At 42.7% G+C, this 72,089-nt stretch overlaps 2 protein-coding genes and 2 long non-coding RNA genes across 4 annotated transcripts; 1 reads left to right on the top strand and 3 right to left on the bottom strand.

Moving 5' to 3' along the window:
* Positions 1-2,430: 2,430 nt before the first annotated feature.
* Positions 2,431-3,311, bottom strand: LOC143413555 (uncharacterized). The gene is made up of 3 exons (XR_013094154.1): positions 3,162-3,311; positions 2,775-2,948; positions 2,431-2,598 (listed from the first exon to the last, which is right to left on the bottom strand). It is a non-coding gene; the product is annotated as an uncharacterized LOC143413555 (long non-coding RNA).
* A 3,377-nt stretch (positions 3,312-6,688) lies between these two features.
* Positions 6,689-12,939, bottom strand: LOC143413411 (uncharacterized). Its single transcript, XM_076876412.1, has 4 exons — positions 12,789-12,939; positions 12,603-12,704; positions 8,897-8,975; positions 6,689-6,916 (listed from the first exon to the last, which is right to left on the bottom strand). Exons 1-4 carry the CDS (start codon positions 12,875-12,877, stop codon positions 6,689-6,691), a joined length of 498 nt encoding a protein of 165 aa, XP_076732527.1. The 5' UTR covers positions 12,878-12,939.
* Positions 12,940-46,015: 33,076 nt separating this feature from the next.
* On the top strand, positions 46,016-51,883 carry LOC143420755 (uncharacterized). The gene is made up of 3 exons (XM_076888901.1): positions 46,016-46,474; positions 51,310-51,495; positions 51,629-51,883. The coding sequence occupies exons 1-3, from the start codon at positions 46,388-46,390 to the stop codon at positions 51,656-51,658; spliced, it is 303 nt and encodes a 100-aa protein (XP_076745016.1). The 5' UTR covers positions 46,016-46,387; the 3' UTR covers positions 51,659-51,883.
* Positions 51,884-60,765: 8,882 nt separating this feature from the next.
* On the bottom strand, positions 60,766-61,631 carry LOC143413554 (uncharacterized). The gene is made up of 3 exons (XR_013094153.1): positions 61,519-61,631; positions 61,322-61,433; positions 60,766-61,241 (listed from the first exon to the last, which is right to left on the bottom strand). It is a non-coding gene; the product is annotated as an uncharacterized LOC143413554 (long non-coding RNA).
* Positions 61,632-72,089: the final 10,458 nt, after the last annotated feature.

Genomic DNA, 72,089 nt, shown 5'->3' with positions numbered 1-72,089 from the left:
TGTTGATGGCAGCAAACAAACCACCCAAACAAACAGAGGTGGGAGGCTTGGGCAGACTACGTAGGATCAGCTTGTGGGAGGAGTCAGGATAAAACCAAAGAAAGACAAGCTAACAAACACCACAGTGAAGTGAGTAGCTACAAACTGCAGGCCGATTAGTGTTGTTGAAGAAGTCGGTCTGAGGAACGTTCTTAGGATCAACAAATGACGGCATGTATGAGCCTCCCTCAAGACGCACCATCACAAGAAGAACACATGAGCTGTAGAAAAAGGAGAGACTACGAAAGCCACAGCGTTACAACGTGCACCAGCTGTTGGTCTCTCTGGAGACTACTGGCCGTGGCTGGGTAACCATGGTTACTTGGAAGTTACAGTACATGATATTAATGAAGAGTGGGAGCTGCGTTCTATAGCAAACAATTTGTTTTGAGGTAATCAGCTGATCTTACTTTAACCGGAAGCCCTTCACAATAATTGCAATGCCTTTATTTTGTACAACTACCATCAGTTCGTCTGTACTGATGGTAACTTAAAGTCACACTAATGTCGTTTAGTTTCTATAGTTTATGTAGTGGAAGTATACTACAGTACCCTGATCACTGATAGGACAGATTTATGTAGATATACACCTTTGTGTTTAACATTACTGCATTATAGTACTGTGATCTTTGTCCTTATATATGGCTATATTAGCTATACTGATGTATGTACATATATGTACGTACATATAACTGGATATGTAACTTATCTATTCATCTTATTTGTCATGTATTTGTATTGTGTACTTCCTTTTTGTAAGAAACCACACACATGATCACAGCCACAAGAATCAATCAGTGAAAGAATAAAGTGTCTCAAACCAAACCTTAAGCTCTTTATTCCACATGCTGGGATCATTTGGCCTTCAGTGGTGTTCTGGCTGACACACCGGAGTGAACAGAGTGCTAAAGAGTGAATCGGACACACCAGTGTCATCCCTGATATCTCCACTACATTTAATCGTCCTTCAGCTTGTGGCTGCCGTTAGCTGATCTGCTAGTTAGCCGGTGTGCTAGTTAGCCAGTGTGCTAGTTAGCCGGTTCGCTAGTCAGCTGGTGTGCTGACCAGCGAACCAGTAGGTTACAAGATGAGCTTGTCTGTCTGATGAGCCAGCTCTCTCTGTCTTGGTCATTTTATCCTTGGGCAAGACACTTCACCTACCGCTTACTGGTGATGGCCAGAGGGGCCGATGGCGCGATATGGAAGCTACAACTGTAGCTTACCTACACCAGTGTGTGAATGTGAGAGTGAATGAATAGTGGAATTGTAAAGGGTCCTTGAGGGTCTCGAAAAGCACTATATAAATGCAATCCATTATTATTATTAAGAGCATCTTTAGGCCTGACTGTGCTCATTCTTCCTCCAACCTCTCCTTACCAAAGATAACAACTACATCAGTATTAGCTCAATATCAATTTCTGCAATTCAATTGTGGACATTCATTTTTAAACCTTGTGTAAAACGATAAAACCTAAAAGTCTGAGCATTATTCTTTGTGCAAACAGCTCTTGCAGGTTCCCCCGGACTTAATAATTAAATAATAATAATAATAAAAATAACCTTTCCTTTGAGCAGCTGTTCAGGCTACTAAACTCATCCCAGAAATAACAAGTGACACCATTAATAGTGGAGCTACATTTAACAGGTGAAACTGATTTGACCTATAAGTCTACTGCAGTTACTTCTTATCAGGTTTAGTAGGGAAGACATCTGGATGAGGTAGTTAGTAGTATGTAGTTAGTACCGGGCGACTCCCCTCCCCCACATCGGCACCAGAACCCTGTATTATCTACAGGGTAAGACTGCCTGTTTTATCAAACTATGGCCATTACTACTGTGATCATTTGCAGCCCAGTGTGCCGCTCTCTCTGCTGGGATGAACCACTGGAGCTCACCCAGTCATCCCTTTCTTTCTCTCAAGAAGAAGTGAAATAAATATATTTATTATGTTACGAGTCTAATATTCTTTAAATCAAACTGTAATGAATAAATCAAGCAAGAAGATTTGGTGGCTCCACGTGTTGTAGAAGAAAAGATAAACATCTCATTTTGAGAAATCAGCCTTTAAAATTAAGTAAGTACTGTGAATAACAAACAAACAGCGAGCCAATCAGTAGTCGCCAATATCCTCCTAATTTCATTCAAAAAGAAATCAAATATATATATTATGGGCACAAAGGAGCCTAAATCTTTAAATTAGGCAGTTCATGAAGTATTTTTTTAAATAAACAAAGACATGACTATAACAACTTTTAGTAATTCAGAGTCCAATTATCCACTCAAATGTGAATAAAAGTTCACTTGACAGCTGTAAAAGTTACCTGTTTATACAATAATATAAATCACATTTCAAATGATCATCTGTGGAAAAGTTTGAATCCTGACCTGAGAGTTTCCACTGCACACTGTGAACTCTTTAGTCCAGCAGACAGAAGCTTCACTCCTGAATCCTGCAGGTCAGAGTTACTCAGGTCCAGCTCTCTCAGACTGGAGGACTGGGAGCTGAGGACTGAGGACAGAGCTTCACAGCTTCTCTCTGACAGGTTACAGCCACTCAGTCTGAAAAATAAAAGACAGTCTATACAACAAATACTCATGTAGAGTTTGTTAATACATTTCACAACATTAAATGTTGACTTTCTATTTTTAAAGGAAACATAAACATACTAAGATACAACATCATATGTATGAACTTTAATTAATAATTCTAAAAACTAAATGTTTTCTGATCTGACCTCAGAGTATTCAGTTTACAGTTTAAACGTTGTAGTCCAGCAGACAGAAGCTTCACTCCTGAATCCTGTAGCATTCTGATACTCAGGTCCAGCTCTGTCAGACTAGAGGACTGCGAGCTGAGAACTGAGGACAGAGCTTCACAGTTTTCCTCTGAGAGTTCACAGATGTTAAGTCTGAAGATAAAAACATGAATAAAGATTGTTGTTAAAGTGTAATCAGAGTGCAATAGCTTATTGTCTTGTGCTGAGCAGGTTAGTAAAACTTCACTTTAACTTGGAAATGAATAAAAATGCTATGAAACAAGGATAACTGGATAAAGACATAAACAAAAACAAACATCAAACACATAAACAAACAGAACTAAGCAGAATACAAATTGATCTGACCTCAGAACATTCAGTTTGGCGTGTGGACTCTCCACTGCAGCAGACAGAAGCTTTACTGCTGAAGCCTTCAGGCTGTTGGTACTCAGGTCCAGCTCTCTCAGACTACAGGACTGGGAGCTGACCACTGACAGCAAATTTTCACAGCCTTCCTCTGAGACGTTACAGCTGCTCAGTCTGTGAGAGAAAGGGAAAAAAACCAAAACAAAAAAAAACAAAGAATATATGTGATCAAATTAAATTTGTTTATATGTTGAACCTTTTTTAATTTTTTTTTATTTTAAACCTTTGAGACTATGAGTGCTACCAATCCAGTGCACACGATTGGTACCTTGATGGTACCTTGCTCAGGGGTACCACAAGGTAGCTATTCGGTGGATTCGACCCCTGACCTTATGATCATGGGGCGACCACTCTGCCTACTGAGCTAATAATTCTGTGTACACTATCATACAATATTAACTAAAACAATTATTTTAGAAAATTTTACTAATTCAATAATCATGCTCATTACCTGTGTATTGTGAAGAACACTGTATTTTAAACACTAGCTGTATAAAACTCTTCCTGTTAAAGGTGTGTATAAAGGAAATGAGCTGAAATGCTGTCTTCTTTCTCTCAACCCAACCGGTCGCATCAGATGGCCCCGCCCCTCCCTGAGCCTGGTTCTGCTGGAGGTTTCTTCCTGTTAAAGGGAGTTTTTCCTTCCCTCTGTCGCCAAAATGCTTGCTCATAGGGGGTCATATGACTGTTGGGTTTTTCTCTGTATCTACGAGGTGCCTTGAGGCGACTTTTGTTGTGATTTGGAGCTATATAAATAAAATTGAATTGAATTGAAAATGCAGACTTCATGGAGAATGTTTGCTGTCAGCATATATCAAAGACAAAGCAGAGATCCATCCAGTCTCTTCCACTAAGCCCACAGAGGGACAGACAACCACTCTCACTCACACCTGCATGAAGTTTAGATCACCAGGTAACCTAACTGCATGTCTGTGGACAGTGGGAAGAAACTGTAGAGGACCCAGAGTGAACCCACTGTAATTCTGTGATAACACTGGTTATGGAAGCCTTACAGTTACATATGGTTACTGACAAGAAACACGACCTTAGAGGCAATTTCAGTAATGAAGACCGAAGTTCTCCCTCCATACAGGATGAAAACATGACAGCACAGCAGAGATTTATATTTAAAAAGGGAGAGTGTGCACTGAAAGTGAGATACAAACTTGAACTTAAATTATGAACATCAGAAAAAGATGTAGGTGAAGTCTGGCAGGTGAAGTTTGTGCTTTAGAATAAAACAACCAAACTCCTGGAGTTGGAGACAAGTGAACAAGCTGAGGATAATAAACCTGTCAGAGGGGCTGAAGCATCAGAGCTCATGTTCTTATAGGCTGGGTCTGGATTGTCCTTTGATAAGAGTTACAGAACAAAGTGTGTTTTAGAAATGCTGGAGTGAAACATTAAAACTACCATATATTTACCGAGTGACTGATGATCATTTAATTTACTATTTTAAAAAAATGTTACAGTGCTCTTTGAACTCAGCATTTCTGATTTATTTCCCATGATTTTAACAATGAAGCGATGAAAACATGTTTACTCACAGAGCTTTGTTGGAGGCTTTGACCACTGGCAGCATTCTCAGAAGAGCCTTCTCTGAAGCAGAGTATTTCTTGAAGTCAAACACATCCAGATCTTCTGATGACAGTAAGATGAAGGTCAGAGCTGAGCACTGAGCAGGAGACAGTTTACCTGTGGAGAGACTTCCTGAAGTCCTGTATTGTTGGATCTCCTCCACTAGAGAACGATCATTCAGTTCATTCAGACAGTGGATCAGATTGATGCTTTTCTCTGCAGACAGATTCTCACTGAGCTTCTCCTTGATGTACTGGACTGTTTCCTGATTGGTCAGTGAGCTACTTCCTGTCTGTGTCATCAGGGCTCGTAGGAGAGTCTGATTGGTCTGCAGTGAAAGACCCAGGAGGAAGCGGAGGAACAAGTCCAGGTGTCCATTTGGACTCTGCAAGGCCTTGTCCACAGCACTCCGGTAGAAGTGTTTCTTTGCAGATTCTCCTGTTTCAGACTTCTGGGAGGTTGTTTGTTTTTGTTCCAGCAGATTGAGTCCAGAGTTGCTGAAGGTCAGATGGACATGAAGAGCAGCCAGAAACTCCTGAACACTCAGATGGATGAAGCAGAACACCTTGTCCTGGTACAGTCCTCTCTCCTCTTTAAAGATCTGTGTGAACACTCCTGAGTACACTGAGGCTGCTTTGATATCGATGCCACACTCTGTCAGGTCTGATTCATAGAAGATCAGGTTTCCTTTCTGCAGCTGATCAAAAGCCAGTTTTCCCAGAGACTCCATCATCTTTCTGCTCTCTGGACTCCAGTGTGGATCTGTCTCAGCTCCTCCATCATACTTGACCTTCTTCACTTTGGCCTGAACCACCAGGAAGTGGATGTACATCTCAGTCAGGGTCTTGGGCAGCTGTCCTCCCTCTCTGGTTTCCAGCACATCCTCCAGAACTGTAGCAGTGATCCAGCAGAAGACTGGGATGTGGCACATGATGTGGAGGCTTCGTGATGTCTTGATGTGGGAGATGATCCTGCTGGCCTGATCCTCATCTCTGAACCTCTTCCTGAAGTACTCCTCCTTCTGTGGGTCAGTGAACCCTCTGACCTCTGTCACCATGCCAACACAGTCAGGAGGGATCTGATTGGCTGCTGCAGGTCGTGTGGTTATCCAGAGGCGAGCAGAGGGAAGCAGTTTCCCCCTGATGAGGTTTATCAGCAGCACATCCACTGAGGTGGACTTTCTAGGGTCAGTTAGGATTGTAGTTTTGTGGAAGTCCAGAGGAAGTCGACACTCATCCAGACCATCAAAGATGAACACAACCTGGAAGTCTTCAAAGCTGCAGATTCCTGCTTCTTTGGTTTCAGTAAAGAAGTGATGAACAAGTCCCACCAAGCTGAACTTTTCCTCTTTCAGCACATTCAGCTCTCTGAAAGTGAATGGAAATATGAACTGGATGTCCTGGTTGGCTTTGTCTTCAGCCCAGTCCAGGCTGTATTTCTGTGTTAAGACTGTTTTCCCAATGCCAGCCACTCCCTTTGTCAGCACTGTTCTGATTGGTTCATCTCTTCCAGGTGAGGCTTTAAAGATGTCTTCTTGTCTGATGGTTGTTTCTGGTCTGTGTGGTTTCCTGGATGCTGTTTCAATCTGTCTGACCTCATGTTCATCATTGACCTCTGCAGTCCCTCCCTCTGTGATGTAGAGCTCTGTGTAGATCTGATTCAGGAGGGTTGGGTTTCCTGCTTTAGCGATGCCCTCAAACACACACTGGAACTTCTTCTTCAGGGTGGATTTAGGGTTACGATGACAAACTGGAGCTTGAAGTTCTGAATAATAATAATAAAAATACAACTTTAACAATCATATTTTACAAAATGCTGATGACAATTTCTGACCCACTGAGAAATGACCGAACACACTGGTGTCACAAGTCTCTCATTTATCCAGCAGCTTAAATCTTTAGATAAATCCTCTTACGTCTCTGCAGACGGTCAGCCAGCTCCTCCTGCTTCATTCTCCTCAGGAAGTCCACTGTGATCTTCACAAATGCCTCTCTGCTGCTCCTCTGCTCATCATCCTCCCTCTGAAACTCCAAGCACTGGGGCTTATTTGGATTCAGAGCCTTCTGGATCTTCTTCAGCTCGTTCTTCACAAAAGTGATGATGTTGTCCTCCAGCAGCTGGAACAGAATATTTATGAATGACCCACCACTCTGAACTTTAGTCCACACAACATCCACTTCTTTACGATCATAGGGGCATATCATCCACGAACTCTTTACCAATTATAGGTTTGACTTCATCTGATTAACTGAGACTTTGTCCACAACTCCATGATCCCAAAGCGTTGATTCTGTTCATATGAATGCAGCGATTTCAGTGGGAGAAACATTTCACTGGTGTTCAGAGCTGAACTACCAACAGGTTGATGATCAAAGCCAGAAACTTGGAGATGTTTCAGGTGACTGAGTTGATCGTACAGACAACTGGTCTTAAAGGTTCACTCTGTTTACGCATACAGATCAGTATTTAAGGTTTGACTCTCATCATCCACTGGAGCACAAACTGGGCGTCATCAGGACGCTACAACACAGAACAAACACCATCCCCACAGACACAGCAGCCAGGGAAGCAGAAGAACTTCACATCAAGAAGGTCCTGAGTAAATGTGAACACTGGTTTGAGGGCGGAGTCAAGGAGGTCATTTATGTGAAAAGGAAAGACCATCTCTGAATGGAGGAGGGGCCTAAGGGTACAACTGTCACCATCTTACATGCTGTGATTGCAGCCATTCCCCAGCTCTCTGTGAACTGGACTCATGACCATTGATCAACAACCATTGATCAATGGTCCTGACAATATGCGTACCAATGATCAATGAACTGACCTCCCAGCCCATTGTTCCTTCAGTGGGCTGGTTTCAGTCATACAAATGTCCTGTTTATAAGATTGAAACCTGCAGTCAGCTGAGACTGAAGAAGTCACCTGATGATGATGAAACGTTTCTCCCACTGAAAACATCCAGATGAACAGAATCAAGCTTTTTGGGATTTACGTACCTGGATGATTGAGCATCAAGACACAACTCTGTGACTTTTCTCAGATGAATAAATCCTCTCCTCCAGCTTTGTTTACATCTACCAGCCCTGTGGCGCTGCCCAGGGAAATAATCTATGTGAGAGGTGGAAAGTCATACAGGTGTCTGCTCCTGCCTTCAGTTATTTTATCTACTGTGTGTCAACTGGCTGAACCTCCTCCAACTGTCTACTGTCTCCCTAAACTCAACAATGACTTAGTGATCTATCCATTCTCTGACCAAAGACATCCTGCTGCAGGAGGTTAACATAGCAGCCAATGATGATCCCACTCACTGTGAACAACACATTTGGACCTGATTTGCTGCTCTGGTTTACACGTGAACTTCCACTGCTGCTGTCACCAACTTGAGAGGCTCTACAGAAAAACTGGACTTGTCCATAAAAATCATAAACTACATTATAAGGACAGCATTGCTCAATCAACTCTAATTACTACTGACATGTTATCTCTTCTAACTACGGTACAGACACTCAAACTTGCTGCTTTCAGTGAGAAGTCAAATGTCTGAATATGAGCTGGAAGCTGCTGAGAGTCCTCCCTCCTTCCCGTGGGGTTTACTTTCTCTACTACTTTCACTATAAACACGCCCCTTTCATGCACCTGCAGAGGGCCACCAGCAGATGGAGCTGTCTTAAACAAATCCACTTGGATAGTTAGCTGTAGATGACTTTATCAGTATGATTGTAGGATTTTGAGTTATTCTTCAGATTTATTTAAACTCTTATATTGTGCACAAGTGTTGAGCGACCCATAATTTCTCTGTACTTTTCATAAGAGCAGCCAGACTTTCAGCTAGTTTTTCTTTTTTAAGAGCTCAAAGTTATTGAAGAAACAGTTATTCAGCTTCATTCCCACTGATCTCGACTACAAACTGTTTCACTTTGGTTTCTGTTTAAAGCCTCGATGTTTAAAACGTTTCCCTGTGATCACATTTGCACCGTCTGATTTCAAAGTTTGTTTCTTTTGGTCATTTAGTCCACAGAGTCCTTGGTGTTCTGAAAGGGACCTATAAATAAATGCATTATTATTAATAATAAAGTAGTTGTTGTACATGTACAGACCATAAATATGGAGTCCAGCTGTGTTTGATGCTGCTGGGCAGACTGACCACTGGGAACCTCTGAGCTCTGCTGGTCCACTCTGTGGAGGAACCATGAAGGATTAGATCAACACAGGATAAAGATCCAGGAGTTTCTGCTCAAATAACTTCATCTGAATCAAGTCTGTCAAGTTTTAGACTCTCAGATTCTGAAGATATATTTTCTGTTTTCTATGAACTTTCTTTCATCAATGATGGAAGTGATGATGCTGCAGAAGCTCAGAGGAAACTTTGAGACTTCATCAAACTGATAAATTCACTCACTGGAAGGTAAAACTGTGATGAACCATCAACTAATGCTCTCAGGAGGCCAAAGGTCCCTGAATGTAACTGTGCAGTAGATTCAACGAGTGTTTGAAACCTGACCACTTCCAATGGATGCCCTCTTTAACTGTATCTTGGATATAAGATCTTGGATGGCAGAAAACTTTTTACAACTTAACCAGGACAAAACTGAAGTTTTAATTGTCGGTCCTGAGGCTCAGAGAGAGAAACTCTTGTCTAAATTAGAGGCATTTTCACTATGTCCTTCGCTACAAGTGAAAAACCTGGGTGTTATTTTTGACTCTGAGCTTGGTTTTATCCCACATGTTAAACATGTAACTAAAATTGGATTTTATCATCTAAAAAATATAGCCAGAGTCCGCCCTATTCTCTCTCGGGCCAACACGGAGATGCTGATGCATGCTTTTATTACCAGTCGCATTGATTACTGTAATGCCCTGCTCTCTGGTCTTCCTAAGAAGAATATTTCAACTTTACAACTCTTGCAAAACTCAGCAGCTCGTGTGCTGACGAAGACCAGAGGGCGGGCCCACATTACACCGGTTTTAGAATCGCTGCACTGGCTCCCCGTGTGTTTCAGGATCGATTTTAAAGTTCTTTTATTGGTTTTTAAATGTCTCAATGGTCTTGGGCCTTCTTATCTCTCAGATCTGCTTTTACCATACGAACCCTCGCGGACCCTGAGGTCCTCTGGTACTGGCCTTTTGATTGTCCCTAAAGTCAGGACACATACTCACGGAGAGGCAGCGTTTCAGTGGTATGGTCCTCGTCTGTGGAACAGCCTGCCGGAGGAGCTCAGGGCCGCAGAGAACGTACATGTTTTCAAGAACAGGCTCAAGACCCACCTTTTTAATTTAGCTTTTACTTAGCGTTTATTTATTTTATGCTTATTTATTCTATCCTGTTATTCTATTATTAATTTAGGATTTACCTAATATTTGTTTGATTTTATTCTTATTCATTTTTTAATCTTCTTATTCTATTTATATTTATATTATATCCTGTTCTTATTTATTTTATCATTTTACCCTATATATATTGTATTGCGTCATATCTCCAGTGTTTCCTCGGAGGGCGCTCTCTGCACCGGGGCTGTGATTGACCGTGGCTGCTGGGTCTCTGGGGTCCTCTCAGCCTGGCTGGGGGGCTCCTTTGCCTCCCTCCTGCTGTGTGCCCAGCCTGGAGGCTGCGGTCTGTGACCGGCTCCCGGTGCAGACGGCTCCCTGTTATAGTGTTTCCTCACTTGGCTCATGCGAGCCCAGCCCAATTTTTACTCTTTAAGTGTGCGCGTGTGTGTATGTGTGTGTGGGTGGGGGGATATATGTGTATTGAGAGTGTGGGGAGTGAGTTGGAGGGTGGGGTGGGCTGCTTTTAACTATGTAAAGCATTTTGTGCTACATTTTCTCTGTATGAAAAGTGCTTTATAAATAAAGATTGATTGATTGATTGATATGTTTTCATTCTAACACAAGAAGTCCTTTTCTCATTGCTTTGATTTGAGTTTTCATTTGAGTTTTCCGAGTCTCGTATTTGGAGTCGAGTCTAATCAATGATCTGACAGAAGAACATTAAAAAGGATTTACCAGTGCTGTCAAAATTAACATGTAGGGTTAGGGGTTCATCTGTTATCATGATTAACATGATAAAAACCTTTAACACGACACATCTGGAGAGCAGAACGACTCAAAATCCCTGAAATGTTTCTATCAACGCACTTCGAGCAGTTTGTCCGAGTAGAGTTACCTTTGCACACGTGCAGATGTGCAGCACATCTGTTAGTGACGGAAGCTGAACCAATCAGCTCAATATGGAAGATGACAAACACACACTGACCTCTCGATGAAAAGTTTGAGCATTAAAAAAATAACAAGGCGGACCAGCCGACCAACATGAAGGATTCTGCACATCGTGACAGAAGGAATTTTCTTTTCACCGAAGCACTTCCAGCTTAAAATATCACAACAATGCAAAGCACTGATGACACAACTGCCAAGTGGACAAACTGCAGACCTGTTAGTGTTGTTAATAACATAGTTTTGGTTCCTCGTGTCAAAGACTTGAAGAAGAGTGACAGAGAGTGTTAGACTGCTGCAGGATCAGTGCCACCTCCACAGACCTGTGAAGAAAATGATTGTTTGACAGATGGGCTCAGATTCAGGATCAGCTGAGGAGTTTGTGGCTGACAGAATCCTGCAGGTACAGAGCAGAGCCCATCATTAGCATGCAGGACTGTCCCTGGGGGGTCGGCTCATTCAGGAGGTTAATCAATGTTTACATGTTCAATAAACATGTTAAGTGTGTAAATTTGCCCTTTTCTCTCGAGTCTGTTTGCTCATGAAATGAAATTTGATTCGTTTACATTAAAAATGATGTTTAATGGTGATTCATCCAAATGAATCCACAGTAACCCTGTGATGAGTCTGATTAAACATTTTCATTAACAGCAGTAATATAGATTATATATTATTATATATTAGTGCACACTTAGCTTTTAGTATATATGTTTGTTACAAAGTTGTATTTACAGCAGAGAAGCTGAGTTAAAGACTGAAAACTATTCAAAGTCTCTTTGAATTGAAGCGTTTAACATTCTTTGTGTTTATTCTGCATTGACTTCATTATATGGTGTAAACGTCTGTTACAGGCTTAAATATAAAGTTGGAAAATGTAACTGCAGCTATTGATCAAGTAATTGTGATTAATCAGGATTAATGACAGAAGATTGTGTCATTAATTAGTCATGTTTTAATCTACTGACAGCACTAGTGTTCACTCTGGTGCCTCCAACTGTTTTACGCCCTTTCAACACCTTCGTGGTCAAAAGTGTACACGCACAAAATCTACAATAAAATCCTCACGCAGCAATAGGACAGACACACAATCCATTTATCTCTGTGTCTCAAACACACACACGTGTATTCAAAGCCTCGATTTGTTCATATTTCATCTGTTGTGTTTTTATCTTCAGCGTTTTCAGTGTTGCTGCATTTACACCAAAAATGTTTCCATTGATGAATCAGATTGATTTGAATGTGTTTCATCCATACAAATCCCTCCCTGGTGGTCACATGACTCTATAACATAACAGGAGTCATGTGACAAGAGTTTCATGCTGTAAAATGTCAAAATGGTTGAATGTGGTGGAGTAAAAATGTGAGATATCAACGACTTTTCTTCAATATGAAATGTTTGCAGGGCCTGACAGGAAGTGGACGGACGCTCTGATCACTTCCTGTTTGCTGAAGTGGGTTTTCAGTTGTTTAGAAACCAAAGGCTTGTTTTAAAAGACAGTTTAAATGGGACTGAGGGAACGACGTGTTTGTAGTTTATATCCAACAACATCAAGCAGTTTAATCAAAGAGTTCATGTTGCTAACAGCTCACCTCTCTGCAGCAGACACAGGCTGGACTTTAAAATGAATGAGACAATCTTTAGACCCGTCACTCTGTAAGGACACAGAGCTGGGTGGAGGTCCAGGCTGGTTCCTGTGAATAATGATGCAGCAGTGATGTGAGTGCTGAGCTGTGACATGGAGAAGAGTCATGGACAGTTAGAGATGGTCATCTCACCTCTGAGCTTTGGTCTGGCTCTCATGTTCCCCACACAGAGTGCTTTTAGAGGGAGGGGCTCCCTCCTCTCTGTCCTCACACTGATCCATGCTGCTCAATTCACATCAGCTCACACACACTTTCTACCTGCAGAGGAAACACAAATCATTCATGTGCACATCAGCTGAAATCCTCCTTTCATCATGTGTGCTGTCCAAATATCAGCTGCTTCTTTCCTGCTTCATCTCAGTGTCAGCTGGATGCAGTCAGACAGCAGTGTGAGGCAGAGGAAGCTGCCATCAGCTGCTCTGCTATCAGTCCACTAGATGGAGCCTGAAGCACACACGATGCATTCACTGACACACACTGATTCACTGTGACTGGAAGCTTCAGTCAGTCCAACACGTGTGAACAACATTTTAAACATTTCAGCTGATCCAGGATTCAAAGAGGATCAGCAGAGTTAAAGCTTCACACTAATTCTTCCTGCTGAGTTTGCAGAGAACTGCACACACACTGATTCACTGCTAATGAGAAGCTTCTTCCATCCAGTAATTCATCATCCATCAGCTCTGCTGCTGCTCTCAGTCCTGGACTCTGATCACAAACTAAAAGCAGCTTTTTAACTCGTGTCTGTAAGAACTCTTAGTGTTAGCTTAGTGTTAGCTTAGTGTTAGCTTAGTGTTAGCATGCTGTGTGCTAGCTTAGCGTCAGAGCTCTGCAGGTGTCTCGTGTGTAAATATTAATCACAGTGACAGTAAAGGAGGTAAAGGGCTGTGACGTCATCACGTACGCTGCGTCCTCTGTGGGCTCTGAGTGAACTCAAAGTACAAACTACAAGTACACAAACACGAACGTAGCTCAGAGTGGCGGACACACTCGGCCTCGTTGGTCCAGCTGTGAGTCCGTTACCGTGAACTATGGAGCGGCAGATTTGTGCTGAACTAAGCTGCACACAGCTGATGTTAGCCAGGAAACATTACACACTGACTTTAATGGAGAGACCGGAAATACAAACACACACAGTTTGTTGTGTGAAGAAATCAAACACGAGCTGAACAAACAGTAAAGTTCCTAAAGACAAACTGTTAAAGGAGGAAACAAAGCAAACTTACAGTTTCTTCACACACCAACAACAAGCTCCACTCCACACCTGGACACTAAACACGGACACACAGGTGAGCTGCTTCCTGGAAGGAGGCGGGGCTCCACCTGAAACTCAGCACAGGTGGGAGGGGCTCAGCTCTGTGTGTGCTGATGTGTTAACTTTAAAAATATGCCGTCTGACTGCTCAGACTGAGTCAGAGTAAAGTTCACATGCTGACGTGTGGAGACATGAAACCTTGTTGTAGCTGCAGGTGTGAACACACTGATCCCAGATCAGCTCTGCTGTATTTGTAACATGAACATTTCTGCTGCAAAGCTTCAAATGTTCAGCATGTTTCTCTGTTTCCAGTCTATAGATCCAGTCACACTTTCTACCTTCACCTGTGCAGTAAAGACTGAGAGCAGAGCTGAAAGCAAGCGTCCAATCAGTGAGCAGCATCAACACCTGAGCTTCATTCAGACTCTGTTATTGAAGATGTTGTTGGTACAAAGTTCATCTGCTGCTCACATGAATCCATGAAAGATTTATTTCACTGAATGTTTCTTCAAAGCTCATTTCAACCTGTTGAAGTCATGAATGAAAGTGCAGACTGAGAGTGGATCACATGATGTTTGAGGTGTGTCATGTGACATGTTCAGTATTGTCACACATGTCTAGATTGTCCCTGATATCATAACTGCTCAAACACTGATGATTATATTTGAAGAATTATTCCTGATGGCAGCAAAGTTTGAATGGAGCTCTCTGTCTGTGCTGATTTGTCGCCCTCTGGAGGTCAAAGCACAAACTGCATGATGTCACTGTAACCACCACAGTGACAGGAAGTGTTTTTATGACTGAAACACTGAAATGATGCTAACGGCTGTCGTTAGGCTCACTGACAGCAGTGCTGATGTGTTCATGTCAAACACTGGCTCAGGTCAGGCTCCTTCATCCTTCTCCAGCGTGAGGCCGCCCTCAGACCCACAGGAGCTCTGACCTTTGACCTCCTGACCCTAACCATTTTAGTCTTGTTGCATCTTTAAATGCAAATCCTGTGAAATGGTCAGGGGCGGCTCTAGAGAAATTTTCTTAGGGTGGCAAAATCAAAGCCTTTTCCCCCCAAACACATATGCAGGTGGTTACATGTGGTTAAAATGATTCAAATGCAGTAAGTATGCACGTTTTTCATATAAATATAGTCTATAACTTAATTATTGTCTGTACCCACATGATTACACACTTTAGTTACATGAAACATGTGAGTTTTGATGCTATGTACTGTACAGCCTGTATATTAAATACATATGTAGCCCAATAAGTATAAACTCCAGAAAGCTACACAACATGGGGCGCTTCATTTACAAACACAAGTCTAACTTAAGTTTCACTGTTTTTGTTAGAAAACTGTCACATTGTTGCAGCTTAAATGACACAAAATGTCAGAAATCTGCACTGTCATGAACAAACATGTAAACCTCATTTTTCATGATTTGTTGGATTCACCCTCTGAGGTCTGAAACACAACCGGACATTTGTGACTCCTTTGAGTTTACGTTTGTATTTCACCCTCAGATTGTTTCATTTTATTTTTTCCTCCTCTTGCTTTGTTTGGTATCTTTTCAGCTCAACTGAATTTAGTTGTTTTTTCACTGACATACTGCATTAGTATTACTATTACTATTAATGTAACTATTACTGATCTGAAATCACACAAAGAACCTAAAATCCTAGCAGTATTTTTTACTGTAAAAAAACCACAGACGTGTTGGGTAAATGTTTATAACTTGAAATGCAAATATAAATTGTACATTTTGTAAACAGATACAACTATTTATCTAAAAATGCAGCCAATACACCTGCTGTTTTTTTCATTTTCTACAACCATTTAAAATAGCACTCACCTTCCTTCATTTCCACAGTGTAACATCCACCCACCTGTGTAAAATCAGAAATTCCCATGGTGTTGTTCAAAATGTGCTCTGGCACAATCATAAGCATCGCTTGCTGCTGAAAACAAGAAAAAAGCCGTCCTGCTATGGGCTGAACCATTTGTTAATGTGGAGGGGGGGACACTATGGAATATATCCAGTTCTAGCATTTATATTCACTGCTGACTGTAACTACGCTCAAACTGTTAAACTTATTTTAATAAACAACACTGTCATATGCAAAACTGGGGTGGCACTTGGGGTGGCAAGGGATCATTTTAGGGTGGCACTTGCCACCCCATGCCACCCTTCTAGATCCGCCCCTGCTGATGAAGCCAACAGGTTCGCTTCATTTGCAAAAAGCAGATATGAGTTTCTGAGGCCACAGTCTTCTGTGGCAGAAGGGGAATCAGGGGAAGCCCTGGAGGAGTCCACCACCCACCAGAAACAGGTCTGAGCTCTCACTGCAGTTGTAAAGGGGCTACACAGCCCACATGAGGCTGAGGGATGCAGCCTTCTGTCAGACTGTCACTAACACAGAGAAACACCCGTGTACACTCATACTCATAGGCACATACACCAATCAACCTAACCCCACTAACTGCTCGTCTTTGGACTGTGGGAGCCAGAGAACCCAGAGAGGACCCAGACATGGGGAGAGCATGCAAACAGCTTAGATGTTGGATTTGAACCCAGAACCTTCTTGCTGTCAGGAAACAGTGCCAACCACTTTTCCACTGTGCTGCCTGTTTGACTCTGATACACCCATTTTTGAGCTCTTAAAAACAGCCCTCCACACAACAGGGACAAACCATAAAGGACTTTGTGGCTTGTAGCAACCAAAGAAAGTTTAAGGTGCAAAATAAAGAGGTTGAAAGGAAAGTAATAAAGGAAACATGTAATTATAACAGTAATGTTGGCTGTGTATCACGTGTGGCATGTCATTGTGGGGCTGGCCTCTGCTGGGATTGAGAATATGTGATGGCGGGGGCAGGGTTGGTTACTGGGGTTTATCCTGATCTCCTGTTTAGTGGAACTGTGCTCCTTTGAATCCACAGCACTAACCTGGCACACACACATAAAATGCATCATTGCTACAGAGCACAGCAGGACTCATTATGAGTGGTGGGGCAGGCTGGATGGTGTTGAGGAGTCGTATCGCAGTGACATTGGCTCCCCTGCTTCACTCTCTCCTGCCCCACTAATGCAACTCACTAATCCCTCTGTCCCCTTTAGGTGGGGCTCACGCTGACAAGATAAAATAAGCTGCACGACTGGTGGGTGGGGGCTGTGCTGTCAGCCCCCCTGGGTCTGCTCCTCTGTGATCCTCAGTGGGCCAGTATGCCTCTCCTGGTAGCTCCATGGGGGATGGTGTGGTGGGTTGGTGGGTGCCATGGCGACTATGTGCGGACTTCACATTTTTGTCTGCTGTGACAGCTCCTTGATCTGGGCGGGGCCAGTGGGGTGTGGGTAGGTCCTTTGTGGGGCTTTGGACGTTGCCTGAATATTGTCAGGCAGCTGGGTGCTGTGCCTCGACCCTTTCTTCCTTTGCATTTGTGGTTTGGTGCCATAAATGCACAACATAGAAGAGCCACCTCGACGGGACAACACTCAGCGGTTCATCTGTCTCTCTTCCACAGCATGTCTTTATCCTGTCTTCCTTCTCTCACCCCAACCAATCACAGCAGATGGCCCCGCCCCTCCCTGAGCCTGGTTCTGCTGGAGGTTTCTTCCTGTTAAAAGGGAGTTTTTCCTTCCCACTGTCGCCAAAGTGCTGCTCATAGGGGGTCATATTGTTGGGTTTTTCTCTGTATGTATTATTGTACGAGCTACCTTACAGTATAAAGCACCTTGAGACGACTGCTGTTGTGATTTGGTGCTGTGTAAATAAAACTGAATTGAATTAAGAAACAACTCTTAGATTCCTCACATGATTCTCCTGTATTCCTACGGGACGCCAAGGTAATATAACATGGAAGTGTGTCGCAGTGCCTGGTGGCCACATGTTACCCATAAACTGTCAACCTGACCGTACTGTAGCTACGTCCAAAGACTAGTTAAAGATTAAAGCTTTTTGGGGGGTTAAATCTGACATAAATAAAGAAAGAATAACATTAAAGTCGATTCTTTTGATCACTGTAGTTCTACTTTGAGGATATGACGTGTAAAAACCCTCAGTTGTGGCTGGTGGATCTCACATTCCTGGTCTTTGTAATTCCAGTTCAATGAAGCCTCATTTTCACCTTTTTCCAGGTAAATTTTCCCAACTGTTCTAATGTCCATGCTGTGGCATTGTCCCATCATTTGTATTTCCTGTTAATGGATTTTTAATATGGTCTGGGAAATTACTATATATGAGTAACTTTCTGTTGTATTGCAGCTTAAGGCCATTGTCACTGAAATAAAGCCCAAGTTGTAATAGTTTGCATCCAGAACGAGGAAAACGAAGAAACCCAAACACTGCTCAGTGGATGAGTCCGTCCTGGAATAAATACCAGGACAAAACTAAAAAGAAGAGCTTGTTTCCTCGAAGCAACAACAGAAAGCTCTTTGTCTCTACAGATGTTTCTGGGAAACACGTTAACAATATTTAAACATTTGTTCTTAATAAACGTTTTTACTTAATGATGCTTTATGATATTTCTATCTGACCTAATGCAGCAGCGTATCCACATGAACTCTGCAGTGTTTCTACCCAGAGGCCACCGTGGTCCTTCTTTACTAATGCTGAGGGTTTTCTCCCAGCCGTGATAGCCTTTGACAGGTAAACTGAGTCATTCCAGCCCAGTGCAAAAATAACCTCCCTGTCTGCTCTTAACTTCACGCATCGATGCTAAAACGTTGCATAACTGAACCTGCAGACTGTGATCCTGTAGCTGTCGAGGAGAGGGCTTGATGCCGTCCATCTTCTGCTCAATTAACAACGCCTGCAACCTTTTGAGCCTTGGTCCTGCTACAGTCACAAATATAACATCATCACTCTTTATTTGATCCACTACACTGCTGTCATTTCTCTGTTATGGCCCCACAAGGTCACTGAATCAACCCCACAGCATCACGTACAAGTTTTCAAAGCGGTGTTCTAATCTGCTTCGAGCTTACATCATTTTAGCCAGCCCCTCCGATCTTCTCCAGGTAAACACTACAAAGAAAGAGTTCAGTCTGCATAAAACATCTTGTGCATGTCACACGATACAGCATCCACAGCAGTATACACTGCAAACAGCAGAAGCTCTTCCTTCTTAGCCTTCGGTCCAGCAGTGATGACCTCCTCCTGCTTTTGGTTCACATCACCTTTCTCCTGAAAATCTGAGCTGGGCTTGACAAACCCTCAGCTCAGCGTGATATAAAGGTAGCTCTTCTAGTGTATTTGCCATCTCCAGAGCTCTCATTGTTACCATCTCACATTCTTCTCCAATCCATGGTTAGGGTGCTGCTCATAGGGGGTCATATGATTGTTGGGTTCTTCTCTGTACCTATGAAGCGCCTTGAGGCGACTTTTGTTGTGATTTGGCGCTATATAAATAAAATTGAATTGAATTGTCAGGGTCAAAGTTCAGAGGAAAGTTTGTTCAGCAAATGAATGACAATAAATCATACATGTTTGCTGATTCACAGGTTAACAGCCTGGAGGAACAGGGCTGTGTCATTCCTGTGATGTGATTCAGCTTTATTTCAGCCACTCAACAAAACAACATTATATTATATATATATATATATATATATATATATACATATTTAATATATATATTTAATATATATATATATATATATAAAATATGTATATTTATATATATATAAATATACATATTTAATATATATATTTAATATATATATATCTACCAAGGAGATGCTCTGTCCCCACTGCTGTTCTGCATAGGCCTGAACCCCCTCAGTGAGATCATTAACAAGACTGGCTACGGATACCGACTACGGAACGGAGCAGTTGTCAGCCACCTCCTGTACATGGATGACATCAAGCTGTATGCCAAGAGTGAACGAGACATCGATTCACTGATCCACACTACCAGGCTATACAGCAATGACATTGGAATGTCGTTCGGACTGGAGAAGTGTAGTCGGATGGTAACAAAGAGAGGGAAGGTAGTCAGAACTGAGGGGATTGAACTACCAGAAGGCAACATTGCAGACATAGAGGACAGTTACAAGTACTTGGGGATCCCGCAGGCGAATGGGAACCATGAAGAGGCCGCTAGAAAAGCTGCAACCACCAAGTACCTGCAGAGGGTCAGGCAAGTCCTGAGGAGTCAGCTGAATGGTAAGAACAAGATCCGGGCCATCAACACGTACGCCCTGCCCGTGATCAGGTACCCTGCTGGGGTAATAGGCTGGCCAAAGGAGGAGATAGAAGCCACTGACATAAAGACAAGAAAGCTCCTTACCATGCATGGAGGGTTTCACCCCAAGTCCAGCACCCTGAGGCTGTACGCTAAGCGGAAGGAAGGGGGCCGGGGACTGGTGAGTGTCAGCACCACAGTCCAGGATGAGACAAGGAACATCCAAGAATACATTGGGAAGATGGCCCCAACTGACCGAGTGCTCAGTGAATACCTCAGGCAGCAGAAACCCAAGAAAGAGGAGGGAGACGAGGAACCATCATGGAAGGACAGGCCCCTGCACGGTATGTACCACCGGCAGATAGAGGAGGTGGCTGATATCCAGAAATCCTACCAGTGGCTGGACAAAGCTGGACTGAAAGACAGCACAGAGGCACTAATCATGGCAGCACAAGAACAAGCTCTGAGCACAAGATCCATAGAGGCTGGGGTCTATCACACCAGGCAAGACCCCAGGTGCAGGCTGTGTAAAGATGCCCCAGAGACAATCCAGCACATAACAGCAGGGTGCAAGATGCTAGCAGGCAAGGCATACATGGAACGCCATAACCAAGTGGCCGGCATAGTGTACAGGAACATCTGTGCCGAGTATAACCTGGAAGTCCCGAGGTCAAAATGGGAGATGCCCCCAAGGGTGGTGGAGAATGACCGAGCTAAGATCCTGTGGGACTTCCAGATACAGACGGACAAAATGGTGGTGGCTAACCAACCGGACATAGTGGTGGTAGACAAACAGAAGAAGACGGCCGTAGTGATCGATGTAGCGGTTCAAATGACAGCAATATCAGGAAGAAGGAACACGAGAAGCTGGAGAAATACCAAGGGCTCAGAGAAGAGCTCGAGAGGATGTGGAGGGTGAAGGTAACGGTGGTCCCCGTGGTAATCGGAGCACTAGGTGCGGTGACTCCCAAGATAGGCGAGTGGCTCCAGCAGATCCCGGGAACAACATCGGAGATCTCTGTCCAGAAGAGCGCAGTCCTGGGAACAGCTAAGATACTGCGCAGGACCCTCAAGCTCCCAGGCCTCTGGTAGAGGACCCGAGCTTGAAGGATAAACCGCCCGCAGGGGCGTGCTGGGTGTTTTTTTTTTATATATATAAAATATGTGCCAACTGAATCAGTACGTTTCATGTAGAAATATGTGTGGCAACTTTTTGTTGCAGCAATGATCTCAAAACACGGGGGGGGGGGGGGGGGGGGGCTAAGATGAATGTCTGCTGTGAGGACAGGGGGTGTGCATGTGCTCAAGTCACGTGACACGTCATTTACGCAACATTTGGTCGATTTCAAAGTTACAGTGAGATAAAATCATGTTATGGATTGCACTCAGTATATTGTGCCGACATGGTGAGATTGTGTCTGTCGAGCCGAGGAGAGCGTCGCAGTGCCAAAAGCTGTAAAATGAACTATCAGGCTGGAGTGTGCTGCCACAGCACAGAGCAGTCACAGAGTCCTGCAGGCAGAAGAGGAGTGATCGTGTTAGCCACCTTACAAAACAAAAAGACATGAAGTGAAAAGCAGAGCGCAGAGTGAGGCAGAAGAAGACAGACTGGGCCAAGTCCTGCATGTGCGAGAGCGAGCGAGACCCGGGACAACGTCATCCGCCTCGCCTGGACTAGTCCACCGGCCGGAGGAGGGACAGTGGCTGCACTGTGCAGCCGAAGAGTCACTTTGATCGCGCAGGAAACGAGCGACGCAACCGGTCCACCGTCCGTGCAAACTGCGCCAGGCATCGTATTGCACGCTGGAGGACACCGAGGAAAGTCACAGTAGGAGCGGTGCTTAGTGAGAGGTGATGTCGGGGGGACATGGCTTCTTCTCCGGTCACCCCAGCATCGCTTGAAGGAGAAACACCTTCACCCACCGGGAACGAGGAGCCTGCGACCACCCGACAGGTACGACACGCCTCCGAGACCCTCTGCGCGCCCGGTAACGTTGTAACGTTTTACCGAAGTTCATTCGCAAACACACCAGTTTAAGATGGACCCGAGAATCAGCACACGGGAGCACTGGTGTCTGACTCAGCAGAAACGGCGCGACGTGCGTGTAATGCTTCGTATTTGATAACGATGGAATAATTCTTTAAAATAAGCACACAGATAAACACTGGTGGGTGGAAAAGCTCGTGTTTTGGTGAAATGAGTCCCGCCTAGTCCGGTCTACACCTCATTCAGCAAACATCTGAGTCACCCTGAGACGCCAGTGCGCGTCCTTGTGATGCAAAAAGCCGTAAGTGACACGCTGTTTACACGCAGGAGCAGTTTAACACATGCAGGTTGTGCCAGTAGGCGTTTCCTTCAATGTGACACCAAACGTGTAAATCAGTGCTGGGAGCGGATGTTGGACCTGATCAGTCTTAATCTGACAAACTGTAGTTCCTGCTCTGTTTCTAATTCAGCCCCATGACAGACAACCAGCATGTTCTCCTGTCACGTGTTATTGACACGCACATATTTAGTCCGTGTGTGGGATGTTAAAGGTGAGTTTGTTCAGGGCACGATCAGACTGAGGCCATTTCAACAGGTGCAAGGAAGTGTTAGTGTGGTTACTACGGCAGCACTGATGCCCTGATGAGTGCACATGGCTGGAATGAAAAGTCAATGCTATGTATAGCATGAACTACTTGTTGTCTAAGGCGGTGCAGAGAGTGAGCAGGAAATATCTGAGGTTGGATATTTCAGTACATACAGAGCTGTGCAGAGACATTAGGATCTTAAACTATTGTCTGTATCTGGCAAAGCGAGAATCTGAGCCTTGTGTACAAACTGTCTGGTGTTTGTTCTGGCAGGAATATGAAACTACTGTGCACAGCATGCTTATTAAGATGGCCCAGGACCAGGTCATCTTGCAGGATGGTAGTGTTACATCGAGAAGGTTCCTCTTTAATTGTTGGATTTCTGTGTGAGTTTTCTCCCTGTGCCTCTGTGGCCTCTCCCCACAGTATCCGTGTTTGTGTTTAAAGTGTTTAAAGTACAGCACTAGATGATCGTATGGGTGAATGTGACTTGTTGTAAAGCACTTTGAGTTGTTGTCTATATAAAGTCTAAATGGAAATCCACTTATGTGCAGAGGACCAGAAGATCCAGCGCATCGAAATAAAAAGTTCTTTGCTTAAACAATGAATTGTGCGATAAAATATTAATTTACAAATTCATTTTTAAGTTATTTTATTTATTCAATACAAAAGTAATTTATTATCTAGTAATTTAATTGAAAATAAAAAATATTTATAAATCAGTATTTGAAAATAAATTATTATTCCATTAATAAATACTTCAAATCAGAAAAAAAAGAAATAAAATCTCAATAAAAACCTCACATCAAAAATCCTTTTCCTGTGTCGTCTCATGTCCAACATCTGTGTAGGCAGAGTGTAAACACAGAGGCTGAATGGCCTTTGGTATAGGTGCAAAGCTAAGACTGTCTAACCAATGACAGAGCTCCTTACCTCTCACCGGCTAATTTGCATTGCTCCGGGATTTTGGAAATTTATCCATTTATTCATTATGATGTGGTTCAGCATCATAATGCTGAACCACAGAAACACACACACACACACACACATATATATATATATATATATATATATATGTGTGTGTGTGTGTGTGTGTGTTTCTGTGGTTCAGCATCATAATGCTGAACCACAGAAACACACACACACATATATATGTATATATATTAGGGGTGCAACGATACTCGTATCGATATTGAACCGTTCGATACAGTGCTTTCGGTTCGGTACGCATATGTATCGAACAATACAAAATTTTTAATTTATTTTATCAACTTTCCTTCTGACGATGCTGTCTGTGTTGAGCGCTCAGTGGATCTGTGTTCGACTACTCCGCCTAGGCTGCACTGTCGAGCACAGATCCACTGAGCACAGCGCAAGCTAGCAGACAGAAGCTAAGCTCGTTGCAACATGGCAAACTGAACCTCCCCCACTAGTGATGGCCAAATGAAGCTTTCCGAAGCTTGTATTGAAAAACGGTTCATTACTCGAAGCTTTTCAACACAGTCCTCTCCGGTGACATCTGGTGGTGAAAACTTTGAAGAGCAGCTTGAATCTGCAAAATAAAACGGACTGCTCAATCATCGCTGCTCACTCAAGAGTGGAGTTCTCTCTGATATTGGGCCACCGTTCCGTTGCTTTGAACATGTAATTGGTTTTGTTTTCTCGATTGGGGGGGCTGAAAAAAATGTAATGCGTATCTGCGTAATACATTTTGATCAATAAACGTTCCCTATTTAAACATGCACTATGGTGGCCTTTCTTTGCTCATAACTCCTTGATGTTGGTAAATACAATAAGTGAGCAATATATATAATATACATATGAGAATGCACAGCACATTATGGAGTATGCCCCTGCTGTGGAGTCCTGCCTCCATCTACTTGTCGTTTAATCACTGGACAGCTGGACAGGTTCATACAAAATATTAGATTAGACCAATTGTCCTATACATATTTTTGACCTAGGGGTGGGATTGATTGTGAACTGGAAAGGGAAAATGCTTAGGAAGCTGAGTACGGCTGCATCGTCACTGATTTGTAGAATCATTTTGATTCGATACAGGATCCGATTCAATTTGATTGGAATCTGGAAAGTTTTGCCTCAGTCAGAAATATTACAAGTCTGATCATTTAACAGTATATATCCATAATTTCGTATCTATTAAAAGAAAGCTGACACACGTGAGACTTAATTAGAGATGTAAACAGAGAGTTATGAAACCTGCAGCTGCAGAAGCCAGCGAAGAAAAAAGAGGCAAACACAGCGCGGACCCGACGACGCACCAAAATCTGATTCTGACGCGTCGGGTCCGCGCTCTGTGTTCACGTTTGTATGCAGAATCCGTAAACCTGCTCCCAGTTACTGTTTTAGCTGTATGGTGTTTGACGACATGTTGTGAGGTTTAACCTGAGATGCTGGCGTTTCAGGCATAATAACGTTAATTTACAAATCGACACAGGATTGTAATGAATCAATATCACTTTATTCAATTTAGCATGGATTGTAATCAGAAAAGCGATAATCAAAACCCACCCCTAATCAAGAACTTGCAAAGTAAAAACATGATCTATGTCAGGTAGCCCTTTTGTTATTTACAGTTAAAAAGAGGATTAGTGTTACTGTGCGCTGGCTGAGTCTGTTTCTTTTCTTAGAAATAGTTTCTCCTGCCCTGAAGAAAATCCACTTGCATGGAACAGAAGAGGCTGTGGAGTGCAGGAACTACACTGCAAGCTGGTAGATATGCAGGTATTCCTGGGTCCTGCAGACTATCACCTAACAACAATAAACAAAATGATTTTCTAAACTGTAGCAATGTAATGTACGTATAGTGTCAAATACATTTTTGTAGTCTTCATTAGCTTTAATTCACATGGAAGTGTTCCTGAAGTCATATGCTGTAATGATATTTACATTATGAAAACATGATTTTGGACATTTCAAGTTTTTCACTTCGGCAGATAAAATGAATTGAGCAAAATCAACTCAAAATATTCCCACACGCCAGAACGTCCTCTCTTCCTCGCTGGCTCCATATCTGTCAGTGGAATGATCACCTCTTCGCTCTCTGTCACCATCAACACACTCCACGAATCCCGTGGATGATTCACTTCCTTATATCCGTTTGAATCACGTACCAAAGCAGTTACGTGCGTAATGAAGCTTCGGACGTCACTGGTCACGTGACTTTTGCCAAACGAAGCAAGCCTCGACACAGTGCTTCTGAACCAGTGTGTTGTTTTTTTCGACACATGCTCCGGAGCATCAGCTTCAAGCGGGCCATCACTATCCCCCACCCTCATTCAGATCTGGCCTTTGGAACTATTTTGGTCTTCATGTGACGTATGACCCTGAAGGTAAGCGCGTCATGGACTAAAGTAAAACAGTATGTTGGATGTGCCACGCAATGCTCAATTACATGGGTGGGAACTAGTGTGTTAGCGCAGTTAGCTCGTTAACGTGTTGGCCGTCTAGCCCCACGCACGGGGCGATCCGCGGTCGCTCGTTAACGGAGATTTGCCGTGTTGTGGCGTTAAGGTCATTTCAGATTAACGCTGACAGCACTAGTGGGAACACAACGAATATGACTGCACATTTACTCCGACATCATCCTAGTGCAAAGACAAGTGGAAGCAGACAAAACAACAAGCACCATGCTACAAACTTTACCCGAGTCATTTAGACAGCCGTTAGCACAGGATTCTCCTTATGGGGACCTGATATGTTTAATATGCTGCTGAGAATATAGCCCAGAAGAAGCGTATAGTAGAGCTTTTATTTTGAAAGAGACATTTCTCTGTAATAAACTCTCTTTTCCAAAGATGGGTGATTCCTCCATCAGATAGATTTTTTTATTATTATTTTGTTGTTTCAGCAACATTAAATTTAAAAACTGTACGTTTGAGTTAAAATATATATTTATAATTTTAATAACTGACAAATTAAAAAGGCATGAACATTTTTTTTGTATCGAAAAAATATCGAACCGTGACACCAAAGTATCGAACTGAACCGAACCGTGAATTTTGTTTGTCGTTGCACCCCTAATATATTTGTATATATGTGTGTGTGTATTTATACATCAATCCATTTTCTTGCTTATGGAGTTCAGGGCCTGGGACCTACTCCATGTCAGCTTTCAGTGTTTATAAACATGAACATTATGAACTCATGACTCCCTTGGGAAGCCTATGGTTTTTCATAGGCAGGGGATATTTGTTTTATCACAGTTCATTACCAAACAGAGCAGGGTTCTAATTGATTTGTGGCTTTTAGGATATTATGTATAGGTGTGTAAAAGTGGAGTGAATATAATTACAAACAGCAATGCTAGTGGAGTGATGACAGACAGGGCGGTTGGGGGGTGGTGAACAGTTTGCCAACAGTTCTGCCCCTGTAGAGAAGGACATCTGCCATTTCTTTTTCCTTTTAGTCAAACAATTCAGGTAGTGATGAAAGAAAATCAGACTGTGGCAGTGCTTGCAGCAGGTAACGGAGTGATAATGCAGAGTTTTTACTAGAGATGGACCGATCCAATATTATGTATCGGTATCGGTCCGATACTGACCTAAATTACTGGATCGGATATCGGAGAAAAATAAAAAATGTAATCCGATCCATTAAATATCACGAAAGCACCTCACAAAACTTGCAACACGCCGTAACTCACCTCAGAACGTTAGCACGTCGGAGCAGTATGCATCACGTGATAGAGCGGCTGTGGCATGCGGGACCTGTCGGTGGTCTGGATAGCATTTGGAGCTTCGCTAGCAACCCGGCATTTCATCTCCGACAAAGTTATCCTGAGAGAAGTAAAGCAAGTGTGTAAGTCCATCTCTGAATGTTTGTAAAGCATTCCTGCGTTAAGCTTAACAAACGACTGCCTCTTCTTGCTGCTACTTCAATCATGAAACTGCTTAACGATCAGCTGATCGGCTTTTCTGTCTCGAGTCCGTCTCTCTTCTTTGCTTTTGGCCCACTTTGCACCAGAAAGAGGAAACCAGCGGCTGAACAACAGCAGCACGTTTAAGCTTGATAAGCTGTTGTTAGAATTTATTTAATATTACTTTCTACACCAGGATCTTTTTCTATGTAGCTGACGCTGGTAACTGTGCAGGGGCGGATCTAGCAAAGTTTAGTCAGGGGGGCCGATAGGGCATGAACAGGGAAAAGGGGGCACAAAGACAGACTTTTCTTTCTTATTCTCATTTAAAATGTCGAGCTTTTAATAAATAATTATCTGACACCCAAAGTTTTAATTTGATGCAAAATGAATAGAAGTCAATTACTGTATATAGTGACTATTAAGTCTAATATATATACCCTAGTAAGCTATAGTACTTTTTACTTTGGGAAGGTACCATCTGTGCAGTCTGCAATTTTGTTGAAGAAAGATGTTGAATCTATTTAATATTTCTTGAAAAATAATTGATTTCTGTGCATTTTTTTTCACACTGCATCAAATTAAGGTTGATTACGTCGATTAAGCATCATGAGGTGGAGTGTGAGGGGTGGTTCCCTATATTTTATTTATTTATTTTTGTTGTTGCTGGGAGTTGGAACCCTATTAGTTAGGTTGCTTAATATTTACGCTAAGTACTCTTTAAAATACCAGAATAGGGAGGATGGTGTAGGTCTAAGTTTATTAGATTGATCAGTATTGCTGAACTATGAAATATTTTTTTTGCATACAGGTATAACAGAATAGCTTTAGTGTAGTTGTTGTTTTAAACTTTAGTATGAACAAAATGCAGCAAGATATTTAAAAAACAGTTTTGTTGATTAAAAAACACTATATCGGATTCATATCGGTATCGGCAGATATCCAAATTTATGATATCGGTATCGGACATAAAAAAGTGGTATCGTGCCATCTCTAGTTTTTACTGCAGTGGACAGTCCCTAGTGTGACCATCGCTGGAACCAACCAGCTGATTTACACCATGGCAGCAGTCATCAGTGAAGTTCTTGGCTGCAACATGAACAATCTCAAGTAGCAATGCTACTAAACTTGCTGGAGAACTTTTAGTTCAGGCCACTTGATGAGTTTCACACAGTACTGCATATTATTTTATTAGGTTAGCACAAATGTAGGATTGTGTTTGTGATATCACGATGTGTCTGTTTCCTTTTCATATTACACTAAAGAGATCATCGCCTACAAGCCTCCGTAAACGAACAGCATGTCTATAAAAGCCCATTCATCATCCAGCCCTCCTGCTCAAACACAACCATGTAGCGCTCATCCCTCCACCCGTCTCATTCAGCATCCACACACATGTTGCAGGGAACGGGAAATAGAGTAGAGCAACAAAGCTTGATTTTCTTTAGGATTGGTTAAACTAAAAGACGTTGACAAGGAATTTTAAGGGTTTTAGGAAGCATAAAACCGGAATCAGTTGTATTGGATACGAGTATAAATGAGTGCTTAGGCTCATGCAAGAAAAAACATCTTAGACAGGATATGACAAAACGTACTGTGATACAATTCTTCATTACTACAGCTCTTTGAGTGCTTTTGTAAAAAGTCAAATCTGTGTGCTCCATTAAACCCTGTAGAAGTTGTTTCGAATGCTGACAGTGGACAAACAAAGTTGTCATTTAGCTTAAACATTAACAGTAGAAAAGGCCCGATAGGAATCTAACATCCTTGGAATCAAGCTGTGGGAGTGAGTTTTGAAACCTTTCTGTAGGACTGCTTTAAACTTGCCTTCTTGGTGATGTGTTGTCTGATGTCTTGTTTGACTTGAGCAGATTCTTTACGTGCTTTAAGTTTCTAACACATTTGCTTTAACCAGTAATTGAAACTGCTGAGTAGGAAGTACTAAAGTGGGTGTTGAGCATGTTGGGTGTGTCCTTATTACCTGTTTCGATGTTTTCTTTTAATTGAAAGCGTTTCATGAATATGAAATGCTTCTGCGTAATGTTAAACGTTATAAAATAATCTTATGATTAAACTCTGTATTCATGGCTTATTCTTTCCTGGCCTTTCCTGTAAGCACTTTTATGCTCGGTGGTAAAATATCACAGAACTAGCAGTTTGGCGAGTGTCGCCTGGATTAGTGGCTCAGCTGGTAATTCAGAGATTTATGTAGCTTAGTTTGCTGTGTCATGCTGATTTGGGGAGACTGGACACAGACCTGAGTCATTCTCTTCTGGGTGATCACAGTGGTTACTCTCCTCCCTTCCTCATCTCACCCTGCAAAGAAATCTGCCTTGACCTCTTCCTCTGTGTTAGTTTGCTGTCCTTTCATTAGCTAGCATTAGGTCTGTCTCATTCTCCTCTCCTCCATGAATTTATCCCCACTGATCCCATTACATGCTTGTCCTGCAGACACACCAGCAGATGACAAACCATCCATTATCTTGGATGGAGGTACACGTAGCGATGAATTAGGCAGCAATAAAGCTTTTATTCAGCTGCAGTTATTTGTCTTTCACAGAGATACGTTGGGTTGAACACTGTTGCACTGCTGTAATAGAAACATGTACACACTAGTGATGGGTCGGTCGCGAACGAAATGGCTCTTAGAGCCGGATCTCTGACATGAACGACGCGAGTCGGCTCCTAATCTATTTAATTGTGTTGTGGTTTGCAGTGTTTTGTGTTGTTTTCACTTTAAATTTGTAAAAGGAAAAAGCTGAAAATTTAAATAGTTAAAAGTTGAAATGTGAATAGTTGATTTTTGTATTATATGATTTATTTATTACATTTTATGTGGAGTGAATAAATAAAAGTATATTTACGGTGGCCCCTACAGACAAAACACATAAAAACTCCAAAACACGTAAAAACACGTACAAACTCCAAAACACGTAAAAACTCAGAAGCACATAAAAACTCAAAACACGTACAAAACACAACAGAAGTGCTCCAGGATGCTGGGCGCAGTGTTGAGCTTTTATTACCTCGTGGCTACACAAGCCAGCAAGTACCAACGACCGGATTTGGTGTGTGGTAGTAACAGGTAAATGAACTTTTTTTTAAATTATTTGACTATATATGAGTGCTTGTGTATAAATACACAAACAATACACACATGCTTTCAATTGTGTAATTTAGGTGATCTAGTATCTCTGCTTTGGAAGTTCAGTTCATGCTAGAAATGTGTTTTGGAGTTTGTACGTGTTTTGTCTCTAGGGGCCACCGCATATATTTATATATAAACATATACAAATAAAACCACTTTTTTTTTTTTACATTAGTAATTCCTTTTGTGCATAATTTTATATTATTGTTAATAATAATGTAAATTATAGCAACAAAACAACCTGAAGAGCCGGTTCTCTAACAAGAGCCAGAAATCCCATCACTAGTACACACTGACTATAACATCAAATGTGAAGTCGTGCAGGCCGTGGTCATTTTTTAACATGTCTCTTCCAGATTGGACATGACCTCACATTTATCAAACATACTTTATAAAATCAAACAGTTAGAAATGACATTCATTACTTCATTATGTAACATGTGATCTAAACAGCCCTCACAGCACATTTGTTTCCAAAGCAAAGTAAATTGAAATAATTGTGCCAATAAATTGGATTTGAAAGCTCTTATTCTAATTTTCTGTTTTGATGATATTTGGGATATGCTGTTTATGTAGAACAGCTAAAACTAGTTCTTTATATTCCCATATAAATGATAAACACACATTATTTACAAAACACTGCCCGGTGGACGCCAAAGGACGGCCTGTTTTGATTACGCTGGGATCTTTTTGGACTGCACATTTTTGGTCTACGATCAAAGCTGCCACACCACGCTGGATTAATCTCCCAGTAGCTGAGTTTATGAAGTCATAAGAAAGGAATGTCCCACACGTTCCTGCTGTTACACCATATTTGGACTGGGACACCTTTGCTAACCTCTGTTGCTCAATGACACACTGATTTGAATCTGGAGGTGCTGGCGACATATTTGCAGCAGTGTGGGTTCACAGAGGCTGTTTAGACTCTGAGCATGTGACACACCAGTAGCGTGCCACGCTGGGCCTCTCGGGGTGGCGTACAGTGTCACTGTGTGTGTCTATTTAAGTGTTTGTCGTGTAAATGAGGACAACCAAGATATGTGAAGTATAGAGTGGTGTACCACAGTGACAGGTTAATGTCAGTGTGAGTGTGTGTAGCAGTTTGTGTGGCCAGAGAAGGTCAGCAGCCTCCAGAGGACAAAGCGCTTGTGTTCTTCCACAATCGCCCGTTTGATCAGACAGATCATTTGGCATCTGTCAGGCTAAAAACAACAACGCAACATAAAACCAAGCATACGCTCTGCAGTCCTGCAGCTAACTCCTGACAGTCTGTCTGCTGTAGGCTGAAGAAATCAGGGGCTCATTCATCTGCACCTGTCAGCGTCTTTATGCTAACAATAGATCAAACAGTATGTGTCCACAGGATGTGTAATGTTGAAGGTTACCGTACATCCTTATCTCCAGCACTGAGAATCAGTTATCACTGATCGCTGTCTCTGCTTTGTTTTGACATGTTTCATATTTATATATTTCATATTTATAAGGTAAATACCCTACAACATTACAGAGAAGAAGAAGTAACCCCAGGCTCGGTGAGGGGCAGCCATCTGCCGTCACCAGCTGGAGGTGATGAGTGGAAGACTCGATAGGCCACTCTTATTTTCATCCACTGCTTCGTTACCTCGACACGATGTTTTGGATCATCGTCATGCTTGAACATCCATCTTCATGGAGGGACGAAGGTTCCTCGTCACAGTACGATACGCGGTCCTGTCTATTGGCCCCTCCATGCAGGGAGGTCATGTTGTGCTCTTAGCAGAAAAATGACCCATGTTTCCACCGCTTTACTGTGGGGGTGGTGTTCTTTGGTTTTTAGTGATTGTGAGGACGTTTTCACAGACAAACCGTCACAAAAAAACCCATTAAGTGCCAAAATAACATAAACCTGTAGTTTTAAAATTTTTAAAAAACTTCTCAACAGAAAATCTGTTTAAACAAAAAGGTTTTGAAGTGCTTTTTAAAAGAATGGACAGAGTCAGCTGTAGACTGGTGCAGAGCCTTGGTGGTTTCTCTAATCCAGCACAGAGGCCAGTACATTAATCTAAATGCAATGATGGAAACGCATTGATAATTTCTTCCAGTTCAGCAGAGGAGACCATGTTTCACAATTTAGAAATGTTAGGAGTGAGATAAAGATTTTACACAGTTGAAACTCAGAGAAGACTCAAACGCCAAGATTTTGAATGCTGAACTTAGCATGTGAACAAAAACAGAATAGAATGTGTTTTATTGTCACTACACACATGCACAATAAGCTTCAGAGCATCTCCTATTCAGTGCAGACGTGGGAAAGAAAGGGGGGTGAGTTGCACAGTTCTGCAGCACTATCTACAAATATAGAAACAAAACATAGTGCGATATATTACAGTGTGGGTTACTGCACCTAAATTAAGTGTTGCACAGTGGTGATGATAGTTGTGTAGTCTGTGTATAGAGGTCCTACATTGGGGGGTGGAACTGTGTTTATCATGTGTGAGTTCAGGTTACGGGTGGAAAAAACTGTTGTGAGTCTGTGGGTCTCCTTGCTGATGCACCTGTAGCGCCTCCCTGAGGGAAGCAGGTTGAACAGGTTAGAACCGGACTGGGAGCTGTCATGGATAATGCTTGCTGCTCTGCTGAGGCAGCGGGAGGAATAAATGTCCATCAGGGAGGGGAGAGGGCAGCCGATGATCTTCTGTGCTGTCTTGACCACACTCTGAAGCCTCTATCCGCCTTAGTGCAGCTGCCGTACCATACCGTGATGTCAACAGCAGGTTGGAGTTCAGCTTGTACTTCCTGAAGACTCTCAGGAAGTGCAGCCGCTGTTGGGCCTTCTTGACGACCGCTGAGATGTTGTCTGTCCAGGAGGTGTCAGCAGAGATGAGGACACCAAGGAACCGGGAGGTGTGGACCCTCTCCACACACTCCACGTTGATGTAGAGGGGGCCAAGTCAGTGCCTCCTGACGTTGACAATGACGTCTTTGGTTTTCTTAGTGTTCAGTCCCAGGCTGTTTTCTGAACACCATGCTGCCAACTTCAGGACTCTGTATGCTGATTCTTTCATCCGGGCTGGACTTCTTATTCTTGACTGAAACTTGGCTTTGCCCTGGTGAGTTCTTTTCTTTCTCAGAACCAACCCGATTCACCTTTCTAAGCTCACCCCAGTCTACTGACAGAGGTGGAGGGCCAGCTTCAGTTTTTAAAAACAAATTCACTGTGGTGTGCCTCAAGGATCTGTGCTCGGCCCAGTTCTTTTTCCTTGTACATGCTGCCTTTGGGAGTAATACTTAAAAAATATAACATTTCCTTTCACTGCTACGCCGACGACATAAAAATTTATTTCCCTTTGACATCAGATGTCTCTACGTCTCTGGAACCCCTGTTTGACTGTCTAAATGAGGTACAAACGTGGTCACGTCTCTCACACTGAACGAGGATAAGACAAAAGTTATAGTTTTTGATAGTCACACCCCGCTGGAACAACTTACTGATGCCTTAGGGCCCCTTGGTAGCCATCTCTCACTCACTGTTAGAAACCTTGGTGTTTTCCTGGACAGCTCAAGAAATCGACCTCCTCTGTGGTAAAAAAACAGTTTCTACCAGCTGCGTCAGATATCTAAAGCAAAGCCATACCTCCCTTTGAAGGACCTTAAAAAACTCGTTCATGGTCTTATCACTTCCAGATTAGACTACTGTAATTCTCTCTACTCGGGCCTCCCACCTTCCTCTATTCACCGGCTCCAGTTAGTTTGAAATGCAGCTGCGCGTCTCTTAACTGGAACTAGAAATTATGCCCACATCACACCAGTTTTAGCCAACCTACGTTGGCTCCCTGTTGATTATCGTACCAATATTCAAAATTCTTTTGCTTACCTTTAAAACTTTAAACAATTTAGCTCCCAGCTATCTACGCGAGCGCCTCCATTTGTGCATCCCTAATAAGGCACTTAGATCTTCCAATCAAATGCTCCTGACGCAGCCGAGGTCTCGTCTGAAGTCCAGAGGGGATCGGGCCTTTGCTGTCGTACCTCCCAGACTCTGGAGTACCCTCCCTCTTTATATTCGTCTCTCCGAGTCCATGCAGTCTTTTAAATTGTGTCTTAAAACTTATTATTTTAGTCTGGCTTTTGATCCAAACTACTATGTTATTTCTATTTTATTTATTTATTTATTTTGATAACACTTCTGAAGCGTCAGAGCTGTCCTTGCCTGTGATAGAGCTGACCTGCCATAGGACACTGGGACGAGTGTAAATCCAGGCTGAATTCCTTGTGTTGGACAGTATTTGTGTGCAGCAGCAGAGCGCACAAATCAAACTGTATGTTTTGGTAAGCCTGGCCTTCTTGTACTGGATGTCAGTGAGCCAGTAGCTGGTGAGTTTATCACATTAACATTTTTACTAGCAATTTCACTAGCTGGGACCACATCCTCAGTTACGATGAACGATGATGGATGAGGGACCGTGTACTGGTGCTGCAATGTGGGGAAGGCCTCAAACAGGACCGGCAGCGGCTCCTGGGCTCCAGGTGGGCATGAAAATGAGAACAGAGGGTATTGGTGAAGGGGGCATATATAAACTGAGGCGGCGAGAATGAGGTGTGGTCCCACTCCTGAAATTCAGATAATATCTCCACTTAGAATAAACTGGGTCAAAGAAAAAGTGCCTCTGATTGGGCTGCTTTCTACAGTTGGCTGTGAGTCCATTGCAGGGCATCAAACATGGATAAGGGGTTGTTTCAACAGTAATTCTATGATGAAAAATTAACGAGGCATTTATCAGGATCTATATTTAATTTAATATCTATTTAACATATTTAATCAATATAAAGCTCAGTGTCTATTTCTTAGCTTGTAAAGTTGTGAAATTCATGGCGGATTCACTTCTTGGCTGTTTTGCGTTTTATTAGATAGTTGATAATAAAGAGTGTCTTTGCCTGTGGCTTTGTTAAGACTGCAGGTTTTTGTCCGCCTGACCTTTGGTGACCTTGGCGAGCTCAGGATGAACAGGCTGTCTGCTCTGTTTGGGTGTGATGCTGCCTGCAGAGACAGTCTACTCTCATGCAGACACAACATCTTTACTGATATAACGTGGTCATGGACTCTTCTCTGTTCTTCCTTATTAAATAATAGTAAAATGACTCTGCAGTTTTGATTCAAAATGCACCAGGTCTGCTCAGTCTGAATCACACCGTTAGAGCCACACCAAATGATTGGAGCACCAATGTTAGCACTCAAAGAGTCTAAGCAGTACCACTACCAGCTTTGGCCAGTGCAGGAGTGAACATGTAGATCCATGTTCTACTGAGCAGACACTGAGCAGAGGCAACATGCAGTAAATGAATTAGTGGTCTCCACATGTTTGCACCCAAGGTTTCCCTGCTTTTGTGAGCTGAGCTGTTTTAATATTTTCCATGTATTAGATGATACTGTCTGTTACGCCCCAGTCTAGGGGTACAGGAACGCAACACAAGTTTGAAAGAATTGCCCCGCCCTGGTCCCCAAAACCATACACAAAGGGAAACCAATTTCTTAGTGAATCGTGATTTATTTTTCTGCACTGCAAAAATGAAGCTCCGGGGTGAACAAAGGCCAAAATAACAAACAAAACAAGCTAAGTCAGGAGGAGGTGTTATCTACAACCCTATGTGAAATCAAATATCAAACAAAAGACAAGCGCTACACCTAACTCCCTAACTGAAATAAACAGGAGAAAACAGTGCAAGGAAAAACAATAAGGCAGCTCACCCCTTCTGTTGCAGTACTATTTACAAGGCTATTTACAATGAAAACTAATGTACACACTATATACAAAACTCCAAAAAAGTCGCACAAAGTCACAGGCACAAAAGTCTCAGGTTTTGGAGGCCAGGGTCAGGTCTGCTGCTGCTGTCAGTGGCTGCCCCGGGACAACTGCTGGTGAGGGATTTGAATGAAGATCACATGGCCAGGGGACCAATCAGCAGCCGTCAGCTCATCCACTCCGGGACCTGCAAAGACTTAAAGGCACAGACAACAACAGCCACCAAAACAGGTTATGGACAGGGCCATAACACTGTCCAATGGTTCCAGGGCTGTGAAGATGGAAAAAATGATGTTGCAGTCGTTGCAGAAGTGTTGGTACCATTTGAAGGAAGTCATTAAAGCGCCAGAGCGAGCAGACAAGGCAAGCACTCAAAGAATGTGGAAGGCAGTCGGGGAAAGTTGCCATGGATGGACTTAATTCCTCCCAGCCCCAAACAGCTTTTATACTGTGGACAAAAATACATGAAAGTGTGTGTGTGTGTACCTGTTTAGATGTCTCTGTGGGGACCAAGAATTGGAATGTTACTATACTTGTGGGGACCAACAGTCATTTATGAGGACAAAAGTGCCTCACGAGTTTGAGACTCACAATGTGGTTCTAGTGTCAGGGTTACAGTTAGGTTATGGTTAGGTTTAGGTTGAGCGTTAACCATCCATTATTGATGGTTACAGTGAGCGGCTAGGATCATGTCAACTAGGTGTCCTCACTAAGATATCAAAACTAGAATGTGTGTGTGTGTGTGTGTGTGTGTGTGTGTGTGTGTGTGTGTGTGTGTGTTAGTGAAAGGAACTGTAACTGGTCCCAGTAGCAGCAGGATACAAACGCCATAATGACACAGCTGCCTCTCGTCTGCCTTCCTCCCCTGAGTGAAATAAGACATTTGGGACCTTTGAATAGTTTTTTGAAAATATCTTTTTGTTTAAAGAAAGGAAAGAGAAGTTTAATCCTTTAACTATTTAACTGTTAGGTGTCAATCCCTGGGAGGGTTTCCCCCTTTTATTTGGTGTGGAGTCAGAATTATGGCTTCTCCACACTGTGGAAGTAGCTCTTTGACACAGTCGAGCAGTCATTGGTCATAACAGGATCATTTAAGACTCGATGATGAATAAGACTGTTGAAGTGAATGAGAAGGATTTTATATAAAACAGTCTGTGTCTGCTCCTCAATTCAATTTAATTCAGAAGACCCCTATGAGTGCAAGATCAAGGAAACAGTTCACCCTGCCTGGGATAGTGTTACCAGGGCCCTGCCCTGGAGCCAGGCCCGGGGAGGGTACCAGAAGCTGTACATCTGGTGGCCGGGCACTGGTCCATGGGGCCTGGCTGGGCACAACCCGAAAAAGGGACATGGGCCCATTCTTATGCAGGCCCACCACCTGCAGTGGGCGCCATAGGGGTCGCATGCAATGTGTGCCACGTGGCAGCCAGGATCAGAGGCCATGGTGGACAGATCCCCGGCTACCAAGACCAAGACTAGACTTAGTGTCTCATAGTCATTGAAGAACTCTGACTTGCTTCCTGTTCTAGTTGTTCTCTGGAAAAAAATCTGCAGGTCAAACAGGTGCACATACAAAGAGCACATTATTGATTAAAGCCTGGAAAACAACTGAGGCATTTGTCAGCCCGGCACGCTTGAAATGTCCAAGTGTTGAAAACAGTTTTTCATTCGTCACCACCCCAATGTCCACCAGATGGAACGTGTTTCTAAGATCAAGCTTAGTGAAGATTATTGCTCTATGTAGTGGCTAAAAGCTCCAGCTGAAGCTGTTCTACAGTGGCTGGATGCAAAGCCCAATCACCATATAACACAACGCCTCGCAGATTCATTCCCCATTCTGACTCTGGGATGTGTTGCACTCAGAGAGAGGAAATGTTTGCTGCTATTAGCGTGAATGCATCCCTCCCCGATGGCTAATATAAGCCCCCATGGTGGTATTGTCAATCCTCACAAGAACAGTAGGAAGCGCCTGAAGAAACCACCCAGCGCTGAAACCCTCTTAAACAGCCAAGCCAGACCACCAGGATGGCTGAGCCATCATACCCAGTAGCCGAAGGTATAATCTAAAGGGGACTGTTTTGTGCAGGCGAAAAAGAGTCAGGAATGCTGTGAGCAGGGCTTTGGAAGCTCTGCCATAGCCACCACCAAACAACTGAGTTATTTTTACACATCGGCTAGCATCTGGCCAATCCACCACCTTTCATTGCTCATGCCGTTACAAAACAAACAAACAAAACAAAACCCATCAACCCATAAATACGAAGAATCACTGTCGGCCCACCAGGCAAATGCCCAGTATGCCCGATTGAAGGCACTCACAGCTATGGCCTCTGACAGAGTGATGTAAAAGAGATGGAGTCCAGAGATAAACCCAGAATTGTTATGTGTTGTACTAGAGACAACACACTCGTTTTGCAGGATCCACCTGTGTTATCGCACAGGGAGAATTGATGTGGCCATTCTTCAGTCCTTCTCTACCACTCCTCCTGAGTAAGTCTGCTCAGCTGCACTGACTTCTCACAATGTTCTTGATGAGGAAGCTGATCGTGACTTGTAGTTTCTTTCAGTATTCAGTTATGGCAGTGGTGTCCAAACCCAGGCCACGAGTGTCCTGCAGGTTTTAGACGTGTCGAGCTGATTTAAATGGCTCAACATGCCTTGAAGTTCTCCAGACACCTGGTAATGAACTAATCATTTGATTCAGGTGTGTAGACCCAGGGTGAGATCTAAAACCTGCAGGACACCGGCCCTCGAGGCCTGGAGCTGGCCAAGTTATGAAGCTAACTATTCTCAAGGCTAATGTAACAAGTTCTTCAAATGATTTCGTTTGCAGTACGTATTTTTCAGACCATAAGCTGCAGGGGATTATAAGGCACATTAAGCGAAACAAAGCAGTCAGATAAATCAAACTTTATTAAACTCATTCTTCTTGCTTCCTCCACTTCTCTACCATTGATTCATTAATGTTGAATTCTCTGGCAGCGGCTCTATTCCCATGTTGTTGCAGTATATTAATGACTAACCTCGTATTGTGGATGGATTATCTCAGTTGTTCTCCTGACTGAAGTTTGGTCCGTTTACAGCAGGGGTGTCAAACTCAAATACACAGTGGGCCAAAATTCAAAACTGGAACAAAGTCGCGGGCTAACGTTAATATTTATTGAAATATATTTATTCCTCCAGATATAAGAATGAATCTTTTCTTATGGACTCAAACACGTTTTGCTGAAAAACTGAATATGGAACAAGCAAAGCTTAATACTAAACAATATATATATTAGCTGTATAATACCAGTAGGCCAGCTCTGATAGTAATTTGGTATGGCTTCGCGGGCCAAATGTAATTAGGTTGCGGGCCAAATTTGGCCCACGGGCCAGAGTTTGACACCTATGGTTTACAGCAGGGGTGTCAAACTCCAGGCCTCGAGGGCCGGTGTCCTGCAGGTTTTAGAGCTCACACTGGGTCAACACACCTGAATCAAATGATCAGTTGATTACCAGGCCTCTGGAGAACTTCAAGAGATGTTGAGGAGGTCATTTAGCCATTTGAATCAGCTGTGTTGGATCAAGGACACATTTAAAACCTGCAGGACACCGGCCCTCGAGGTCTGGAGTTCGACACCTGTGGTTTACAGCATCCTGCCATGCGATTGCATTTGTCTCTAACCATCAGGAACCCTCACGTTAACTTTTATCGAGTGGAAAAGTGTTAGTGTTCGTCCTCCAGCTTCACTGTGTTTATGCTAGCGTCGCTAGCGATCACATAGCACATCATTATATACCAGCTAGCCCAACTTCAGTAACCCTACAAACGTCACTGCTGTTTAGTTTTCTGTCTCCATTTATGTTGGAAGTGACAGCAGAGCTGTATGTTTGAATTTGTTCAGAAATCTCTCAGTCAGAACATGCTATATCATGCTTAGGCACTAGCAAAACCAGTGAGCTACCTTCCGCTAACTTCCTGCTAACTTCCTGTTAACTTCTAAGTCCGTTAAATATAATAAATTCTGTTTTCATGGATGCCTGGATGTTAAACTTCATAGTTACACCTGGTAAAGCAGCAACACTGATCGTTTTATTAAAGATGAAAGAATTTAGACCGTTTTTAACTCTCAGTGATGTCGCAGTGTTCGTTTGACTTTGGGTCCTGAAGGACGGAGTTTAGGACCCAGATTACTCCCAGATTTACGAGCACCTTAGTCCGAAAAATATGGCAATAATGACGGCCGCTTGCATGTTCTACAAAAAAATGGTGCTTTGTTGTGTATCTGACGGACAAACACCAAACCAGTTCCACACCACTGAAGTTGCAGCATTTTTACAAACCAATTCTGGTTCATGTGTTTCATTCAACGATCCGCTTTCCCCCTTCTCATTCTCTATCGCCACCATGTGGGTATGAAAACAAAGGCACTGCGCATGCGCACTTTACCCATATTCTATCGCGATATTTTATTTTTTTATCGTTGCCCAACATTAAACCAGTATTACCATGAACAGTATAATGTGGCACAGCCATAGGTGGGCTGGTAGGAATGCTGCGGAGGGAGGAGAGAATGGGTTAGCCAGAGTCTAGAGTGAGATGTACACTTACAGAGAGAGTCGAAACCATCCTACCGGGCGATGTGGTGACAAGAAGCAGGTAGTAAGTGACGTAACAGGCGTGTCTTTTCCTCTGTAGAGCTAACACTCCTGCTGTTTTACTTCTGTACTCCTGTGCATACGTCAAGGATGTCACAATTTTACAGCATCCATGTTATATTAGAGATACTTTAGTCCCAGCAAAGTAGTGTACTGTTGTTGTTTGCTCCATTGCAACAAAACATGCAATGATATTATACTGAATTGCACCAGTTTTTAGGACGTCTATCTTTTACTTTCTGTGGGTTTTTCACTGCTTCTCTGCGATCAGATGAATTGTGCACACTATTTGCTCTTCCACAGCTTTATTTTTTAGTCTTTGAATGTTCCCATCACTTCTGTGATGACAAAAGTCATGATTATGCCATAGTCAGTCTATTTATATAGACCAAAGGCTCATCAGCAGATCCAAACCGACAGAAAGGCCACGGTTTCCTAAGAATAGAGCACTTACCAGTTATTCACATTGAAATGTCCTGTAACGTAGACGCCGTTATCATGGTTTTGTTAACCTTAAAGAACAAAACTATGTGCCTGTTTAAATATTTATGGTCTGTATATACATTAATAATATTTACCATTAAAGGCAGTTTACTTTATACCTAGATCATCGATCACAGTGCATCGATCGGCTTCCTGCTTTACTTCCTCATTGATGACTGAGATGCTGCAATTAGTCCTCCAAAATATTAAGCAGGGTGCACGCCATCCCATCAGTTTCCATACTCCTGACATAGAGTGAGATTTCCTGAAGCCTTGCTATTTATAGCTGCAGGAGGCAGCTTCTAGCTTCTCCCTGGAGGAAGCTGTCCTTGTTTTTGTCTTCATCAATAAACCTTAAAATCTAAAAATACAGACACCAGGTTCTTTGTTGGGCTTCTCTTTGTGGTTTGCTGTGGCTTTGCATCTGCTCTGCATCCCTGACCATCAATGTCACCAACATGTGTTCAATGATCAGCCAGTTCACCTCTGAGGGACTTTGGTCTATTCAAACTGGCTGAGATGCTGTGGCTTAAAAAGGCGGTTCAGACTTGAAAACCCTCCGATGGGCTGAATTATAACTCTAATAAGAATAAATAGCTACATTTACAACCTGCATGTTGTGTTTACTTGTGTTGTCTGTGTCTAATATTAACATTTTGTTGATGATCTGAAACATTCAAATGTAACATTTTTGGATTCATTCCTGTGGAGCTCAGGTCGGCACTCCCAGTCAGCGAGCCATGGCATGCATGTATGTGTATGTGGAGACATGTGTCTGTATGTTCGCATGCATGTATTTATACATACATGTATGCATGTGCGTGTATGTTTGTATGGGTGTATCCGTATGTTTGCAGGTGCATGTATAACTTGTACATATTGTTCTTGTGTAAATGTAAATTTGTCTGTGATTGTGTAAATACTTCACACACATGGAGAAATGTCAAACAGCCTTTCATTGTTCTTGTAACAGTGACAATAAAATCTATTCTATTCTATTCTATTCTATTGCTCTGTCATGCATTCTTGCATCTCTTGCCTGCAAGCACACTTTGCAGAGTGCACTCTGTAGTTTATTTTACATAATAGTTAATACAGTACTTGTATTTAAGTGTATTTCGGTTTAGTTTTTTACATCTCATAGCACTGCAAACACTTATAAAGCATAAAGTTTACTGAGAACCGATTAGTAATTAGGGATGGGTACCGGTGTCCGGTGCCATGATGGCACCGGTTCTGACATAAACAGTGATAACCAGACTGAAAGGCAGCGCACATTTCGGTGCTTTATTTCTGTGCTTTTTTTTTCCTGAGCTGTCATACACTTTAGATTCTAGCCAATCATTTTACGTTTCCGAGGATAGGTACGTACGTTCTTTTAGAGCAGAGCTACAGATTAAAAATGCCCAAGGCGAAGCGGTCAAAGTCTGGCTGTACTTCACAGCAAAAGATGCAAACTCAGCAGCAACAAGTGCTTTAAGCTGATACTGTGATACTGTCAAAGGAGGTAACACCTCGAATCCGATGAAACACCTGGCGACGCATAGCATTTTTTTTAAAAGCCGAGAAATGCGCCGTATTTGATAGCTTGCTGCGAGACCTCACACCGTGCACATCTACTGCGGGTGTGGTGCCTGTTATCGGACCCGGAGTTAGCAACATCCCCAAGAACCTGAAGAGGAGAGTCCTGGCCCCTAGCCCTGCCAGTGTAGCAGAAATGATGAGGATGATGATGCAGCAGCAGCCGTTTTTCTCTGCCTGAGTAGCTTAATGTTGTTCGTGTGTAATTTACGTTGAGTAGGCTAACCACGTTATTACATTAATGCATGTAAGGTGAACTAGCAAACATCATCATAGCTACATGCGGCTGTCTTCTTGTTTGATGGCAGATACTCCCTTCACCCTGGCCAAAAAGGCTAAAATGACCAAAGAAAAAGTGGGAAACAGCTAAACATGAGAGGTTTTTGGACAAAGTTTGTGTTTTTTCCATTGTTTAAGCACTGCTTCCAGCCAAGAGTGATACCATATATGCCCCATAGCTGCAGAAAAGGCTAACATTGTTATCTTTTTACAAAAAAACAGCTGAACATGAGAGGTTTTTGGACCAATTTTGTGTTCTCCATTCGTTAAGCACCGGTTTGAGCACCGTTTAAGCACCGGCACCGTTTCAAAAGTAACGGTTTGGCACCGGTATCGGATAAAACCTAAACGATACCCATCCCTATTAGTAATAAGAGCCTTCTTGTAGTTCCACTAAACTGCACGATAAATCATAGAAGTAATTCAGACAGGGAATTTTACAGTGGGGCAAAAAAGTATTTAGTCAGCCACCGATTGTGCAAGTTCCCCCACCTAAAATGATGACAGAGGTCAGTAATTTGCACCAGAGGTACACGTCAACTGTGAGAGACAGAATGTGAAAAAAAAATCCATGAATTCACATGGTAGGATTTGTAAAGAATGTAAGTAATGGTAATGGTAAATGGTAAATGCACTGGTTCTTATACAGCACTCTTCTACCCTCCCTAAGCACTAAACCAGTTCCAGAGCATCTAATAAAAGCACTGGCAGCAACAGGGGCCAGTATCCCGCCCAAGGTGACTTTGGCACGCAGACTGGAGCAGCCGGGGATCGAACTACCGACTGACGTCCTGAGCCACAGTCGCCTCTTTTCCAGTAGAACATAACTGCCTCAGCTCTACTCGACTCTGTCTCTCAGTTACAGTTGAGCACCACCTCAGTGTGGGTGGGGCTGTTACAGCAACACAACCTGGAAGTCCCGTGATGTCATTTGTATGTGACGCAAACACAACAAGCGATGACATCCCGGTGATGGAACATCTGCACCCCGTCACTGGACTTCCTGTGTAGCCGTTTCCCTCGTTGCCAGGCAGGTTTGAGTCTTGAAGGGTTCGCTCTCATAACTGATCCAGTGATGTCACTTCCTGGCCATCGGCGGCATGTATCTGGGACACAAACTGGGCTTGGAACTGGGTGAGAGATGAAACTCTGAGAAGCTCTTCAGACGACGCTGACCTGCATGACTGAGGACCTGCACAGACTTGCTGCCTCGCTCTTTGTGAGGAACGTCCTTCAGGAGTATGAAAGGGAAACTAGCAGTTTATTGAAACCAGCTCCGCTTCAACCTCAGATGCACACAAAGTAGACTCGTTCCCCAAGAGTTTGCACTTTGGATCCCAGGTATCGAACCAGCAACCCTCTGATTAGCAGATGAGCCAGTCGGGCTACAGCTACCCTACGTGTGTGTGTGTGTTGCCTTTTCATTCACATAATCCATCTTATCTCTAATGAAAAAGCCAAATGAAATCCTCAGATTTGCCCCTCAGGTTCCCACAGTGTTCAGGTCCCACATTTGAGCCACGACTGTGGGTCACACAGAGGACAGAGCATGTCCTTTAGCCTTCTTTGTTTTTGGATTGTGTGCCACAGAGTCTCCCTGAAGATGATTTTGGCACGTTTGCTGAGATTGTTTGAAAAACAAGCTGAAGAACACGTCCACGATGTCACAGCAGCTGTGGGCCTCGATGGAGCCCACGTTTGTCCTGGAGGCGTCCTCTGTGGAGTGAGGCCGGCTCACATCGTTCAGTCTGAACAGGGTGAAGCTCCAGGTTTGACCTGATTAACTTCCAGTAGTGGAAAAGCAGCTGTAGCTGCATTTTTCATCACTATTAATGGGATGCTGCTATGACCTGCTGTTAGTGGGAGCTCAAAGCCTGAGGCCATCATTAAGATCTGTGTGGGTCTGTGTGTGTGTGGGACACTCACTGAGTAGTAGTCGACTGACCGACCCAAACACGGTGACTTCATATCACAGGAAATGTTCAGCTCAGGCTTCTGTCTGACGCTTTGCTGTCTCACATTTAAATCACAAAGGTTGTTTCTACAAACACCCACTCATCTATCGTCCTCTTACACACCGGTCACAGACCCACTGCTGAACTCACAATATCATTTATTTTCCTTGTGTTTGATTGGTGGTACAGTTGTTTTATTTTGTGTGTTTGTTACACAGGAAAGCTGTTATTGATCAGTTTGAGAGTAAAACAGAAACTGTGAGTGTAAATGTGGAGATTACAGTCGTTTCATGCTGTAACCTACAAAATGCTTTGTGCAGACGAGTCCGTGAAATCAATCAATCATCGTGATTTCTTTAGCTCATGAACACAGTGTGGGGTCAGTGTTAACAACATGGTGCAGAAAGGAAACACAAGCGTGGAGTCGGTGGGATTGTGCAAACGGTGGCTCGTGCATCAATCAGCTCCAGCTGTGATGCATCTCTTTGATTAGTGGGAGCAGCAAACTCCATCCAGACAGCTTCCTTTGTTTTTTTCACTTGACTGATCGATCAGCGCACAGCTCCGTTTAGCACACACGCCATCTTTAACGACGGCGTGGAGTTTGTGCCCTGTTCCTCCCACACACGAGTGTTCGTTCATGTTCGGCCTTGTGTCTGAGCGTTTCCTCTCGGTGTGTCTGTAACGAGGAAGCCACGGGCAGGTCGCACACAAACGTGTGGCTGCCGAGTGTGCGAGTGTGGCAACGTGTGGCAACTATTCTGGTTTGCCAGCGACGTTTCCAGATAAACACTGGTGGCAGCTGCTGCCATGGCAACACCATTGTGCTCCCTCCCTCCCTCGCTCGTCTCCCCTCCCTCTCCCCAACCACTCCTCTCTCTCATGCTCCGCCGGCTCAGAGAGCGAGCACCAGAGAGGAGAGAGGTCAGCTCGATTCAGAGGACAGAAAGAAGAAAGGAATAACCCGGAGTGGACGGGGACAGGATGAGCGAGGACAGCCACTCCCACTACAGGCTGGACCCCAGCGATCGCCTCAATGGGCTGGGACAGAGGAGGAAGAGACCCAAGAAGGTAAACGAATAGATGGAGAGCCACGTGGTACAAAGTGTGTAAGGATGGAGCACCCCACCCTGCAAAAAGAGAAAGGAGGTGGGGTTAGGTGAGGTTTGTTTATGTGCAGACGAGCGTCCACATGATGTTAGGAGCACCGAACCATCTCTCACCCCGTCGTCTCCTGTGGAGTGTGTGGCTGCTCCCCCACAGCAGTTGTATCCTCTCTCATATCCTCCGTCTCCTGGTGTTGTGTTGCTCCACAGTGAGTCGTAGTAGGAGGCTCACATGCTGTCAGGGTGGGTCCCTGCTCGCTCTTTGTGCGCCTGTCGTTGGGGGTTTTGGTGTTTGCAGCTATCAGGAGGTTTGTGTTGTAGCCTGATGTGAGAAGTGTTGTTATTATCATCATTTTTAACATTTCTGCACCGCTACAATAAACAGACACACACCCATCAGCCTGTTTACAGATCTATACGCCCATAAAGACGTGAAACACACATTGCACAAATCTACTATAACGTGTTCATATGTGTTATAAAATAAAGAGGTAAAGTATTAGCTGTTCAGGTTGATTCATAAATATGACCTCAGCACGTGAAATCCTTCTGCTGACATCCCTAAAAGCTCGTCAGACCAACGAAGCCGTACAACACAAATAACCAGACCAAACCAGGGTTGTGCGTCTGTTGTTGAGAACATTGTCAGTAAACCACAGTGACGTCCTACAGAGGACTCGTGTTGTCATTATTTTTGTGTATGTCGTGTGAGCTGAGAGCTGTAACCAAAGGTAGTGAGCGCGTCGGCCTTTAACGTCGCGGCTGGTTGTGCGATCGTGTCGCCGCTGAACTCGTGAGAGTTTGTCTCAGGGATCTTTACATTTGAAGTCAGGTGAACATCCAGTGAACTAACAGAACATTCAGGAGCATTTACTCTCATGAATGTCAGACAAACTGAGGTTTGTGTGTCAGTTAGATTCTTTAAGTCATTAAAGTGTCTCTGTTAGGAAAAGCATCTGTTTCCTCCACTTCTGCAGAACTGCGTGACCTGTAGCATCATTGCAGGAAGTATCCTGTGACAATGAGTGACTGCACATCATCATTATCAACACATAAACCTGTGGTCTGGACCTGCAGTTCTTATTTTTACTGGCTGGTTTTGTGTAAAGCAGCACTTCTATAAGCACCTGTGAAGCACACAGTCATAGTCGAGTAATGAAGCGATCCATATGTGAAACATATTCCACGTCTACAGGATAGTGGAGGTTACATGGGTCAACCTGCAAACTGTACCAGCACATGTGATCACACTGATAGCAGAACACAGGTATGTGAGTCTCTACGACGAGGTCAGAAACCAGTAACAAATGTTTCATGTGATTCGTTTTTCTCCAGTTTGTCTGCAGTGAACCTTAAATACTCACTGAACCAGCTGTTTCCTGATGTGGTGACGTGTGTCGGTGATGAAGCCAACACTCTGTCCAGTGTTGGGCAAGTTACTTGAAAACAGTAATCAGTAACTAATTACTTCCCAAAATAAGTAATCCCGTTACTTTACTGATTACTTATTTTCAAAAGTAATTAGTTACTTAGTTACTTTTTAAAAACACGATTTCCAACCTGAAGAGGTGATAAAGTGATAGATCTTTCAGCCCAATTCTACTTTTTCTACATAATCCATCATACAAAATGTAATCAAATGGAAAAGTCTCTTTTTAAAACTTGTTTTATTAGATTTAATCTTTTAACTTTATGCATCAAGCAAAAATTTAATTATATGCAACATTCTCTGACTGGAAGAAATTAGTTTAACATTTAAACCTATTTTCTGCACATTCCAGCTCATAAAATAAAATATTTTTTGTGTTTACACTCAGTCTTTCAAATAGATGCAAGTAAAACACAGCAGAAAATAAATAAAGTCAAAGACTCAGCGGTCCTGTTGCTCTATTTTCACCTGTAAAGCAGGAGCAGGGTAGGCGGAGGTTTACCCTGGTGCAGGTGTGCCGCGGTCAGTGGAAGAATCCGCGAGTTTCTCTGTGAGTTTCCCATTACGTCGTAGCTACTCGGTGCTTGTTGGAAGTTTAGGGGTTTTTTCGCTGTAAAAAGAAGTTTTCTTCCCACGCACAGCGGACACTAATGTTTTTGTCACTTTTTATGGAATCAAACTCAAAGTAAGGTCAGTACTTCCACGCTTTAAACGCTGCACGCTCATACTCTCTCTGCACTCGATATGTGATCCATTGTTGATCTGCACACAGCTGTTGTCACTAACGTCGCACTCGCTTACGTCACTGTCGTGAGACATTCTCGCAAAAAAATCACGGTTTTAGTAACGCAGTAACGCAGCGTTCCTACGGGAAAGTAACGGTAATCTAATTACTGTTTTTGCAATAGTAATCCCTTACTTTACTCGTTACTTCAAAAAAATAATGGGATTACGCGTTACTGGAGCGTTGTTCTCCTCTGTAACAAAGCAGTGATAAAGGAATAGATGCTGATTTTATTAACTTGTGTCTTTGTGCTGCTGGATTCAGTCTGAAGCAGGCAGCAGTGCTGAACCTACCAGTGTAAATGTGATGGTGGAAGCAGAGGCCAGCACTTGGCAGTGCTAAACACAATAAAAGACTCACAAGTTCCTGCTCAAAGGTCAGCTGCCTTCAGATCAATCATTAACCTGCAGCAGGTTGTGGCCTGATGTGTTTGTAAGAGTTTCACTTTCAGGAGGAGAAGATTTAAACGAGTCACACAAATGTGAACTACAAAGTCTGTGACACACAATTTATGCAAACTGCATGAAATCTGACCTGAAGAAATCCAGTCTTCTGCCTGTTGTGGTTGTGACAGCTGCTCGTAGGAGAGTTTGTTTGTAGGAGGTGGAGATGTTCTCAGATCAAGTGCGTAATCGTCTCTTTGTGTAGACGCTAAAAGCTGTGAGCCAAAACTCTCTGCTCTGAAACTCTTCACTCAGTCCTCACGCTGAGAGTTTAGAGGCTGAACTTCTTGTTCCTCCATAACACTTTTCATGAAACAGCAGAAATGAGCTTGTGTTTCTCAGCAGTGCGCACACAGAGAACCGATCCTCTCTGCTCAGTCTGAACAAATCAAAGTGAAACGTCAGTGAAAACACAGCTGCTGATCAAACTGTGTCAGATTAATGCCTCAATGTTTCACTGTGAGGTTAAAAAATACATAAAAATGATTTAAAGAAGTAGGAGGCAGATTTTCACAATAAGAGCACTTTGTTTTTAATTCAGTTAATGTCAAACTGTCATCAACACCTCTGTGTTGTCTCTGAGCAGATTCAGGCATTACTCAAATAATAAAGGCTTTCTTTCACTATTATACTTTCATTAGTCTCCAGGTTGATGATTATAAACAGAATTATTAAAGTTTTTATCATTTCAGGCTGAAAATCAACATGAATTTGGTTCTAATCAAAGAAGCTCCTTTAATGTGTGTCATTAAAATCCTCACACAGACTTAAAAAGGCGACATTAACATTAAAATAAATGAAAGAAGCTTCAGCTGAGAGCTTCATGCAGTCATCATCAGCAGCTCATAGCAGTCACAGCTCTTTATTACGCAGCTTTGCAGGAATTAAAGTGGCTGAAGTGTCAGAGTTTGTGTGAGAAGCTGCTTCATGGACAGCTGTACACACGTCTTTATTATTTCTTCATAAATCAAACACACAGGTTTGTCTGTAGATGATTTAAAGTGTGTCGTTGTGCAGTTAAAGCTGTTTGTGTGACGCCCTGACCTCCTGTGAATGAAACAGCCAATCAGATCCATCAGAGAGAGAGCAGGAAGTGTTGTGTGTTTGTGACAGAACAAGGAAACAGTGATGATGATGAACATAAAGGTCCTCTGATGTTTCCTGTTACAGTAACGCTTGTTCATCTGTTGCTCTCCTACACTTTCCTATAAATAAAGGAGAAAAAGTCCGTTTAGTTTCATTTCCTACAGCTCAGAGTTACACTTCACATTCCTGCTGTCACATCAAAAAGCTTCACTTTGGTCCAACATCTACATGTTAACATGAAACACAGACAGACTCAGAACATCTGGAACATCTGCACTTTGACCCAAACTGTTATAGCAGGATATTTTCTGCATATTTCTTATGTTGGACCTGTTTGAACTGTAAACGACCTGTAATCATCTGTAAATGGTGTGAGACACACTGAGGCCACCTACAGGGCAGCTGGGGAACAGCAGGGATCTGAAATCATACGAGACGTTAGTGAGTGAGAAGAACAAACGGACTTAAGATGGCTCGAAGTGATCAAAGTTGATCTAAAACAGAAGATAAATCCACTGATTCTTTGTAAAGTTCATCTGCTGCTCACATGAATCCATGAAAGATTTATTTCACTGAATGTTTCTTCAAAGCTCATTTCAACCTGTTGAAGTCATGAATGAAAGTGCAGACTGAGAGTGGATCACATGATGTTTGAGGTGTGTCATGTGACATGTTCAGTATTGTCACACATGTCTAGATTGTCCCTGATATCATAACTGCTCAAACACTGATGATTATATTTGAAGAATTATTCCTGATGGCAGCAAAGTTTGAATGGAGCTCTCTGTCTGTGCTGATTTGTCGCCCTCTGGAGGTCAAAGCACATACCTACAGGGCAGCTGGGGAACAGCAGGGATCTGAAATCATACGAGATGTTAGTGAGAAGTTAGAACAAACGGACTTAAGATGGCTCGAAGTGATCAAAGTTGATCTAAAACAGAAGATAAATCCTAAGCAGCATCAGATGAATGTTACCATTTCCAGTTACGGTGCCCTTCATCTAATATGGAAATGTGTTGTTTTTTTTGCCGTGTTGTTGTTCTTCCTATTGTGTTTAGGCCAGAGATGCTCTTCAAACAGCGGACAGACATGACCACATTACAAGAACATGGTGTGAGTCCGATTTGATATTCCAGTCAACGCTGAGAGACCTTAACCAGGAAGTCAGAGGTCCGCTGATGCTGCGAGCAGGAAGTGAACCAAGGGAAAGGTTCACTCTACTCAATCTCAAAGAAAATATGCTGGTATTTGTTGATGTTGATGGTACAATAAAAATATATAATATAATAAATAATAAAATATCATGTGATGATGAGATGTGTTGTTGGTGTTTGTATTTTCTGTAAATGTCTTTTTAATGTAAATGCTTTGTTCCAGACGGACAGGGAATCAGTTGCTGTACGATGACATCATCTTGATGTTGACGAGGAGGGCGAGAAAAACTAGTTTTGTCCTGCAGATGGCGATCTTGCACCGTGTTCAGAGAGCCGACACTTTGATGGTGCTGCTCTACTCAGCTTACTTTAGCCTGGGTTGGACTCTGTATGAGCAGCTTCCACTCTGGTTTCACTCTTAAACACACTTGTTTGATTTCACTTGTAAAAGTTGAAGAATAAATATTTTATTACAAAATTATTTGTTGATGCATTTTTTTAGGGTCAAATATCTTGTTTGATTTGAGGAATGAACTGTTAGGGTGGAAAAAGTGAATCAGGTTAAAATAGTGGTGCTTTATATCAGTGAAGATGTATAATGTAATTTAAAATGTTGATGATGGGTTGTAGTGGGCTTGTACTTACAAAACTGCCTCATTTTATTGGAACGATCCACAGTTGCATCCATTCACGGATGACATCTGACATCATTTGACATCTGGTCTGAACACGTTTGTACACAAGATGCCTCAGTTCTGGATGTTTCCACAGACTCCTCTGTGCACCTAAAGGAAAGGTCAAGGGTCAGCAGCACATGTAGTTGGGACAAGTCTTCAGTCGCACAAACTACACAATGATTTTCCTCCAATGACGACTTTTCACTTGCAGAAATGGTCCTGTGTGATTTCCAGGCTGTGATATAAAAACTAGTTCCTAATGGCAGCGACTCACTCAGTAAACATGTGTTTCCTTCACCAACCTCACACACAGATCCAATAAGATCAGGAAGTGGGCAGTATAGTACAATATGTGTTATTCTGTGCTGCACTGCCCAAACTAAAGATCTGCTGAAGTGTTGGAAATGATCCAGATGTTTATTTTGGACGATACAGCAGAAGATCAGACATGAAAGTGGAGATAACACAGAAGACCTGCAGCAAAGGTCAGAGGTCAGACTTGGCCCTGGATTCAACAATGAGCCAATGATCATCAAGCAGTGACTAAAGCAGAGCCCTGACGTTCTGACATTCATCACACAGTCAGAACAAATGTCTGCTGATGACTTCATCTCATGAAACGACTGATAGATGTCAGTTCATTGATCAGCTGAGCTGCTGATCTTCATGGTCACAGAAACATTCAGCTTGTTTCAATCAGTAAATAACTCCCACTACTCCCAGTTTGAACTGTTCCCACTCAAAATGCTGTGAGAACAATGATCATTGTAGAACTTCACAAACATCACGTGTTGTTTTCCACATGTAAGATCAGCAAACACACAGAAACTTCCTGTTGCCACACACGGCCTCTAAAATCTCTTCCACGCTTTCTGTCTGAAGTCCACTCTCTGTGTCGGATCCACAGGAAACAACAAGATCTTATTAACATGGTTTTCAATGTGTCTTGTTGAGAATTCAGTTTTACCCCGGTTCTTCTTATTCCTCGAGCATCCAGAGATGGCACCGGACTCAGTAGTCATTTTCACAAAATCTTTATTCATCTACATTCATCTTCATTTAAGCATGCACTTCTAGAAGGGAAGATGAGGCCGGTGTCCCTCTACAAAAATCTTCACTCCTTTGTTGGTTACAGTCAGCTTTATAGAAGTGACCCCATCATAAAACCCCCTCTACGGTGTGCTGCAAACTCTCTCTGTTTGTATGTGCACGAGCACGTGAATGCCTACATGTGCACGTTCCCACGTGTCTATGTGAGTGCTCGTGAGTGAGTGTGTGCGCATACCTGTGTGTATGTGTGAGTGCACATGAGTGAGTGTGCGTGTGGATGTGTGTGTGTAACAGTTAAAACACTGTGGGGGTAGATGACTCCCTAGAGGTCATAAACCCCTACCTTGCATCCTCTGGGGAATTTCCACTCAGTGGGGGAGAAGCCTTCTAAAATCTACTCCTAACTTCACAAGAGAGTGAGGCCTTTATTACTTTACAAACAGTGTCCCTACAATAATTCTACATTCTATGATAACATATTTCTAAACTCTAAAATAAGCTAAACATTCCTACAAGTCCCCCTTTTTTATCTGCTCCATGGCAGATAAAACTAAACTAAATCTTTCACCATAATGTTTTCATACTGTGACTCCCCATTTCCCAAAAGTGGCATCATGGTGTCGGCCTTTGTATCAGACTCTCCCACAGCACGATTGATGAGTCTTACGAACAAGGCTCTGATACAAGGCACACAACAACACCCACATGTCACTAATACTGCAATGAAAACAGACAAAGAAACCATAATTGACATACGTAATAAAATCTTTCCATTGCCCAAAGACAGAGGTCGTCCACGCTTCCAACAGGTCATCTAATCCCGAATGCTCATACATTACGGTGGACGTCTTTAGGCCTTCCAGAACTCGGGTCACAGAGCCGTCGGGAACTGTGTTATTTGGAATGAAAGTACAATACATATCCCCAAACGCCCCCTTTTTATCCCAACAACATATCTAACGCCATCCGATTTAGTACTGCCATTAAAGACGTTGGACTCAACTGTTCAGTAAGCCCTTGCATTTAATGACAGCACAAAGATCAAATGCATACGAGATTGTGGACCCTTTAACGTAGTCCAACTCTACACCGCCATAATAATCCAAACACTCATCTGATTTACCTGTTTCACTACGTTTGGTTCGCTCCACCGTGGCCTGTGATGGTGGAGTTGCTGGAATGGATTCAGGTCTGTCTCTGGGCAATTCACTTGCAAGAAAAAATCACAGTTACAATCACAACAGTTATCACTCCTAACACTACCATTGCTCTCCACTTTCCCCATAACCCCATTTTAGTTATTTCTCTCATCGCTTTTTGTCCAATGTAATCTCACTTGTTCTTTTGTTTTGTTTTGTCTTTTTGTTTTTGTTTTTATTTACTTTTGTTTTCGTCGTTATTGTTATTATTATTTTTAAACCTTTATCTTCTGAGTCGGGTGATTCTCTCTTACTCTTCTTTCTTCAACTTCCGGGGTAGACTACCCTTCAGTCGTTGCATGGATCAGGGATTTATTCTGTCCCTGGGCTGGGATCCATGTAGGGGGGTCTCAGCCGAGTTCCCCCTCTTTTCCTTTGCAGAGAGCCTTTCCGACCTCTTAGGCTCTTCCGCTACAGCACACTAGCTCCAGTGGTACCAGGTTTCCCCTTTCCCTTTCAGTCGGACCGCGTGTGAGGTCCTGGTCTCCACCTCGAATGGACCCCCCGTCCACCTGGGCTCGTTCCACTTTCGTTTGTAGACCTTCAGCCACACCCACTTTGCCTCTGGCACCTCACGACATCTACAAATTGAAAAAATAACACTCCTCTCGCCACACGGCTTTCGCCATGTGTCAACTCCCCAATGAGACATGCATAAGAATGTTGCACAGTCTCCCTAAAACAATCTAAATCAAACTTCACATTTGCAACCAACTATAGATCATGAAAGTGATAAAGTACTCAGCATAACAGACAAGTATCATGTGCAGGTTTTCTCCAATCATTAAATCACTATTATTACCATAATTTGTCCCAAATCATGAATCATCCCAATTTATTCCACAATTTAATCTGTGACTTCCCTTAAACAATGTCACTCCACCCATTTCATCACTATGAGCTCAATAGCCCATCTTCAAATATTCCATAAAAGCTGCATCCCTTATTTGTTTTTCTCATGTCACTTGTCCACTTCTGCTGAATGCTACATGCACTCTTAAAGAAAACAAAACCTGTAATAAAGAAACAAACATCCACCAATTGTTCTGCTAAAAACCACATCATCAAATCACATAAAAAACTGCAATGCTGTAGAAAAAATGCAAATGTTAGCGCTGCGCAGGTGTGTACACACTTTCTCACAGTAACTTCTGTGAGTACCACAAGCCCATGAATAACACACCTCTGATAGATTCACAAACATAAAAATGGCATTTAAAAGGTTAAACCATCACGCAACCTCAGATGTTGCTATCATTTTTCTGCTCCTGTAACAGAGACACACACAGAGATACATCCACACCTTTGTCAGGTGGGGGTTGACTTCACGCAATGGTGTTAAGTCAGTCAGTCTTGTCAGCTTTTACCAGTCAGTCAGTTTGTTTTATTTCCATTCATTCATTCATTCATTCATCCATTCTTACTTTCTTTGCTGATAGTGGAACCTGTCGTCGCATTTAGTTTCCACTCTCAGCAAAATGACGTCATTTCAAAAAGAAAAGAAGAACTTTAGATCAGATTACATCGCTGAATCCTTTTTGGACAGGGACTTGTCCCAATAAGTGGCTTTCTCCAGAGCCCATTTTAATGTGGAGAAACCCACCCGCAACGGTTTTCTTCCCGACGTGCAGATCTGCTTAAAGAAAAGAAATTCACAAACAAAAATCAGTGCACTGTTCAAAAAATAAAAATAAAATGAAAAATGACAAATAAACTGAAAAACAAAAGAAAAAATACAAAAGCCCGGTCTTAGGACTTGTCACAAAATGTTCTTTCTCTTATAGGTGAGAAAACACCCGTACTTCAAAAACAAAAACAAAACAAAACAAAAATCTGCCAGTTTCACTCATTTAAACTCTGGCTGCAAGATTCTGATCACCCTGCTCTCATGTTCCCCAAAATAATACTCATTCAGTCGTCTATGTATCAGTTCTCAACCCACTCAATAAACCAGACAGGATGATGGTAACCGTATTGCCTACTTAAAATTGTGTGTGTGTGTGTGTGTGTGTGTGTGTGTGTGTGTGTGTGTGTGTGTGTGTGTGTGTGCCCTCACAGAAGGAAGGTCACAAACCAATGATTCTAAAGACAGAACAGAAAGATACAGTTGGAAGATGAATGATTGCGTTTTTATGATGCGTAGTAAAACGACCCCTTCTTCTGCTTCTCTTTGTTGGTGTTGTTCGTGTGCGCGCACGTGTGTGTGTGTGTGTGTGTGTGTGTGTGTGTGCGTGTGTGTGTATGTGTGTGTGTGTGTGTGTGTGCGTGTGTGTGTGTGTGCCTTAGAAGTCAAATAATACATTAGCCATACTTAAAAAAACATCTGAATTTCATTTAGAACTGAGATTCTAAGTTGTAAGCAGAAATCTTATGCACAGCCAGAAACATGTTTCCCCACTTTCACAATGCTGAGGTGTCAAATCCACAACCCCCAACAAATGGTTTGTTACACGCGGGTGTGAAGGGCAAGCTTTACTTACACAGCCTCACACACACTAGATTTTTAAAGTTTTTGGGTACAGGGGTTTAGCCACAGATGCAACATCCACTTTTGATAAAGATCCCTCCACCTGTTTATTTCTTAAGAAATTAAGCATCTTTATTAAGCTCTTATTTATAAATGTCTACACAATAATAGACACTGTGTGCTCTGTGACATTATAGTCTTCTACTGCTGCTTCCATCGGTTTGCATTTTAAACTCCCGGCCTTTCAGTTTGTTATGAACGACTTTATATGTTGATGATGAACATCAAGTTCACCAGGGAAGACACAAAGGAAAACTGTTTGCCTTTCCTGGACTGCGCCGTGCACATTGAAGAGAACGGCAACCTCAACATCGAAATTTACCGGAAGCCCACACACACGGACCAGTACCTCCTCTTTGACTCCCATCACCCTCTGGAACACAAACTTGGAGTAATTAGGACCCTACACCACCGAGCAGAACATGTTCCCTCTAAGCCTGAAGGAAAAAAGAAGGAACACACACATGTAAAGGAAGCACTCAAAACGTGCGGCTATCCTAAATGGGCGTTTTTAAAGTCAGCAAAGAGGCAAAGAAAAGAAGACCAGACACCAGCGAAGGAGGATAAGAAGGACAGACGCAACAACATTGTCATCCTCTATGTAGCCGGTGTATCAGAAAAACTCAGGAGAGTTTTCTCCAAGCATGACATCCCGGTGCATTTCAGACCCAACAACACGCTCAGACACAAACTGGTTCACCCGAAAGATAAAACGCCAAAACACAAACTTAACAATGTGGTGTTTGCTGTACAGTGCAGCGAGGAATGCTCAGACCTCTACATTGGAGAGACCAAACAGCCACTTCACAAGCGCATGGCACAACACAGAAGAGCCACCTCCACAGGACAAGACTCAGCTGTCCATCTGCATCTTAAGGATAAAGGACACTCTTTGAGGATGCCAATGTTCACATTTTGGACAGAGAGGACAGATGGTTTGAAAGAGGAGTGAAAGAAGCATCTATGTCCACTGTGAGCGACCATCTTTGAACAGAGGCGGGGTTTACGACACCAACTCTCTGCCATCTATAATCCAGTTTTGAGATCCCTCCCAGACGCCTTAACGCCCACTCACATCCTGGGCCATCTGACCTCAGGACATCACATGATAAGGTGGGGCCAGGTTTCACAATGAACACACCCGAAACTCTGGCTGATTGGGACCCACACCCAGTTTCACACCTTGGCTCAGGCGATTAGAGGATCATCAGGGGGTCCTTTTGTCCCTCTGTGGGGGGAAACTCCCACTAGGTTTATATCTGGGACTCTCCACCATTTGACCTTAGAACTGAAGAAGCTTCTCGGATGAGAGGTGAAACGTCTTCAAGCAGCTTAAAGAAGTCCAGACGCTTTTCTTTGCAAGCTCCTTTGACTACGATGACCTGGATGACTGAGAACCTTCACAGATATATGAATATAAAACAGTGTGAACAACAAAACATCAGCTTTGGAAACTTTGATGTAAAATTCTGCAATTGTTTTCTCAGATATAGCATAAATCAAACTAACATGCATCAGTGTGTTATTAATGTGCACACACACACACACACACACACACACACACACACACACACACACACACACACACACACACACACACACACACACACACACACACGTGTTACAATAAACAGCTCTTATGCTTCTGTATAATTCTCAGTGCTTTCCATTTGCGTGTCCACAGGTTGCTGTAAGTGGTGCTTGACTGCAGTTTGCTCTCATTTCAAGTGGTTTGCTGTCACAAAGCCAACAGGAAGTCCGGCCATGGTTGAGCCAACTGAAGATGGGTTGAAGGTGGCGTCCTCGTTTCCTCTGAGTGCGAGAGGACAGACAAAGCAAACACCGTTTGGACAGCATTAAAATATTTACACTGATGATTAATGTTGTCTTTGCACCTGTAGCGATACATGTTGGAAAATGGAGACTTTAGCCACCAAGACTGACGTGCCTGGAAACTTCCCTGTGAGTACGCCCACAAAGACAGGAAACAGTTTAGCCACCGCGGTTAATCCTCCATCATCATCATCCAGTATTTTTCACATCTTTTCTTCTGCTGTTTCCCTTGTTGTCAGTCACGGGTTTGTGACTGAAATGCGTGTGGTCGACGGGAAGCCTGACGAGTACGGCCTGAATCATTCCATCAACACCGGACGGAGTGAAACCTTTGTTGAAAACAGATTATATGGTAACGTTGCATTTAGCTTCAGTAAACTGTGAAGTTACAGCAGCAGATTTACATCACGTGGCTTCACAGGAAGTAGTCTGGACCTCAGCGCTGAGGTTCAAGCAGCTCTGCTTGCAGACGGCATCCTTCCTGAAAATGTTCTTCATCTTCCTAAAACCAGAACTTTTACATTGGTGCTGAAGTTCTATATAAAAACAGCCTGAAATACAAAGTGATGTTGTGCACTGATTACCTCACACTTTCCATGTTTCCTTCTACAGAGGAGTGTCCGCCTGAGTGTTTTGTCTGATCTGTTGTTGATCGTCTCATTGACACTGCATGCAGATCTGACACCAGGGCCCTGTTTCAGGAAGCCGGTTTAGAAAACTCAGTGTGAAAAACGATACGCAGGGTTGAGTAATCCTGAACTGTCCAACTCGGAATATTCGGTTTCAGAAAGGCTGATAACAATTAGTTCAGTCAACGCGGAGTTGCTTTAACCCCAAGTTAAGCACGTGGACGAGGATACATAAAGCCCTGATAAGCGGAGCACAGATTAAGCGAGTCACCATGGAGACGGAGGGAAAGAAGGCGCGGTCAATGTATTTTACAGCGCTTGAGGCCGAAATTCTGATGGCAGCATATGCCGATAACATGCAAATTCCGCGGAAAAAAGTAACACAGCCACAGCTGCAAAAGACAGGGAGCATGCATGGCAAAACATAGCCGACAGAGTCAATGCGTGAGTGTTAATTTAAACATTGATCTAGGGATTTCCACCCATTTAACACGTTATTTTATCATATGTTATTTTATTTGTTATTTTATACATTTTATTTTGTGATGTGAGCGCAGGTGCAACCCAACAGGCCCCAAACGTTCCTGGCAGCAAGTAAAAATGAAATATAAAAATATAGTCCAAACAGGTAAGGTGTAATTGTATTATGAGCCATAGTGCTTGGTCTGTTTGTCCCATGTAAATCAATTGCAGTTAGAGGCTACATTAATTTTCTTTCTGTAAGCACTTATTGAAATTATCTGAGCACATTACAAGTACATATTTGCTTACTCTGTATGCTCAAATGTGACCCGTTATAGCCAACAGAAAAAAAGCGGAGGCCCGAAAAACAGGTGGGGGTCCTCCACCACCACCACTCACAGAGGCTGAGCAGTTGGCCCTCAGCCAAAACAGTGGGCGCCCTGTGGCCGAAGGCATCTCTGCGGGGACATCCTCTGAGTCAATAACCCCGCAAGACACAAGTGCCTACATAAGGGATAAATTCAAAATAATACATGATGTGCATACATCCTTTCTTCACAGTCACCTTTGCAGTGCTACTCATTCATTTGATAAACTCTTTACCATAATGGATTATTTTGTAGTGAAGTTATTTTCCTACTGATTTTGCCTTCCCTCAGTCTTGGTTGTCTTTGAGAGCATAATGACAATGAAGTGTAAGGTGATTGGTATGTTTGTTAATTGCCATTTGGTCCCTTGTAAGTTATAAGTGACCTGTATAAACCTCATATTCTATCAGTTGATGGTGATGGTGTACTGCATCTGGTGCAGCCTCCTGTTGAGCCAGACCAACATGCAGTTGTGAGTAATACTCCACAGATTATATGAGTTTACAGTAGAACAGCAATGTTGTCTATTTCTTTACTACAGGAAAATAATGAAGAAACATTGACAGCTGTTACAGAGGAGGAAGCAACAGAGACACTTTATGAGGTTTACATCTTTTAATACTTTGTGTACAGGAAACACAGGCGACCAATAAAGCCAGTTGAACAAAAAATCTGTTTATTCTTCTTTCAACATGTTGAGGTGATGGGTCAAAAGAAATGATTGTGACATATGGTGTCTCTGACTGCACTTCCATCTTGTATGTCCGTGGGAGGGTCAGGATGTTCATGGTTTGGATCACTGCTGATGTTTGGTTCAGAAGGACAGTGTTCTCCTCTAATTGTGGCAATGTTGTGAAGAATCACACATGCCACAATAATGTCACATGCCCTTTCTGGGGTGACCCTGAGTCTTTGCAGGCACTGGAACCGGGCTTTAAGCATTCCGATAGTCATTTCAATTCTGGCTCTTGTCCTGCAATTAGCCAGATTATATCGCTGCTGTGGGCCCGGTTCAGGGTCAGAGTAAGGGGTAAGCAAATAGGGTAAACATGGATACCCCCTATCACCAAGCAAGTAGCCAGTGAACTCTCCTAAGACAGAAGGGTACACTTCAGTTCAAATGTCCCTGAAGCAATTGGTCTTTATATATTTTAAAGTATTCTCAACTCACCATGTCCAAATTTTGTGCTCAGTGTACATTCACGGAATATTTGTGAGTCATGGACAGAGCCTGGCCACTTGGCTTCCACATTTGTGATAATGTTGGCAGCATCACATATGATCTTCACAGTGCAGAGAACACAAATTAGCATCCATTACTATAATGAAATAATTTGTTAGTTTGAAATGCTACAGGGAACTATGTACCTGTACATTAATGCTGTGGAAAGACTTCCTGTTCACATAGTCTCCTTCATTTACTGGAGGAGCAATGATTGGAATGTGAGTGCCATCTGTACAGCCAATCACGCCTGGGAACCGTGAAAATAAATGTGCAATTTAAGTAGTAGTCCAAGTATCACCACATCATACATTAAGTTTTGGTCATCCTGATACCTGCAATTTTGTGGCATCCCTCTTTGATAAATCTTGTGGAATCCCTCTTTGATGAATCTTGTGGGTCTATGACCGGGGAACACCACAAACGAGTACAGGAGACGTTTCAGTGCAACTGTAACATTCCTGACTGCCCGACAGACGGTAGCCTTGGAAACGTGCTCAGCGTCACCAATATTATACAGAAAGCTCCCGTTTGCAAAAAACCGAAGTGCAATACAAATAATATGTAATGAACTGAGAGCATGTCCGCGATGTTTCACATGCGTAATATATGGCCTGAGGATGTTATCCAAATAACTTAGAGATTGTGCTGAAAAACGGTAACGTTCACACAGAAAATCATCAGGAAATGATAAAATGTCCAAACGCGCTCTGATCACTCTCTCCCGGCGGAGAGCTCTGCGGAGAATTTGTGCTTCACGATCTACTGGCTCTTCAAGGAAGTGGCACGCCATGTCTGACACTTCCTACTGTCAGGTTTCCGACAAAGGGGCGGAGACAGTCAGGGTTAGTTGTAGTAAACCTGCTAGGGGGCAGGTTAGCTTCACGGAGTGTGTCGTCATAGTGACTCACTCAGGCTTCATCTGAACTCGCTTTGTGAAACCGAAAACCCAGAGTTTTCGTTAACTCAGGGTATACTTACTCAGTTTTTCCACTAAACCGGCTTCCTGAAACAGGGACCAGGAAGCAGAGTTGCAGTCTTACACGCCTCTCTGCAGCTTCTCTCCTCCTGCTACCCCCCAAAAACCCATCTCCATAGAGACTGTGTCAGCTTCCAAACAGACAAAAAACAAACTAAAAACCAGCAACAAACAACTTAAACATAAACAATCACAAAGAAAGAACAATACAGTATCCACATCTGAACCAAAGAGTAAAACAGTGAAATGTGGATTATTAAACATTAGGTCTCTCTCCTCCAAGTCTCTGTTAGTACATGTTAGTAAAAACATTTCTGCATTTTACCCATATTTTATTTTTAACTCAAAATCAAAGATTCCAGATTCTCCTACATGTTGGTTTTGAATCAGATAGGACGACAGATTTCAGGTGGCCCTGTGTCTTTCTCTATTACATTTGCCACTGTGTAACTCAAAGTTATTTAAGGACTAGTTTATTTCAATGGATGAGTTTACTGACTGACGCGCAGAAGAAATAGTTCTTTATGGAGCCGAGATGGTGTGAATGATGAGACCAAAGACTGCAATATCTTGTACCAAAAATATATTGAATAAATGGAGGAAAGGGGAAATGGAACAAAATAATTAACACAACACACAACATAAATGCCCACAATTAAATAATAAATCAATGCTGTGATCTTTCTGTGCAAAAGTCCTTTTTGGTCCTTTTCTTTTTGAAGTTCAGTTTTGAGGTATTCCTCCTTAGGGTCCAGCTTCATACAAATGGGGAAATATGTCCGTAATCCAAAGACGGCTAAGTGGGGGAAAGAGGGGAAACAAAGAATGGTCCTACCGGCTCGCCACTTCAATATGAAGAAGATTAATTCAAAGGGAGGGAACAAAACCTGACCTGTAGGTCAGAAAAACGTCCATTAGCACATCAAGTTCGATTCAGTTTACCGGTAAACAAATATATTTTTCTGCAAGCCTATGTAACAATGCAAATCATCATCAACCAATGTACAACAGTTAAATTATTAATTATCTTGGCTACGTAGCTTAATCTATACATTCCAGTAGCGTTCGCTACAAACAATACAAAAACAACAATAAAGGAAAACAGCTGTCTAACAGACAGCATAGCCGAATTCAAGGCAACACATAACAATAATCATTCAATCGCACTTTGTTTCAAAGTAAGCCCATTAAAATGCTTAAGTAAATAAAAGTGTTCAAAAACAGCGGTTTTTGAGCCGGAGTTCTGCTCGCGGTGGGAACGCCGCCGCACAAAGTCATTTTTTAATCGCGCAAACGATCGGCTGGTTACTGACAACCAAAAGGTTGTTTTTGGCAGATATTAAAGATCATGGGTGGGCGGGGCAAATGGAGCAGTTTTCTACAGTCGAGTAAAATTCCAGGAAAGAGCTGGGTGTGGCTTTCCTTTAAATCACATGATCAACAGCTTTAAGATGGAGGCAACTCGCTCAGTGTTTCCTGTTTCATTCTTAGACTGTGGCGATGGTAAGTAGCAGCTTTTCACTTGTTACCTGGCATCTTTTCAGCCACCAATGATAGTCATTGTATGTGATCAAACATTTCACTAACTATGTTTTCTCTCATGTTTAAAATAGGCCGACCAAGAGCAAAATAGGTATGTCTGCAGACTCTGCTGTAGCCAAAGTTATCAGATCTCCTGTGTCTTTAAATCCCTAACTGCTCGATCATTATCATTTTAGAAGACAACAATTTCTCAAAGGAGGTTCAAAACTAATGCCTACAAGATTACCAAGAGGATGGTTCGGGGCTCTTACATGACTCCGGGAAGTCAACACTTGGTGGATGAGGTGTGTTACCTTTGACACTTTTAAGACAGTCCTGTTTATCACTACTAACAATAAGCAAATATGTTTTCACTCAACAGATCCTTCACAGCATGTTGTTTCTGGGATAAATCAACAACATCCCCTTTTCTCCAGAAGAAATCTTCCCTAATCCTTTTGTGTTGGGTTTGTTAATGAGAAGATATCCCAGGCCTTTTAAGTTGTATTCGACTCAGCTTCCCAGGCGAAGTCCCTTCTCCTGTGTGCTCGACATGGTAAGATAACTCTTCTCACATTTTCAGTCAATCTGACAAACTTCCAGTTTTTAGGAAAGTATAATGCAAAGTGCTTTTTTACTGAGAAATCCAAAGAAAATCCATACTGTACCTTATACTTCAACATATGCTTCTAGCTATACTTCTCCACCAAACACAGAGACTGCAGGAGAGCTGGAGACTTGCTTCAGAATTTGTTAGTTCTAAATAATGTCTAACAGACTCATTATTGGAGATACTTACAGTCTTCAAGGCGTATATGATGCTGTCACTGTGTAGCTGCTGGATCTGTTAAGCTCAAAGACTCTAAATTCAGCGTGTTTTGACAGCCCGGCATAGCAAAATAGAAAAAAAAAGGTCAATTAGCAAATTTAATTATAAATTAGTGAGAACAAAGATGGATTTTTGCTTATTGATTTAAAATTAAATAGATTTTTGTGACTTGTTTCACCCCCTATCTTAAAATGTCTAAACCAAAAGCATCCAATGGTCCTGCATAGTTAAATAAGTCAAGCAGCGAAACAAACACGTTGATCAACTTTATATTAAAAACAACTATATAATCAGGTGCAACACTTTGACCAGATCTGTAACTGTTTTCAGATCGTCCTGCAAAATAACTCAGAGAATGAAGAGCAAATAAAGCAGAGTCTGCAAGATCTCCTCACAGACTTGGACTTAGAAGAGAATAATAAAAAAACAGCTTTCGTCTCGTCCACCATCTGCATTTCTCAAAAATCCCAAACCAACAAATCAGAAAGGTACTACGGAGTCTCCATGTCCACCAAAGGTCCTAACGCTGGGAAAATTATGATTGCTGCCTCCTGTCTTAGCAAATGGCATAAATATGTATCTGGTGCGGTGATGACCTATTATCCAAACACAGTCCAGAAAGATTACTTTGATGGAACAATTGAAGTACCTGGAAATATCAGGTGTGAGGCTTTTTGTCTCCGTGATGGTGCCAGAATGAAGCCTTGCAGATCATGTAAGAATTTGTTTGGCTTGAACACAGAAGACCTCAGAGAGTGGCCATATGGTAACTGTGCTGAAGCTGAGAGCCTGAGCAATTTGCTTGAAAATGAGAGAGAAGTTGAAACACATGTGGATGAATACTCAGCTGAAAAGGATAACAGGCAGAGAGCTGAGGATGAGGTTGGTAGGGTTCTTAGAACCGTGTTGCAAAGGATTCAGTTTAACTGGACAGGTGAATTTTACAACCCAGAACAAGAGTGAGATTTCATGAAATCATTTGCATTCATCATTCTGATAAATCAAAGATTCTCTGCTCTGACAGCATCTGTGTGGATTTTCTGTAATCACAGAGACGTGTATAAGCATGTTTACTTTCCATCTCCATGTAATTGTCACATTTAATAATTAAAACTGGCTTCTATGGGTTTTTGTTTGTTTGCTTACATATCTAGTGTTTAATGCAATGTGAAGCATTATCAGACAGCATTTATTGGGAAGAATCCCATATTTATACTGGTCTGTACCCAGGGTACACAGAAAATAAAAACACATGTTTTCTTATTATGATCCCAACTATAATTTACTTAAGCAAAAGCACTACATGTGTAGTTATAATATTTATAGCAGTTACTGTTGAGCTTTAAATTTATCATCTTAAATGTTTATATGCTGATTATATTGCTTTATATAAGAAAGGCCTAACTCTGAGTACACTCTGTGCCAAAAAGTGCTGACAGGAAACTGCATGCTTTTGCAGAAACGTGCTTTTGCAGCTAGAAAGTGAAGCTGATATATATCAGTTTTAATTAGTTTTTACCAACTGCTTGCTAGGGCAATCCCACGAGTTTGGTGTTTTTGTATTGAACATGATTCCAAGTGCTTTCTATAACACATAGCAGAGGTGCCACAACAAAGACTGAGAAGAGGACAGGAAGAGACAGTGAAAGAGATGCACTCCTTCGCCATTCATGTTAAAGCGTTGCATAGCTTTAATTTTAGAGAGTGTTGCATAACTTCAGTCATTTTTCTACCACAGGTGAAGCCAAGAATTGTGAAGCTCTCTTTTGGCCAAATACCAGAATCTGTAAGAAGAAGAAAAAACAAACAATCAAATAGGTCATTATTAAGAGGACAACAATCTCTTGATGATTATCCACAGTGTCTTTGATAACTCTGAGATACAAACTGTCAAGGATATACACATCCCAGCAAACAATAGCTGTGTTTGACTAAAGCGATTAATAACAAGGACAGAGCTACAATCACTACAGTCAAACATAAAGGGCTTAATCCTGAATCCAAGTCTGAGCTGTGATGCCGTTGGTGCTGAAAGCTGCTCAGATCCTGAAGCTGCACGTTTTGTCTCTCTCTAACCAAACCAGCAGCAAAAGAAGACACATTTCGCTTGACATAAACATTGTCATGAATTCCCTCTTACTTTTGCTGGTTTGCTTCCACCACCATTAAAACACACACAGAAAAACAACACAGCACAGCTCTCTGCCTCTCTCAGTGTACTTTAAGAACACCGTTTCCCATCTCAAATCTCTGTTTTTGGCATTATTCGCTTGCTTGTTATGAAGCAGTCTACCGTTGCTTACAGTGCTGTTGGCCGCCGGTTTTTTTTAATGACTTCCGACAAGACAGCCTCATTTCTCCTGTTCAATACCAAATTTTATTTATTTTTTTCACATTAAGTGAAACTGCAAAATGCTCTGCTGTGTCTCTATTAAAACCTCTTATTAAAACCTCTGAATCACTTCAGCAGCATCAGCCAATGTACATTTGTTGAGTCGTGGTTCTCGTCTGCTTTTGTTCTACTGCAGAATAATATTTTTAAGGTTATCTACTGTAAAAAGCTAGGCCAGGAAAATCTGCTTCATGGTTTTGTGTTTTATCCTCAGTTACTTTGACACAAAAGCATCTGCTGTGATGCTCACACCTCTGATGAAGTTTCACAAGTGTCAGTACTGATAAATGATCAGAATTATAATGTTTCTGACTCTCTGAGTAAGAATTAAATGGAATCTAATTGGGACCTTGTGAATTGGAATTGAACAGGTTCTAGAAATCAGTGATGATACTCAGCTCCAATACCCACCTATGATATGAGGCTTACGAACGCTGACTGGGTTTCATTTACCAGCTTTTTATGTTCTTCCTGCAGTTTCCTCCCCACATCACTCATCTTAACCTTTTTCCAGTCCTCCTCAGTCTAAACAGAACACACAACAATACAAAGAAAAGCTCAGGTGATTGATCTCTAACACTAGGCATCCCCAGTCTTATTCTTAGCAGTCTAACTTCTCACCATATCTTTGAAGGCCTCTCCATTGTAGTAGCGCTTGGATGCTGGATACTCTATCGTTTTGTCACATAGTTCCAGGAAACTGGAAGCCACCAGATGCAGCTCCTCTCCGTCATAGCCGTACAGCTTTTTGTCCTCACGCGTCATCAGCACAAGCTCGTCACATGGACATGAGGTGCCCTTTACCACACCAATAACCTGCATTTTTACAATCTCGGGAAGGTAGAATTTTCCCCAGGCGTTAACTTCATCATCATCCCCGTTGTATTTGGTGTTCTCAAGCTCTTCTATCCACAGGTCAGCACCACTTGGCTTCTTCAGGTGAACGCACATGCTTTTGTTTTTGGAAACAAAATCTTTCACCCATTTCAGGTACTTTTCACCTGGAAAGAAGCAGACAAGGAAATATGGATGAATGTAGAAGTGTTGGAAAAGACAAATAGCAAGGTTATCCTACAGCAGTTTGTGAAAATGTTGTATCTTGAAATAAGCAGGCAAAATGAGGATCTCACTTATCTCATATGTTCTGACTACCGACTTTCTTCAGTTAAAGGACAAAAAAAGGGCACACTGGAGGCTGACAGAGTGTGCAATGGTGGGAATCATTTTGCAGAACTCACTAAAGTTTGTTTCTCCTGGAACAAGCTTTTTACACTTCGGCAAATGAAAATACTGTGTTAAACTAAAAAAGAGCACCAGACCAAGGTCTACAGTACTAACAGAAAAGCATGCCGTTACCTGTTGCCTGTCGACACAGCTGCTGATCTTCCTCACCAAAAAAATGAGGATCCCTGAAAGGAATAGAAAGGTTATGTTAAAATGAATGACTGTCACGGTGATCATGGGAAGCTCCGAAATATCACAACAATAGCTACGAAATCACAAAATGCAGTGTGATGTCTGTAAGCACCAAACATGACATCTCTGCAAATTCATCTTGAAACATGTAGGTACCTCACACGTACAGCTGCAGCCATCTCAGCCATTTATCACTGTGGCTGCCAAGTGGCTGCCACTTCACAAGCGCATGGCACAACATAGAAGAGCCACCTCCACAGGACAAGACTCAGCAGTCCATCTGCATCTTAAGGATAAAGGACACTCTTTCGAGGATGCCAATGTTCACATTTTGGACAGAGAGGACAGATGGTTTGAAAGAGGAGTGAAAGAAGCATCTATGTCCACTGTGAGCGACCATCTTTGAACAGAGGCGGGGTTTACGACACCAACTCTCTGCCATCTATAATCCAGTTTTGAGATCCCTTCCCAGACGCCTTAACGCCCACTCACATCCTGGGCCATCTGACCTCAGGAATTCGCATGATAAGGTGGGGCCAGGTTTCACAATGAACTCACCCGAAACTGGCTGATTGGGGCCCACACCCAGTTTCACACCTTGGCTCAGGTGATTAGAGGATCATCAGGGGGTCCTTTTGTCCCTCTGTGGGGGGATACTCCCACTAGGTTTATATCTGGGACTCTCCACCATTTGACCTTAGAACTGAAGAAGCTTCTCGGATGAGAGGTGAAACGTCTTCAAGTAACTTAAAGAAGTCCAGACGCTTTTCTTTGCAAGCTCCTTTGACTACGATGACCTGGATGACTGAGAACCTTCACAGACATAAGGTGAATGTGACAAACAAAGCGCCTTCTTGTTCTCTGTGATAATGTAAAGTTATTAATGAAAAAACAAACGAGTAAAAAACGGACTGGAAACATGTCTTCAATCAAAACTCGACAAAAACAAAGAAACAGCCTCACTTCTCTGCGACGCTCCCTAAATATGACGTTACGTGTTACGTACCAGAGATTTCTATACAGCCCTTTATCAAGCCGAGAGAAAGTGACGCAAAACCCTCCAACTAATAACGACTAGCAGAGAGGCTCAGCTGAGTGTAGTTACCTGGTTTGCAGACGCACACAGACGTTTCCTGTCCTCTCGGACGCAGCTGTGATAGAACATGTGGTGCATTACCGCCACCAACTGGCTTGGAGTGAGGACCGGAAATCGCTCATGCCAAATCAAAAAAAATTTTTTTTTCGTACCTTATCTGTGGAGTCAGCGCGTACAAGTCGTCATTCAAACAAAGGTAAGTCAGCTCGAGTACTGCGTGTGAAATGCGTTTGATTTCCCTGCAAACATTCACATTAGTGCAGCATAAATTCATTCATGAGGGGAAATTACAGTGAGAACATGTGGAGGCTGTTAGAGGGAGAAGATAGTGAGTTCAGTGCAGGGCTGTGCAGAGAGGTTTAAAGGGGCGGGTGCTCAAAGTTAAAAAGGGGCACATTGAACCAGGCTGAATAACAACAACACACATTCATCAAGAATCTAATATGGGAAGGGCAGGGCTGTGTTGGTCTGAGACTGTAGACATTAAAAAGTCCACAGGAGAGATGGTAGCTGATTAAACAAGTGTCATGAGATAATAACAAAATGCAAAGATTGGTGACAGCGCTTGGAACCATAAGGCAACAAAAAACTATGTATGTAAAAAAAAAAAAAAAAAAAAAGAAATATATATATATATAGACCTGTAACGTCTTCTGTAAGACGCTTTTCTGTCCCCCACTCGTTACCTGTATGAATGGCACCTGTTTGAACTCATCATCTGTATAAAAGACACCTGTCCACAGCCTCAAACAGTCAGACTCCAAACTCCGCCATGGCCAAGACCAAAGAGCTCTCGAAGGACACCAGGAAAAGTATTGTAGACCTGCACCAGACTGGGAAGAGTGAATCTACAATAGGCAAGCAGCTTGGTGTGAAGAAATCAACTGTGGGAGCAATCATCAGAAAATGGAAGACATACAAGACCACTGATAATCTCCCTCGATCTGGGGCTCCACGCAAGATCTCATCCCGTGGGGTCAAAATGATCATGAGAACGGTGAGCAAAGATCCCAGAACCACACGGGGGGACCTGGTGAATGACCTGCAGAGAGCTGGGACCAAAGTAACAAAGGTCACCATCAGTAACACACTACAACGGCAGGGAATCAAATCCCGCAGTGCCAGACGTGTTCCGCTGCTGAAGCCAGTGCATGTCCAGGCCCGTCTGAAGTTTGCCAGAGAGCACATGGATGATACAGCAGAGGATTGGGAGAATGTCATGTGGTCAGATGAAACCAAAGTAGAACTTTTTGGTATTTTGGTATCCTGTATTTGTTGTTGAAGACTTCTTCAGCTTCTTCTCAAGGACATCAGCTGCTTGTTTGGCAGCAGAGGCAGTTAAGAAGCTTCCTGAAAAACACTGAACAGTGAGTTCACTGTGGCATATGACAGATTCAGCTTTCTGTGTGCAAATGTGTCTGTGTCGACCTTTCAAATGCTGTTGAATCCAAAACATCAGCGGCTCCTCGGCTGCTCGCTTCATGCACTTCTGTCTGTGTGACAGTCCAATGACATCACAGCTGTTTCCAGCCCCAGTGTCTCAGGACTGGACACCTTTAAACATGTCGAGGATCAAACAGCGTCCAGCTAAACACACATGAAACTATCAGAGCTGACAATCATTCCAATAACATCTAATGGTTCATGTATGTAGACACAGGACTACAAGGAAATGGCTCTCAGCATCTGGCTGTGGGAACACATGAGTCCCTGTTTGTGTTCAGATTGTGTGCATGTTTTAGACGTGTGTCACATGTAGAAACACAACAATCCCACAATGACACACAGATGTGTTTGACACAGCTGTGCAGCTGTAAGTTGTTTCTAATGATTCATTGAAGCTCTTCTAACATTCTGGAGACGATCAGTACATGAATCTGTTCAACACGACAACAATTTGACTTCAGTGTGAACGTTTGCATTAAATAACCTTCTTCATCCAGCTGACAGCATCTTCATCCTATGATGTGAACAGTTCCTCCTGTTGATGACAAACCTCTGACAGGATCTGCTTGAGGAGCTTTTTCATGTGCAGCTCTCTGAGCTCAGGGCTGAGCTGCTGTTTCATCTTTAAGAGCTGCTGCCTCCTCGCCGGACTTGTTCTCCTCTTCTTCTCCTAATGACACCATTTCTGCTTCATATTAAATTCAATAAAGATGCTGACATGTATCTGTAGCAACAACATCATTGAATCTAGAACAACTGGAGCCAAACCAGTGGCTCTGCTGGGATCACTGGTGAGCCAACACTTCCTTGTTGATGCAGATTTCAGGGCTTCCTTTTGCTCCTCCGTTATAACTGTTCTCTCTTCTCAACACATGATGACACAAAGGAATCAGCAGTGACAAAGATGATGTTGAAGAGAAGCACACACTTCACACATATAACAGACCAGTGCAGTTACACACACCTCTGCTCGACATCAGGCCTCAAACAAAGACACAAAACACTAACTTGACTCTAAACAGAAGAAACGAGCAGCTG

This window comes from Maylandia zebra, linkage group LG2, assembly GCF_041146795.1.
Source record: "Maylandia zebra isolate NMK-2024a linkage group LG2, Mzebra_GT3a, whole genome shotgun sequence".
NCBI classification, from domain to species: domain Eukaryota; kingdom Metazoa; phylum Chordata; class Actinopteri; order Cichliformes; family Cichlidae; genus Maylandia; species Maylandia zebra.
This window is presented reverse-complemented; position numbering and strand designations above follow the sequence as displayed.

What these genes read in the sequence shown, in the direction of transcription:
- LOC143413411 (XM_076876412.1), bottom strand. Translation starts at nt 12,877, where the DNA reads ATGGATCAGTGTGAGGACAGAGAGGAGGGAGCCCCTCCCTCTAAAAGC. An exon ending in AGCCAGACCAAAGCTCAGAG is followed by an intron (nt 12,705 to 12,788) that starts GTGAGATGACCA and finishes CATTATTCACAG; the next exon opens with GAACCAGCCTGGACCTCCAC. An exon ending in CCTGTGTCTGCTGCAGAGAG is followed by an intron (nt 8,976 to 12,602) that starts GTGAGCTGTTAG and finishes GTTCCTCCACAG; the next exon opens with AGTGGACCAGCAGAGCTCAG.
- LOC143420755 (XM_076888901.1), top strand. Translation starts at nt 46,388, where the DNA reads ATGAGCGAGGACAGCCACTCCCACTACAGGCTGGACCCCAGCGATCGC. An exon ending in GGAGGAAGAGACCCAAGAAG is followed by an intron (nt 46,475 to 51,309) that starts GTAAACGAATAG and finishes TATTGTGTTTAG; the next exon opens with GCCAGAGATGCTCTTCAAAC. An exon ending in ATCTCAAAGAAAATATGCTG is followed by an intron (nt 51,496 to 51,628) that starts GTATTTGTTGAT and finishes GCTTTGTTCCAG; the next exon opens with ACGGACAGGGAATCAGTTGC.